Source organism: Malania oleifera, chromosome 7 (assembly GCF_029873635.1).
Source record: "Malania oleifera isolate guangnan ecotype guangnan chromosome 7, ASM2987363v1, whole genome shotgun sequence".
In the NCBI taxonomy this organism is placed as follows: domain Eukaryota; kingdom Viridiplantae; phylum Streptophyta; class Magnoliopsida; order Santalales; family Ximeniaceae; genus Malania; species Malania oleifera.
Window position 1 is genome coordinate 28,369,006 of NC_080423.1, and position 72,089 is coordinate 28,441,094.

The 72,089-nt window shown below is 36.5% G+C and overlaps 1 protein-coding gene across 4 annotated transcripts; it reads right to left on the reverse strand.

The window, feature by feature from the left end:
- Positions 1–26,978: 26,978 nt before the first annotated feature.
- On the reverse strand, positions 26,979–47,794 carry LOC131160296 (uncharacterized). 4 transcript variants are annotated; one of them, XM_058115786.1, is made up of 9 exons: positions 47,623–47,791; positions 47,388–47,516; positions 47,205–47,267; positions 46,767–46,833; positions 46,537–46,637; positions 29,572–29,616; positions 29,176–29,490; positions 28,996–29,098; positions 26,979–27,300 (listed from the first exon to the last, which is right to left on the reverse strand). In XM_058115786.1, the coding sequence occupies exons 1-9, from the start codon at positions 47,638–47,640 to the stop codon at positions 27,218–27,220; spliced, it is 924 nt and encodes a 307-aa protein (XP_057971769.1). In that variant the 5' UTR covers positions 47,641–47,791; the 3' UTR covers positions 26,979–27,217. The 4 variants fall into 4 exon arrangements, with proteins under 4 accessions (XP_057971769.1, XP_057971768.1, XP_057971770.1 ...); XM_058115785.1 differs by having other exon boundaries at positions 47,388–47,525; XM_058115787.1 differs by lacking the exon at positions 28,996–29,098 and having other exon boundaries at positions 47,388–47,525; positions 47,623–47,794.
- Positions 47,795–72,089: the final 24,295 nt, after the last annotated feature.

A 72,089-nucleotide genomic window follows, 5' to 3' on the forward strand; every position in this document is an offset into this window, starting at 1 on the left:
ACCAACAAAAGATTTTGCATTTCAATGAAAAATGCATAAATTTCTTCACCTTGATTTCCCCACTATTGGCACTTTTCATTTTTTTTTATTTTTATTTTTTCAAAATATGTGTCATCTATTTACATATTTTTATATGAAAATAAAATTCTCAAATGGCTTATGCCTCGCCTATTAAGGGTTAAAATGTCTTACCTTACACCTTCACCTTTTAAAACATTGCAGATATTAACATTAAAATCATGACATAATCATTCATTAAATCCCTTGGTACCAATAATTTTTTAGCTTTTAGCAGTTCCAACATTGGCCTCTTTCGTTTATTATCTTTTTAACATCCCTTGAGCTTATTCTCACTACTGTCTATGTTTCATTGATCGAGTTCTCTTTACTTTAAGCTAATGGTTGTGCCAATAGTATGTCTTCCTCAAGCATGTTCTCATCATATTTGAAGGAAAAATTTGGAGGAATTTGCACAATGAAAATAATCATGTTTTATATACATTGCCTATAAAAGAAGATTCACTAGCATAAATTTCTCAATATTATTAAATTCGTTAATCTTTACCAAACTTAAAAGTAATTGTTGCCTCCAAAGTCTATCTCCCTTATGTCTAGTTAGAGGTTGCAGAATGTTCTTGTCATTCAAGTCATGCACAACAATTCTTGCACCACTTGGCAATGCACCCAAATATCATATCCATCAAAGAGGTTATAAGGATACCATTGCAATTCATGTTGCGATGGAGCTGTGTGAAAGAGGTGAGCTCTTTGATCATATTGCTCAACACAGTCATTATAAAGAGAGAGAAGTGGCCAAGTTGACTAAGATTGTAGTTGAGGTTGTAGAAGCTAGTCATTCTACTAGGATTCATGGATTAAGACCTAGCTTAAACTTGCAAATTTCCTTCTTATTAGCGATGAAGATGTTGGAGTATGTGGCTCATATTGAGTTGAATACATGCATAGGGAAAGCATGGTGAAGCAAGAACAAGGAAGTTAGACTGCAAGAAGAAATCATCAATAGTTTGGTCAAAGATTTACCCTCAGGAGATAACCGTCGACGGTTTGCTTGAAACCGTCCATGGTTTCAACTTTCACATTTCAGTCTCTACATTAAACCGTCGACGGCTTGCTAAAACCGTCGACGGCTTGCTAAAACCGTTGACGGCTTGCTAAAACAGTCGATGGTCTTGTTTGGCGCTGATTACGAATTTTGAATTAGGAAGATCAGTAGATTAGGGATTTCAGAGGATTTTCCTTTAGGGATTACTACAAGGATACTTTAGGAACTTTCTAAGCCTTCTATACATATATGATTAGCATATAAAAGATATTCTAATCGTTGTAAGAAACGAAAGTGAAAATTCAGTTGTGTAGGCACATTGCCGAACCACGTAATCTCTTGTGTCATTTATTATTTGCCTTCCTTTATTATTTTTTGTGTGATTGATTGTTTCTATATTATTCATCGTTGATTGCAGCATTACACAATCCGATTCAATTTGTGTTTCCGTTGTGCATTGGTATCTTTGCACAACAAATTGGTATCAAAGCTATTGGTTACAATGGCTGGGATTTCTTCTATGAAGTTTGACATTGTCAAGTTCGATGGATTGGGAACCTTCAGACTTTGGCAGAGGAGGGTTAAGGATTTGTTGGTGCCGCAAGGTATGGTGAAGGTATTATATGAGAGGCAATTGGAAGGCATGGGCGACATAAGTTGGAAGGAATTGGAAGCGAAGGCTGTAGCAACTATCAGGCTTTGTCTGGCCGATGACGTGATGTTGACTCACTCGAAAAATGAGCATCTCGAAATGGAAAAGTTATGCACAAAATACGGACAGGTGTCGGTTTTGATTCCTGGGAATTTTGCTGCGACAACAAATTACCAAAACTTTATAAATAGTGCAATAAAGTTCAAGAATGATGATTTTGGCACTTTATTAAAATATTGGACAATTTTGGACATTTAATTAAAAATATAAACCATAAAGCCTGGGTTAAGATGCCCAATTACGCAGTTTCGACGCGTAATCAGATGTATCACATCATGGATGAGAAATCGCCGGCAGCAGTTTGGCTAAAATTGGAGAACCAATATATGTTTAAATCATTGACAAACAAGTTGTATCTTAAACAAAAACTGCATGGGCTTAAGATGGCAGAGGGTTCAGATATAAATCAACACATCAATGTATTTAATCAAATCATCCATGATTTGAAGTGGTTTGATGTGAAGTTCGAGGATGAAGACAAGGCATTGGTGTTGCTGAATTCCCTACTTATGTCCCCTACATATGAGAATCTAGTTGCGACTCTGACATAAAGAAAGGAAACTGTGGAGTTGGAGGATATCACAAGTGCGCTGTTGGGTTCTCATAAGAGGAAGAAAGCCAGTGATGATAATTCTTAAGGTGAAGGGCTTGTGGTGAAAAGTAATCAGGATCTTGGGAGAAGTGAGTTTCGGAGTGGATCGAGTAATAATAAGGCTCGGTCCAATTCTAGGAAGAGGAAGGATGTACGGTGTTTTAAGTGCAGGAAAAAGTGGGACATAAAATCGGATTGTCCAGAGAGGAAGAAGGGGAATGCAGAAACTAAAGAAGGTTCATCAAACTCTGTGAATGCAGTGGAAGAAGGAGACACAGGGAGTGGTGATGGTGATATGCTTTTGGACTCATTCGGTTCAAGTGGTCACACGAATTCTTGGATCTTAGATTTGGCGTGATCTTATCATATGATGCCCAATAAAGACTGGTTCACCACTTACAGGTTGGTAAATTATGATTCTATTCTAATAGGGAATGATGCTTCATGAAAAATATTCAAAATAAGGAACATGAGAATCAAAATGTATGATGGTGTGGTGAGAACGTTATGTGATGTTAGGCACATACCAGAGTTAGTGAAGAATTTGATTTCACTGGGCACTTTAGATTGTAATAGATTTAGTTACAAGTCTGAAAGTGGGGTAATGGAGGTGAGTAAGGGTGTTCTAACCGTGATGAAGGGGCATAAAGTACTAGGGAATATCTATACACTGCTAGGCACCACAATTATAGGTGGAGCTGTAGCTGTAGAGACTAAGTCGGATAGTATTGTCTTGTGGCATATGTGGTTAGGGCATATGGGTGAGCGTGGAATGATGGAGATTTATAAGAGGTACCTTTTGAAGGGGGGTCAAATCATGCAAGTTGGATTTCAGTAGGCACTTTGTAGTTGGGAAACAGAATAGGGGTTCATGGTAGCCACACATAAGATGAAGGGAATCCTTGCCTACATTCATTATGATGTTTGGGGGCTGGTGAGAGTAGCACCACTAGGAAGGAATATGTATTTTGTGAGCTTTATTGATGATTACTCATGAAAGGTTTGGGTGTACTTCATGCGGCATAAGTCAGAGACGTTTGTCAAGTTAAATTTTGAAAAGCTAAGGTGGAAAGCCAGATCGGGAGAAAAATTAAATGCCTCAGGGACAGACAATGGAACTGAGTACACTAATTTGAGGTTCATAGAGTTGTGCGAGTAGCATGGCATAAGGAAACATTTCACAGTATGCAAGACACCACAATAAAATGGTGTGGTGGAAATGATTAACCGAACCATAGTTGAAAGGGCTCGGTGTCTCAGGTTGAATGTAGGGCTTGTGAAGAACTTATAGGCAAAGGTTAAAAATATGGCATGTTTCTTGATTAAAGGATCACCAAGGGCAGCACTGGATGGAAAAGTTACAGAGGAGGTTTGGACAGACATCGAGGTAGATTACTCCCGTTTAAGAGTATTTGGGTGTCCATATTTGCATGTTCCTAGAGAGGAGAGATCAAAGCTTGAGGTAAAGTCTAGATGGTGCATCTTTGTGGGGTATTTCTGGAATTGGTGTGACCCAAGAGGGGGGTGAATTGGGTTTTAATTCATTTATTGTAGAAAGGCATGGAACTTGTTGAGAAGCTAAGTTATCAAAACTAGTGGTATACACATTTTCATGACGTTCAACAGTATAAAGTACTTTGCTATCAGATTTACTCTCAACAATGCATTTATCATTTTCAAAAGATACTTTATACCCTTTATCACATAATTGGCTAATACTCAACAAATTATATTTCAATCCATCAACCAATAATACATTATCAATAACTAGGGAAGATTCCTTACCAACCTTTCCTACACTGATGATTCGGCCCTTGGCATTATCCCCAAATGTCACGTATTTTCCATCCTTGGGAGTGATGAATGCAAACTTGGCGTTGTCGCCGGTCATATGCCATAAGTAGCCACTATCCAAGTACCACTTGTCCTTAGAAGAGGACGATCTTAAGCACACGTGCAAGAAAATCCACCTATAAGAAAATCTAAGTAACTGACGCTGGTCCCCAAATTATGTTGGGTCCACAGAGGTTAGTGCCTAGATCACCATTGACTCTCCACATCTTTTTAATTCTTACATGTTTATTTCTAAGTGGACAGTCAAACTGAATGTGACCAATTTGTTTACATTTAAAACATATCATTCGACACCAAGGATCTTTAGGTGGAATTTGGGATTTTGATTCTCGAGTAAAATGTCCCAAGTAAAGATTAGGTCATTTCACATTTTCAATACCATTAAATCCAAGACCTTTTTTGTTAAAAGAGTTTCTTTGGGCCCCTAGAAGTTTTTCAAAATTGAGTTGGCCCTTGGTAAATTTATAAACAATTTTGGAGCTATCCTCTAATTTTCTCTCAAACTCAGCAATTTTCAAATCTTTTTCTTTAAGAATTGAGGCATTAGAATTCTTTGCAATTTCAAAAAGTTTAGACCAATTTTCACATTTCTTTTTCAAAACATCATTTTCCTTGGTCCTTTTGTTTAGTGATTTAGATACATGAATATATTATGTTGAGAATTTCACTTGTGATCTTGGTCCACATTGGAAAATTAGAGTGGATGATGGGTGCTTAAATACATGGATGGGCCTAAGACCGAGTAGGCTTAAGATTTTGGGTCAAGTTGGTGTTCACCTATGTGTATCAAGCCCACCCATGGGCTCCTCCGATCTTAACAAGTGGTATCAAAGCCGACGGTTCGTAACTCTAGGTGAGCGACATTGCAAAAAGTCGAGACGTGAAACTAATTCTCTTGACATGCTAACAGTTGGAGGACCAAGTGTGTGACCGAGGCCAATAAGGATCATGTAGGCTGGGGATGGATCTGAATAGGGTTAAGACGTGAGAGGTAGGATTCGTTCAAAGGCTCGTGGAATGCAATCCGACGCATATAAGGCACTAGTTGTAAGGCCCACTTGAGCAACTGGTGGGGAATTAAGCTTACTCCCATAAGGGAGATGGTTTCCGTTCAAGAGGGAGCAATTGGAACTCACAAATGAGGGGGAGATTGTTGAGAATTCCACTTGTGAGCTTGGCCCACATTGGAAAATTAGAGTGGATGATGGGTGCTTATATACATGGATGGGCCCAAGGCCCAATAGTCTTAAGCTTTTGGGTCAAGTTGGTGTTCACCCATGTGTATCAAGCCCACCCATGGGCTCCTCCGATCCTAACATATTCCTATTGCAATTCTTTAAATGTAGACATGCTATCAGAATCACAATCATCATTGAAATAATATGAATATAAGGAGCAAGAAGACAATACCTCATCATCCCATGCCATCAGACACAAATTGGCAATCTTAGAGTCACTGCAATCTGAATCTGAATCGCTACTGTTTTGTCTATCCCACGAGATACCTACTTTCATGGTTTTCTTTTTTTTTCCTAGACTCCTTTTTCAGCAATGAGCAATCAGGTTTGATATGCCCAACCTTGTTACAATTGTAGCACTTGGGAGCATTCGATTTTTCTTTTCTTTTACTAGACTCTCCCTTCTCAGATATAGAATCTCTAAACTTTCTGTATGGCCTACTGTTCTTTCTATAAAACCTGCTGAATTTACTGGTTAGCATGGCCATGTCATCTCCAAATTCAGGTTCACTGCACTCACTAGATGTATTAGTAGACGTTTGTAATGTAGTGACTTTTCTCATTCTATTGTGCTTATTCAGTATCTCATTAATAGCTAACTAATAGGTGATAAGTGAACCGATCAGTTCATCCAATGACATAGTGTTAAGATCTCTACCCTCAGATATGGTCGTAGCCTTTGCTTCCCAAATAGGAGGCAAACCCCTAAGGATTTTCCTAATCATTTCATACGTAGGATAGGTCTTACCTAATGCATGCAGTGAATTAATAATGTGTGTGAATCTAGTGTACATGCTTTATATGGACTCACCAGTGTTCATCCTAGATGTTTCATACTCACTGGTCAACATATCAATCCTACTATCCTTCACATCTCTAGTACCCTCATAGGTGACTTCTCACTTATCACATACCTCCTTATCAAAAGGACATGTCATAACTTTATAAATTCATTAACATCAAGTTCACATTAGAGATTATTCATGGCAGTAGCATTTATACTAAGAGCTTTCATATCATCATCAGTACATTCTTCTTCAGTCTTAGGAACTCTAGTTTCACCTTCAGTTTTCATAGGAACATAATTTCCCTTAGAGACAACTCTCCACACCTTCCAGTCAATATTCTGAAGATAAATATGCATCCTCTATTTCCAGAAGGTGTAATTGACACCACTAAAAACCGGAGGACGTGTGGAAGAGGGTCCCTCAGGGAAAGGGGTTACAGTGTTATGAACCATCTGGATCTTTTGCTGAAAAACGTTTAAGTCCAAACTACTAGGCTCTGATACCAATTTTTAGCTATACTGTAATCCCAATAGGGGGGTGAATTGGTATTTTAAAATTTCTCCCCTAGGTCAATTAGCCAGTAGTAGTATTACACAACCCTAGGGTCAATCTAGTGCAGATATAAAATAAATCAATATATGTGTTGATATTAAATTACATAAGTAAGCTAATTACAAATGCTAGGTAAAGTAGGTAAAGAGAGATAACACTAGATATGTTATCGAGATTAATGCCTATGTCCCCGCCTTGGCTCACAAGTACAAGGATTACACTAATGCTCACTTCACGGATGGAGCGGCCCCGAAATACAACAAAGTCAAATTAACATAGGGCTGACCTCAACCTTATACAACCAATCCTTCCGGTCTGGATCAACGCCCCCTCAGGCCATGCCTGGAATACAATAGAATCATAATACAATTTGTGTACAAAATATTTGCTTCTCAATCAAGTAGATTTGCACCAATAACAATCAATGCATACCAATAATGTAAGAACAATAAGCTCAGTGCTATATGTGTGCAATCAACACTCAACGGTAATAACTATATCCAATCAAGCACAAAAGTGTATCAACAAGCTAATCTTTGAAATTATGTATAAATGTAAATCTCAATAACAATTTAGGGTTTCAAATATTTCTACCAAGAGTATTCTAAATATCTCTAAAAAATATTTTCTCAATATTCAAGCACAAGAGATATTCGAAAAATGAGCTTGTGAAAATATTTTTGCACACCCAAAAATATAAGCTCAATGAGTCTTGCAATGAAGATGCAAAGACTCACTAGCTAAAAGATTTTTCCCACACACAGATTTATTAAATAAAATCTGAAAAAAAAATCTTTACTCAACTCTCAATCTGAAAAAAAAAAAAAACAACAACCAATACAATGAGAGTTTCTAGCAAAATAGAACAATGTATAATCACTCAAAGATCTCTCACAAAGATTGATTTAGCAAAGGAATGATTGTATGAGAGAGTATAGGCTTTGTATGAAGAAAAAGAGCTTAGAAAATTTCAGAGAATTGTGTTGCTAATCAAGGTGCTAATCTCCTTAATTGTGCAAATGAACCCATATATATATATATAGAAGACCTAAATTATAATCGTTGGGGATACATAGGGAATAATTAAATTTTTTTAAAAAGAGTTTAAGAAAATTAACCATGTTTAACCAATTAATCACGATAAATTTAGGCTAACCCAAGAGTTTCGGTCGTTCGAGTCATAGGTTCAATCGCCCAAACAGACAACAGAAAAAGTAACTTTTCTGTGTTCAGGTGCCTGAATAAGGTTTCGGTTGGCTGACCAATGTGATTTTCCAATTTGTCCGAGGTTCGGTTGCTTGGTCTCAAGTTTGGTATACAAAACTTGCTCATTCGGTAGCCCGAGGGTATTTTGAACGTGAAGTTCGAGCGTCCGAGTTGTTGGAAAAAGTTAGGGTAAATGTTCGGTTGATTGTGGACACTCAGTACATTATGGGTTCAGTCACTCGAAGTCAGGTCAACACGTTGACTATTCAACGATTCGATCAACCAAGGTGTTTTGAACACCATGGTTAATTCGCCTGAAGCCCTATAATTTTTATACCTTAAGTCCTATTTTGATTCAATAGTTTTCCTTGATAGTATATGTGATTTTGGGGACTAACCTAAGTACAAGTGCTAGGACCTAGAGTCTTTCTAAGGTCTTCGAGCTTATCAGTTCCAACATGCATGATATGCATTAATTATTACAGACCTTTCCTACTTAAATATTGTAGACCCAAATAAAACTTAATATAAATTACAACAAATAAATCTTCTAGGTCTTCTTTTGCTTCAAGATAATATATGTCATTATATAATCTTGCTAATATGAACCTACACACAAATTTGATAGACATTAAATAACGGAGTATTTGTCATAATCAAAACAGGGTATGACCTATAAGGTCAACAAGCATCATAAGCACCATTCCTGGGGTGAGGTAAGGGGAATAAATTATGTTAGGAATTTTTTATAAATCAACCAATTAAATTGTAGTATGAGATTACATGAATTATATACATATTTTTTTGAATATTCTAGCATATGAAAATTGGATTTTGCTTTATTATTATTATTATTATTATTATTATTATTATTATTATTATTATTATTATTATTATTATTAGTTTATTAAATTGGCGTTTGTGAGTTTAGGGATTTTTATAGTAATTGTATTTCAAAGTTTAACTGATTTAATTAAAGTATTTGATTTCTAGATTATTGAAGTAGACTTTTTGAATGATTTGACCGGTTAAAATTATTGGTTTGATTTATTATACGTATTTTGTAAAGAATTAAAGTGTAGGGTTGGTTATCTCCGTTTTTCCTTTAAATACATATTTGTAGTTAAATAAATGGCGGAGATAATTAAATCGTAGTTTTTCGGTAAAAAAGATACTGAAAATAGAACGACCAGTTTTCCAGTAATTTATATAATTATGAGAAACACCTAAATCATGTGGCATGAGAAAGAATATTATTGTTTAATTAAAATTATGAGTTTATATTATGATATATTGATATACTGAAATGTGTGGGCATTATACTATTTTTGGAATTGTGGAAAAGAAAATAAAGTATAGAGTATTATTAATGTTAAACTACAATGTATGGTTTAGGAACTCCGATGGACCATAGAACGCTCAGTACCGTAGCTACAGTAATGAAGAGTAGAGTGCAATCACACGTCTCGAGGAGAGTGTTGGTATTGAATAGTCGATTGGGCCAATGAAGTGTAGAGTTCCCCTTGGAGTCTAGACCAGCATGGGAAGACTAGTTGCACTAGCAGAGATGAAGTATAGTTGACTTAGCCAGCCTAGTGGCAGGCCGGCCATGGTTAAGTCCAGTGTCAGGATCAAGCGCTACCGATTCTTCTAAAACCAATTGGTGGTAGAAGGGGCGCAACCTTTTCCTTTAAACGGCAGCGCAGAGCCCCGCACTAAGCGTCTGGTGGACATGAGGGGTTGCACCCATTCTAAGTAGGGGACGGGCTGGCACGCCAAGCACTGTCGAGCTGGGGCCCACTGCTATGATCCCTCGTAAGAGGGTTGACTGCTGACTTCCCATAAAGCCAACAATCACCCCCCCCCCAAACAGCTATCTTGGGAGCGCTCGAACCCGTGACCTCGCTCTGATACCACTTGTCAGGATCAAGTACTACCGGTTCTTCTAAAACTAATTGGTGGTAGAAGGGGCGCAACCTTTTCCTTTAAACGGCAGCGCAGAGCCCCGCACTAAGCGTCGGGTGGACATGAGGGGCTGCACCCATTCTAAGTAGGGGTGCCGACGGGCTGGCACGCCAAGCACTGTCGAGCTGGGGCCCACTGCTATGATCCCTCGCAACAGGGTTGACTGCTAACTTTCCATAAAGCCAACAATTGAAATTAGGAATAGCTTCCCAAGAGGGGGGGTGAATTGGCTTTTAAAAGTTTCTTTTAACTTCTTTTAAGAATCCTTAACTTCTTTAAACACTTAACCAATTCTTTAACTTGTTTGTTTAATTTCACCAATCACACAAGAACTTAGTTCTTTTATCCAATCAATAACACAATTAAACGACCAATCAATTAAACACAATTTTCAAACCAAACAATCAATTTATTTGCCAAGTACAAGTTAAACATCAAACAACCAAACCAAGATATAAGGTATTCAGCACTTTGGTAATATAAGATCTTGAGATTGTTTGTTTATTTATATAAGCCCCATGATTATGAATTTGAAAACCTTGTGAAGAATGTAATTTAATATTCAACAATCCTTTCACAAACACAATAAAGCTTTTGTAGTCAGCCCTAGATATAAATTTTAATCAAGCCCTGTATATATGGATTTGCTTAATATGATGTTCAATACAACATTCAATCACTTTTTCCAAATATTTAAAACTCAAATAAACTTTCAGTTAATTTATCTTTGAGTGTTTAACCAAGAAACGTACTCCCATATGGTTTCCGCAAGATATGGTTTCACCAACGTACTCCCTTTCGGTTTCCGCAACCCAAATCAAAATTAATCTTTAAGTTTACTTGATTTTCAAATATGCATAGTATATTTGATTTTCAATTTAAATCATCCACGCAATTTAAATATGTACTGAAAATAAAGAATAGGGAAAGAGAGAGTGATGGAGATTTTTACGAGGTTCGACTTATACCCAGCCTACGTCCTCGCCTTTGGCAAACCACCAAAGGATTCACTAAACCTGTTCCGTTGACGAGTGGAACAAAACCGATTACAACATTCCTTGGTTAAGGCTAGAGCCTACCTTCTCCAAACAATACCTCGTTCGGTCACTCCTTACACAGGCTAGAGTCCGCCTCTCGAAGCAATATCCCCTTTCTTAGCCAATGATCCAAACACCTTGGAACGTCAATGAACTACAAGAAACATAAGATAAAATCTACATACAAGTATACTCTCTCAAAGAGCAAGTTTGTATAATTTCAGCACTATATACTTAAATGTAAAATATCAATAGGAAATAGAATGAAGCTCAAGTGCAGAATTCACCAATATCCTTCTTAGAAGAGGATTAGCAGTAGGAATTCAAAGGAAGAAGGATCAGCACTTTAGAATTCTCAGCAAAAGAATTTTTTAATGAGTGAGCAAGAGAACTTAGGAAGAACAAGAGTACTTTCAGCTCCTCAAAACAGATTTTTCAATTCTTTTTTTTTTATTTGTTTTGCAAAACCATGTATTTATAGGCTTTCAAACTTTTAAAAGTTTCCTTAAAGAATTTCCCTACTTATTAGAATATTTAAGGTTCAAACGGCTATGATTTAAAACATTAGAATTTTAAAAATTTGCCCGTTGAACAGTTTTTAAATGTCTAACAGTATTGACCCCATTTCAGTGTTTTGGCCATAACTTTTTTTGTATAACTCCAAATTAGATTTTCTTGGTGTCAAAATTAATATAAAAGAAAATGCTACAACTTTTATGTTTATCACTCTTTAAAATAATGAGTTTTTGATAGAGAAAAATTTGCCTCAATGCTGCTGTATAAAAACTGACAACATTTGGGAAAAAACTCTTTTTGGTGCTTTTTATTCCAAAAATGATTCTAACCTTTTTAAAATAAATTTTGACCTTATAAAAATATTTTTCAGGTATTTTAAAAATTATTTAGGTCTAATAATTTAACTTAAGAGTTTCAAAATATTTCAAACGATATTTTAAACATTAAAGCACTTACATGAGACTTCTAAAATATTAACATTCTAAGTTCTTGAGTCTTTATGCTTGGTCCTTGGATTGAATCCATCTTTTTTTCAAGCTTCCATATTCTTTTAGCTTTCTTACTTTGCCTTTCTTTGGCTCTTTTGACTTTAATATGCCTTGACTTTCAACAACTCATTCATGTCCTCATATTCTTCAACAAGTAATTCATGTCTTGGCTCATTTAAGCTTCATTTGATCCTTGTGAGCACTTTGACCTTAATTTCACATATGTGAACCCTGAAATATCATTACTCACACAAATACATTAAATTTCACTTGTTTGTTAGCATCAAAACAAGATAACAAAATTTTAAATCTTGTAAGGCCAACATCCAGCCTACGGGCCGCACAACCCGTCATGGGGGGAAGCATGTTGTTTATCCATTCAGGGTGAGTTCTTATACTCATATTTTGTAAATTTAACCAAAGTATAACAGAGTGAGTATATGAAAACAAAGCATATTTAACAGAGTATAACAGAGGAGAGTATTTTAGAGATTACAATTCACAGAGTATAGTTGCAAAATATTTATAGTACACAATTTATAGTTGCAAAAGTATTAATAGCTTACAGTTTATAGTATTTATATAGGTGTGAGTTATAGTTTGCATGTGAAAGTTATATATAGTAAAGTATTAAATGTATTTTATACTATGGCATTACATGTGATTGGAGTGAGGTAAACTCTTCGCCCAAGGGCTTGCTGAGTAAGACGAGTGCCTTGATAGGTATCATATGTAGCCACACCCAAGTTAAATAGGCAAGGTTATATAAGGTATTTGAGTAAAGAGGAGCTACATGTTATGGGCTTGTAATCTCCCCAATTCTCGGGAACTCTCGCTTATAAATAATGGTGTATGTGTGAGTATAGTTTATAAATGTATTAGCAATTGTTATTGTTTATTAACAAATGTTATTTTATGTGTACACTAAACTCATTGGCCACACACTAATTATTAATTTATTCCATCCTTACTGGGAAGTCTCTCACCCCATCATTATCAAATATTTTTTCGATGCCATGTGGAGTATGACAGTAATCAAAGTGCGCAACGGAAGCGTGGGTGGGGTTAGAAATAGTAGTGTAGATTAATTATTAAATTTGTTATTTATGATTTATTTTAAAATTTCCAAGGATGTATTAATTTTTTTATTGGAGATATTCTTGTAATAAAGGGTTTTTAGTACTCTGGTATATGAATATTGAGGTCTTCCATTGTGTAATTATTTTGGTATCAGAGATTTGTTTTTAAAATAACACTTCAGACCCTAATTTTGGGTTTGGGGTGTTACAGGATGTGTATTGATTATCGAGAAATAAACAAGGTGACAATTAAGAACAAGTATCCACTTCCTCATATAGATGATTTATTTGACCAACTCCGGGAAATACAAGTCTTCTCTAAGATCGATCTCCAATCTAGGTATCATCAGATGAAAGTCAATTCAGAGGATGTTCCCAAGACTGCATTCTAAACCAGATATGGTTACTATGAATTCTTGGTTATGCCATTCGGAGTGACTAATGCTCCTACTACATTTATGGACCTTATGAATAGGGTCTTCCATAAATATCTAGATCATTTTGTGGTGGTATTTATTGATGATATTTTGGTTTATTCGAAGAGTCCCAAGGAGCATGAGTATCATTTGAGGTTGGTACTTTAGGTGCCAAGGGAAAGGAAGCTTTAAGCCAAATTCAAGAAATGTGAGTTCTGGTTGGAAAAAGTTGCTTTCCTAGGACACATGATATCCAGGGATGATATTTCTATGGACCCAAGCAAGATAGAGGCAGTAGTGGACTGGGTGGGACCGAAAAATGTTCATGAGATCAAGAGTTTCTTAAGTCTGGATGGATATTACCTCCAATTCGTGGAAGGGTTTTTTAAATTATCAGGTCCTCTGACAAGACTGACAAAGAAGAATGTGAAGTATGAGTGGACATATGAATGTGAACAAAGCTTTTAGGAATTAAAGCAGTGAATCATCACTACGCCAGTACTGACAATTCCATCAGGGGAAGGAGGTTTTGTGATTTACAGTGATGCATCTCGGAAAGGATTTGAGTGCGTATTGATGCAATGGGAGAAGGTCATTGCATATGCTTCTCGGCAACTCAAGAAGTACAAGGAGAATTATCCTACACACGATTTGGAATTAGAGGCAGTGGTATTTGCATTGAAAATTTGGTGACATTATCTGTATGGTGAAAGGTGCGAGATTTTTATAGATCATAAAAGCATCAAGTACTTATTTATGCAAAAGGAACTGAATATGAGACAGAGGAAATGGCTAGAACTGATAAAAGACTACGATTGTACCATCAACTATCGCCCAGAGAAAGCCAATGTGGTAGCAGATGCATTAAGTCAGAAGTCATTGAAGGCATCAGTATCAACAGTAGTAACTCAACATCCAATCATGATGGATCTAGAAAGATTTAGGGTGGAAATAGTGGTGGGAAATCATCAGGCTTTCATTACTAGTTTGGTAATCCAACCGACCTTACTAGAAAAGACTAAGGCCGCATAGATGAAAGATGCAGAGTTGGTGAAGATTATGGGTAAGGTACAGAGTGACTTGAGGGTGGAGTTTAATATCTCAAATGATGGGGTTTTAAGATTTCACACCAGATTATGTGTACCCAATGATGTAGAGATTAAAAGAACAATTTTGGAAGAGGCCCATCGCTCCTTTTATACAGTGCATCCAAGAAGCACTAAGATATATCGGGATTTGTAAGAATCTTTCTAGTCGAACAACATGAAGAGAGAAATTTCCTGATTGGTAGAGCAGTGTCTTACGTGTCAGCAAATGAAGGCTGAACATCAGAGACTAGCGGGGCCATTGCAACCAATCCATATTCTTAAGTGGAAGTAGGAGCACATTTCTATGGATTTTGTCATAGGATTACCACTAGCACCTCATGGGCAATATTTTGTTTGGGTAGTTATCGACCGTCTAACAAGAACTACCCATTTTATTCCAATCAAAGTTAACTATTCCATGAATAGACTAGCAGAGTTGTAAGTTCAGGAGATAGTTAGACTACATGGCATATTGGTGTCCACCATATCAAATCGGGACCCATGGTTCACCTCCCAGTTTTGGAAAAAATTGTAGAAAACCTTAGGATCTCAACTTACCTTTAACACATCATTTCACCCCTAGACCGATGGACTATCAGAGAGAAAAATTCAGATATTGGAAGATATGTTATGGGCATGTGTGCTGGATTTCGAAGGAAGTTGTATTTAGTATTTGCCATTGGTTGAGTTAACCTACAACAATAGCTATTAGGTTAGTATCAAGATGGCACCGTACGAAGCGTTATGTGGTCGGAGGTGCCGATCTCCCTTGTATTGGGATGAGGTTGGTGAATGGAGAATTTTAGGACGAGAGATTATACAACAGACTTTTGAGAAAATCAAACTCATCTAGGAAAGAATTAAAACAACTCAAAGTCGACAGAAGAGTTATGCTAATACTGCCGATGGGAGCTAGAGTTTGATATAGGGGATAAGACATTTCTGAGGATTGTTCCAATGAAGGGAATTATGAGATTTGTGAAGAAGGGTAAGCTAAGCCCTAAGTATATTTGGTCATTCTAGTTATTGGAGAGGATTGGTTCTGTTGCTTATAGAATAGCGTGACCCCCGGTTTTATCTAGGATTCATGACGTGTTTCACGTGTCCATGCTCAAAAAGTACATGTCAGATCCTTTGCATGTGATAAGCTATGAGTCATTGGAAGTCAAGGAAACCTTATCATATGAAGAAGTGTCAGCTCAGATTCTAGATAGGAAGGATCAAGAGCTATGGACCAAGAAGATCCTGTTGGTGAAAGTACTCTGGTGTAATCATGCAATTGAGGAAGTCTCATGGGAATTAGAAGAGGAAATATGTCAGAGGTACCCACATTTATTCAACGAGGCCCAACGCTAGTTAGGTAGCTGTGACTGTTTAAGCAATTTCTTGGTTATTTTGAATATAGAATTGTTTAGTATAGGTCGTGTAGTTAGGGTCGTTTAGTTGTAATCTATCTGTTTTTGGTTTAAGGTTATGAGTGGTTTTTGGGAGAGTTTTAATTGACTATCTGTAATCTCCCAGAGGCCTTATATGTAACCACAGTATTCCTCCACCATATGTGAGGGTTATTAATAAATTTGGGACGAGACTGCTATGTGGGTGGCTACCGGCTCTTTCTAGAGTCGGGTGATCATTTCAAAAATTCCAGAGGTTGTAATAAGTGATGGTTAGCAAATTTCAAGGAAAAAATTTATATAAGGAGGGGAGGATGTAGTGATCCTAATAATAATAATAATAATAATAATAATAATAATAATAATAATAATAATAATAATAATAATAATAAATTTAAAATAATTAATTAATTAATAATTATTAATTACGTAATATAATATAATATATTAATATATTAATATAATATCATTTTATAATATTATATATATATATATATATGTATATAGGTTAAAAGTATCCTGAGAATTGAAGATTGAAAATCCCCCCTTAGCCAAATGCTCTCTCTCTCTCTCTCTCTTTCTTAATTTCTCCTCAATTTTTCGGCCAAATTGAAAAAGAACATCATTTTCGGGTCCCAATTCTGCTCTTCAACATTTTAACTAGAGAGATTTCGTCGTTTGGACGTTGTAGGCACCACTGCAAGGTTAAGGTAAGGGGAATAGATTATGTCAGTTTATTTTAGAAATTTAACCGATAAAATTTGAGTATGTGGATGATTTTAGTTTATTAAACATGTATTTGGGAAAAATTAAAGTGAGTTAGGGTGATCATCTTCTTTTTCTTGAAAAAAATATATTTTTGTGTTGAATGAGAATGGTGGAGGTGATCATACCTTTATTTTTAGCAAAATATGCCGATCATATTATGATATTAATACCCAAAATTTTGTGGCATGAGAAAAATTTATTATATTGCATAATTAAACCTGTTGGAATTTTTATGGTATTGTATGGTAAAAGTGGTGGTGTTATACTAGTTCTAGAATTTTTGAGAATATGTGTATATTGTGAAATGACTATTTAGAATTATGTGTTGAGAAAATTGAGATTATATTGAGAACACTGTATTGAGAAAATGAGATTGTGAATTCTATGTTGAAAAAGGAGATTCATGTTACTGTTTTATTATGTAAATTGCATTATATGGTTTAAGAACCCTGATGGACCAAATGTGTTGAGAGGTCGGTACTGTAGCTAGTGAAATTGTTCGTGTAGCCACACTGTTGTGAAAGTGTAGGCGATGGACAATTGATTTGGCCTAAGAAGGGTGGTGTACCCTCCTGGTGTCTGGACCAAGTTGCGGTAGGCAAATCGTACTACAGACATCTAACGCCCTGAACCCACAACTGGGGTCCAGAGTGTTATTTTAAATAAATCTCTAATACCACAACTATCATACAAGCAGCGGAAACAATTTAAAACTCCAATACATTACCAGAATACTAAAACTACCATAGACACATATGTATTTCCATGTTTATATATATATATATATATATATATATATATATTACATCTCAACATAAACAAAAACATGATAAACTAGCGTCTCGCTTACACTTACAATAACTACAAAATCTAAACCTAGCCCCGAAACTCGCTAAGCTAGATTCCCTGTAGGTCCTGAAAAATGAAAGTATTTATTAGAGTGAGACACTTTTCAGTAAGACAATAGATTATCATCAGTGTGTGGATAACATGAGTTTTAATGTAGATAAAATAAAACCGTTAATTTAACTTTAGATAATATTGCATTTATAACTGTAACTCACACCCATAATTGAAAATTACACATTTACCTACAAAACATAACTCTGGCTCAACAAACAATCCCATTTACATAAATTTATATAATAAATAGTAAAACGATGTCCTCATTTCCTACCAACGTTTTAGTGCACGTAATAAACAATATAACAACCTCTTCATTTTCTGCCAACGTTATATTGCAAATTACATACCAAACAGTATAACAACCTCCTCATTTCCTACCAATGTTATATTGCAAATTACATGTCAAATAGTATAATGACCTCATTTCCTACCAACATTATACTTCACAATATAACGACCTCCTCATTTCCTGCTAACGTTATATTGCAAACCTTTTCAACACTTCTAGAAAACTAGATCACCATGATTTTCACAATCCCCATATTATTCACAATATCTCAAGTACCCAGTGTAAGATCCATGCTCGGTATATAACCACATCTCTGTATACAATCATAACTCAGTATAAAAACACAACTCTATATATATATATATATATATTCATAACTCATTATAGAATCCATACTCAATATAAAATCACAATCCTATATAAAATCACCATTTCACTGTATAATATCATAAAGAGATCCCAACCGATTTAATTCTGCAATTATAACAAAGTATTCTCATGCTACATAATTTGAGTGATAATTCATAATATAATAAACTACCCAAGAAAAATATAATTTACTGAAAATAGGGGTATGATCATTTTCATAATTTTATTTAACTCGTAGGATAGGTTTTATAGGAAAAAAGGAGATGATTTCCCTAATTGCTTTAGTTTTCCTCAAATACATATATAATAAGTAAAATCATCATTTTCATACACCTAATTAAATCAGAAAACCATATAAGACATTTCTGTATCCAAATACTCCAGTTTAATCTATTCATATTTCAAAATAACTGACATAATCTAGTCCCTTTACTTTATCCCTGGAGTGGTGCCTACGATGCCCAAATAATAAATCCACTCCGGTTAAAACACTGAAACTCGGAGCTAAGATCCAAAAATGGTGTTTATCCTCTAATTTTGCTAAGAATTGGAGAGAGAGAGAGAGAGAGAGAGAGAGAGAGAGAGAGAGAGAGAGAGAGAGAGAGAGAAAGATATTTTTTCCCTAAAAATAAAAGCTAACTCTTATTTATAAGCATGTTGGCCTGGAGGAAATCGTCGACGGTTTGGTCACTTACCCCACCTTTTTACCGTGTTAGCCTTGGTGTATTCCCAAGAGGGGGGGTGAATTGGGTATTAAAAAAATTCTTCCCAGGTTCAACTAATCTAGCAACAGTAATACTCAACCTAGGGTCTGTCTCTATACACATAAACCCAAATGTGCAAATAAATGTAAGAAGCAAAAATTAAATCATGCGCAATATTCACATTATAACATACATGTGTAGAAATATAAATTGCAGAAATATAAACAGTGCACACACGATATGTTATCGGGGTTCGCCCAACTGTACCTACGTCCCCACCTCTAGCTCACAAGCCCAAGGATTCCACTAATGTTCACTTAATGGGTGAAGCGGCACCGGTTACAACCAGGTCAATTTACGGGGCTGACCTCAATCTACATCCACACCTGGATGGTGCACCTAACTTTCCTAACCGGGTCTAAGTCAATCTGAGACTATTCAATAGGGCTAGTCTCCTTCTTCAGGCCCACGCTTGGAATACAACAATCAATAAAATTTGTGTACAAACAAATGCTTCTTAACTAAGCAGACTATGTACCGATTCAGCACAAGCACTAATTAATGCACCTCAAATAGATAGGAACTAAGCTCAATGCAATACATGTGCAGTAACACTCAATCTAATATCAATGTTCAATCAAGCACAAGAGTGTATTGACAAGCTAATCTTTGAAACTAAGTAAAGATAAATCTCAATCAAGGTTTAGGGTTTCAAAGATTCAAGCCAATGGAAATTTAGAATATCTCAAAAATAGTTTTTCTCAATATCAAAGCACAAAGAGATATTCAAATATGATTTCATAAAGATATTTTTGCACACACAAAATACAAGCCCTAATAAGTCTTGCATTGATAATGCAAAGACCCACTTAGCTCTAAGAATTTTCCTAACCAATGATTTATCAAATAAAATCAAGGGGGAAAATTCTTTTCCTAACCCTCAAATAAAAATCAAGTGCACAATAACAAGTGAGGGTTTCTAGCAATAATACTCTATGAATAAAACACTCACAATGCTAGATATATGAAAGGAATGAAGGTATTTGAGTGTATGGGCTTAGTATAGAAAAATAGGGTTTAGGATTTTTTAGAGAGTTTTTTTTTTTATAATCAGTTTGCTAATCCTTAACTAATCCAAGCAAATGAGCCTCTATATATAGAGAAGGGCTAAATTTTGACCGTTGGGATATGATGGGAATAATTAAAAAAGTTTTAAACTAATTTAACCCAAATAACCCCGTGTTACCGCAATTAAAATTATTTCAACCCGACAGTTTCGGGCGCCCGACCCTTGGTTCGGTCACCCGAATAGACACACTCAGAAAAGTTCTTTTTGAAGTTTGGGTGCCCAAGTATGGGCTTGGTTTTCTGAACCGAAGGTGATTTCAAAAGACTACGGTTCGGTCACCTGATCCTGAGTTTGGTATGCCGAACTCATGTGTTCGGGTGCCCGAGGCTATTTTGACCATATAAGTTCGAGGTGTCGAGTTGTTGGGAAAATTCAGAATAGCGGTTTGGTCGCCCAAGGACGCTATGATCAAATTGGTTCAGTCGCCCGAAATTAAGTCAACACTCTAACTAGTTAAAGGTTCGGTCGCCCGAAGTGTTTTGAACACTAGGGGTTCGGTCGCCCGAAACCTGTTCATTTAGCCTTTTAAGTCCTGTTTTAATTTAATTGATTCCCATGATATTATATGTGATCTTGGGGACTATTTTACTTGTAATTGTCAAGACCTAAGGTCATTCTAAGGTCTTTGAGAGTGCGCCTAAAAACCTGGTGATCCTTAAGGTCATTTTAGCGGTCTTGAGCTTATCAGTTCCTATATGCATGATGTGTAGTGATTATTACAGACCTTTTCCTATATTACTATTACAGACCCAAATGAGCATAAATAAATTACAACAAATGAATCTTCAGGGTCTTTATATTCTTCAAGTCACTGTGTGCCGTATGATATTACCAATTGATCTTACACACAAACTCGACAAACATTTGTCATTATAAGAAATGAGATAGCACTCAAAAAGTCAACATACTGCGTTTTTATATTTAATAGGCCTCGGTAATTCAAAACCATCGATGGTTTTCCCTGAGCTTACAAAACCATCGACGGTTTGGTTATGTACCAAACCAAATTTCCCTTATTATTATTATTATTATTATTATTATTATTATTATTATTATTATTATTATTATATAGGTCTCTACAAGACATATTACTTTTGACTTAGTTTGGTGGTAAGCCAGTTAAGTCCAATCTTCGGACCGCACAACCCGATCATGGGGGTCATACATGATGTTAGTCCAATCAGGGAGCTTCTTGTATGTATGTATATATATATATATATATATATATATATATATATATATATTTATGCAAACAGGACTATTTATTGAGCCGAAGTATGTTTTGAGAAGAAAATATGTATTTTCAATTATATACGTGCGAGTACAGTTTACAAATGCTATTTCATTTAAAGTTAAATTAATTGTTGTATTTTGCTTACACTACAACTCATGTTAGTCACACACTGATGATAATCTATTCCATCTTACTGAGAGGTGTCTCACCCCAATATATATTTTCACATTTTAGGACATTCAGGGAGCCAAGCCTAGCGAGCTTTGGGGCGGGACTTAGATTATATAGTTGAAAGTAAGTGTTTGTATAAAACAAGTGACGTTTGTTATATGTTTTATGTGATGTAATATTAATACTGGGAGATACCTATGTATTTTGTGGAGATTTAGTACTCTGGTATGGAATTTGAGGTTTAGATTATTTTCCGCTACTGGTTTTAAATTAAGTTATGAAAAGGTGTACCCTATACCCCATTGGGTTTTCGGGTCACTATAGTTGTGATATCAGAGTTTATATTTATTATTATTATTATTTATTTTTAGGATCGTCACATTATGTATTCTTAATTAACAAGTTATTGCAACAAAAGTATGAATATATATTATACATCACACAAGTTAAAGAGTATTCTAATAATTTGAAATATCAATAGGATATCTACGTTAAATGAAACAAAAAATTGGCATCTTGCATTATCCATGCATATCCTATGACCTAAACAAAATAAAAATATTCCCATAAAATTTGTATCTTATTCTTGACATAAATTTCAAATGTTGCATTCTTAAAGAGTTTTTAAAATGTTATAAACCAAATCCTCTTTCCATAATAAGCCAAATACTTTACACTATGAATAAAGACTGTACAACAAGTTTAACTAGTCAATCAAGAGCAAAATGCTAGCTCACGACAAGAACAAATTCACAACCAAGTATACAGTAATGGAAGCATTAAACAAACAAAAAAGTATTCTTATTGTCACCCCTTTATGATTAAAGTGTGTACAATTACCTTTACTTAAAAAACTTTCTATGCCATTATCATTCTAATATAACGAAACATCAATGTGACCAATGTGTCGTAATTTTTATTTTCACTAGACAATATCCTACTCAAAAAATAAAAGTTATACTCAATTTTATATGATGACTATCCATTCCATTGGGACAAACAGTCATAAACAAGTATAATATCCTAAACAAGTTTGACTTGCAACATTAAAGAAAGATAAATTTATATTGACAAACCATAACAATATTTTTCCGTTCTATTTATCCCACACTTTTTTTTTATAGATATATTAGTTAGCTTATTGGGAAAATGTGCACAATGGGTTAACCTATCCCCCCATATGCATCCCCTAATCTTTATCCTATTACAAATCAACCCACAAAATTGGTGTCTCAAATTTGTAGGGTTGGTGTTGAAAATTCTACTTGTGAGTTTGTCTCATATTGGAAAATATAGTGGATGATGGGTGCTTATATATATGGTTGGACCCAAGACCCAATAGGTTTAAGCTTTTGGGTTAAGTTGGTGCTCATCCATGTGTATCAAGACTACCCATGGGCTCCTCCGGCATTATCAAGTGGTATCAAAGTCGATAGTTTGTAACTCTGGGTGAGTAATATCGTAAAAGTCGAGGCATGAAACTAATTTTGCTAACGTGCTAACAGTTGGAGAACCAAGTGTGTGACTAGGGCCAATAAGGATCATTTAGGCCTAGAAGATGGATCCGAATAGGGTCAAGACATGAGAGGTAGGATTGGTTCGAAGACACGTGGAATGCAATTTAAGACATGTAAGATGCGGGAGTAAGGCCGACTTGAGCAACTATTGGAGAATTAGGCTTGCTCCCATGGGAGAGAGAGACAGTTTCCGTTCGAGGAGGAGCAGTTGGAACTGACAAGTGATGGGGAGATTGTTGAGAATTTCACTTGTGATTTTTGTCCCACACTAGAAAAATAAAGTGGATAATGAATACTTATATACTTGGTTGGGCCCAAGACCCAATAGGTTTAAGCTTTTGGGTCAAGCTAGTGCTTACCCATGTGTATTAAGACTACCTATGGACTCCTCCAGCACTAACAAGTAGTATCAGAGCCTATGGTTCGTAACTCTGTACAAGTGACATCGTAAAAGTTGAAGCGTGAAGCTAATTCTCCATGCTAATAGTTGGAGGACTAAGTATAAGATGGATCCGAATAAGTTCAAGACGTGAGAGGAAAGATTGGTTCGGAGGCATGTGGAATGCAATTTGAGGTACGTAAGATGTGGAGGTAAGGCCCACTTGAGCAACTATTGAAGAATCAAGCTTGCTCCCATGAGAGAGACGATTTGTGTTCAAAGTGGAGCAGTTGAAACTCACAAGTGAGGGGGAGATTATTCCACTTGTGAGTTTGTCCTACATTGGAAAAATATAGTGGATGATGAGTGTTTATATATATGGTTGCTCCCAAGACCCAATAAGATTAAGCTTTTGGGTCAAAGGTGCACACCCATGTGTATCAAGACTACCCGTGAACTCCTCCAGTGCTAACAAGTAGTATCAAAGTCGATGGTTCGTAACTCTATGCGAGTGACATCGTAAAAGTTGAAGCGTGAAGCTAATTCTCCGTGCTAACAATTAGAGGACTAAGTGTGTGGGCAAGACCAATAAGGATTATCTAGGCTTGGAAGATAGATCCGAATAGAGTCAAGACATAAGGATCATCTAAGGCGTGGAAAATGGATTCAAATAAGGTCAAGACATGGGAAGTAGGATTGGTTCAGAAGTATGTGGAATTCAATCTGAGGCACGTAAGATGCCGTAGTAAGGCCCACTTGAGCAACTATTAGAAAATTAAGTTTGCTCCCATGAGAGAGACGGTTTTTGTTCAAGCAGGGCCGACCTGACCATAAGGTTATTGAGCATTTTTCCAAGGGCCCCAAAAATTTTGGGGCTCCCAAATTTTTTTTTTTTTTTAATGTTAACATTATTTATGATGTCATCTCTTCCAACACTCTTTTCTCTCACTGACAATTGACTTTCCCACTATCTCAAAAGTAAATGAAATTGTATTTTGAAAAGTAAAGTAAATGAAATTTAATTCTTTCTTTTTCAAGTCTCAATGTCTCATGACCGTTTGTCACAACTCTTAAAAGTTGAAATTGACTATATCTATTATATCTTTAAATATTCTATTGACTATTACACTGTCCCTCCCTCACACGATCTCAGGCGCTCTCTCTCAGTCATTCTCGTCTCTAACTCTCTATTACTCTCATCTCTTTCTCTCTATCTCTCTCACTCTTTTTGATATTTTATTTACACTTCAACATTTTCAGTTCTCTGATTTTCTATGATTTTGCATCCCAAAAAATTAGAAAAAATAATTTTAAATAAAAATAAAAATTAAACTAAATATAAAGAGGTTTTAATTAAAACATTTGCCTAAGGCCCTATATTGTGAAAATCAGACCCTGGTTCAAGGGGAAGCAGTTGAAACTCACAAATGAGAGATTATTGAGAATTCCAATTATGAGTTACACACTCAATTCTAGACTTTTGTTGGGGAATTTACAATCATTTTTCAACCCATAAATGAGTACATTCAAATAATTACGAGGTAGTTGCAATTAAAAAGAAATTGAAAAATATTATAAATAATATTCTCCCAACGCTCCCCACCAAAACCCAACCCACCCCCCCCCCCCCCCCCCCCCCCCCCCCCCCCCTTCCCTTGGCACCAACACAAAATGGAAGAAAAAAAACACTTTGGACCATATTTAAAAAGTTACAAAATATCAACTTTTCTTTTTAATATTTTTACATTTATATAAATTTTTTTTAAAAGAAAATTCCCAATGTAAGAATAAATATTCAAATAATAAATTTTAAAAATAATCATTCCATATCTATTCTATTTAATTAGAATAACAAAAAATTTTATAATCATGTTGAAATCAATTTTTCTTATCGTCGTTCCATTCATAGCCTTTTAAATTCCTTGGTGTATTGGTTTATGAGCTGAAGTTTGCACCGACAAGCATCCGCTTGTTGGGGAAAGACTTTTAAACCCTCCATGAAAAGGAAAGAAATTTGAACTTAAAAAACAATTTTAAGACTCATTTGCAACTTACAAAACATTTTTGAGAAAAAATTTATCTTGTCATGTTTAGTTATCATGAAAAATGACGAAGAAAATAAAAAATATATTATTAATTTTTATTTTTAAATATTATTATTTTAATAATATTTTATATGAAAATAAAATATAATGAAAAATATATTTCCTTTTTTTAAAAAATATTTAATCTAAAGAGAAAATTTGTAGAAAAATAAATTCCCTTATACTTTTTCTTTCTCTAAACAAAAGTCATTAACTGGAAACATTCTCCTTTTCATGAAGTGAAAAACTAAAGTTATATTTGATTTATCATTTATGGAACAAACAAGGTACTAACATAATATAAGTTAAACAGAATTACGACAATTTAGTTTCAAAAAAAAAAAACAACATGCACAATTTTATAGTATTTTAACATGAATTGACAAAATAAAAAAAAAATCAAAAATGATCATTTCTTATTTATTTTATAATAAAAATTAATAAAAAAATTTCCTGTTAATTACTTTAGGTTACAATATTTGTTTTTATTTATTTATTTTATAATCAAGTCTGTACACTGCATATTTTATTTCTAAAAAGAGATATTTCACAAACCAAAACCCGTAAAAAAAAATAAAACAAAAATACAAAACAATTCATTACTTGATTAGCAAGTACTTCATTATTTCATTTATTTATTTATTTTTGAGACTTAAAAAATTTCCATATTAGTAATTTTTAATACAAGCCCTGCAGCCAATACGAAATTTTTTCACACTACAACTGATTTGTGAAACAATAATAAAATAATTATTATAATAATATAATAATCTCAAAGAATAAAACATAATAATATTTTAAGATAAATGATCATATTATTTCAATCAACATGATCATTTATCTTTTTAAAAAATTTAATTATTCTACACGATTACGAGTTATCCATCTGTGACGTTAAATAAAATAAAAAAAATCTTTGCATGCTCATTATCTTTAAAATTTGGAACAAATGACACTAACCTCTCCTGAAATTAACAAAAAGACAACCTCTCCTAAAGTTTTAAAATTTTCAAAAACCTCCATTAAGGTTTCAAGAATTCCGAGAACCTCCCTCAAATTTATCAAAAAGACACAAACTTGCCCTTGAAAACAGACAAATTTTTTGAGAAAATATTTCTATCTCAAGAGAAGTCCATGATATTTTTAAAAAAAAGGTTCAAAAATTCCCCTAAATATCTTTAGCCCTAAATTTGTTTCCCATTCTTTTTTTTTAAACTATTATATTCCTATATAGTGACTATTCCATTCTCACCTTGTTTTGTTCTTCAAACAAAATAACATATGGGATATTCTTAAAAATTAATGAGTTAAAATGCTCCCTTGCTCACTAAATTTATATATATATAATTAAATTTTAGTCCAATAATTACAGTAGGGTTGCAGGTGATTCACTGAATTGGAAAAATTTTGAGTGCACAGCGACCACATTAAAAAAAATTGTTTCCCAATGACCAACATAGAACAATTTATAAAATTGAGCAAGAGACCATTTAGCCTAAAAAAAACACTGCAGGTTATCCCTTAAAACAAATAGACATTGTTCCAATCATTAAACACGACCACATTCAAAATGCAAATCCTGATACAAAGCAGATAGAAGGTGTTGTATGTTTCATGCAGTGAACCCACAAACAAGTAGAAGGCAATTTGCTGCAGGCACCCAGTCCAATACTTCAAATTTACTTGAATGAAAGCTTCCATACCTCCCGGACATTAGATGAACCATCCGTCACCTCAGCGACCAACTCGGCTGCCATAACACCTAAAGAAGAAGAGACATGTATGAACTTTCTAGCCACATAAAACCAGAAAGCGAAAATAATAAAAGCTAAAAAACAAAAGCCAAAGAATCCTTCCATCCTCCTAATTCTTGAATCATATAAGATGCATACAAGCTCAATAATTGGCATGGAATGCAAGCAACATCCAACCCAAGGGCAGTATCTTTCACTGCACACTTCCAGAATAGTGCACAACCCACAAAAACAACAGAAGATCAGGAAAAAGCATAAGATTGACAGAATATACCAAATCAACCAGTCATGCAGATTCTTGCTGCGCAGTACATTGCATGTAGAAAAAAAATTGCGCCACATGACCCAAAAGATAAAAAATGTGCCTGCAAAATGCTACCTTCACACAGCAGAAATGATACACAAAATCTATCAAGAATCAAGCAAAGTAATTTTGAATATCAATTTTGATGGTGTTTCTGTTTTCCGCCTGGCCTCCAACAGGCACAGGTGTTTCTGTTTTTCATTTTATTTTATTTTATTTTTGAGTGGTTGGGGGTTGGAGTTTAGCAAGTCCAGGCCACTAAGTTCCACCAAATAATTAAATTGGCCACTAAAAGTTCAAATAAGCTAAATCAACCACCAAAATTCTTAATTGGATTATTTTTAAACCCAATGTAACGTGACATGCATGTAACTACACCCTATAACAAATAATGCATTATCAAGAACCACAAATACAATTACTAATACAATTTTCCTTTTAATCAGAGTGCACATCATCCAATCAACAGTTAAATGGGCAACTGTTGCACCATGGCTCCACTAGTTAGTTGATAAAAACAGTTCTTCGTTATCATATTTATAGGGACTCTGTTAGTTCTTGAACTGATTGGAACACAATGTTACTTCAGCATTGATCCAGCCAGAGTGGTTATATACACTCCAATATATGGCCTTCTCTTTGTTACATTTTTAACACAAAACGCCCCTACCTCATTGTTTATCATTCATACAAAAGCCAAAGAAGCATGGTGCCTGCAAGTACTCAGGAGAAAAATTAAGGATAGATTAATAAGTCAAAAGCAGCCTTTTCTGCAATGAGTAGATTAATATAATTGAAATGCAGCCTTTTTCTGCTACATGAGTGGTTAATAGTCAATAAACAAGCGCATAACAAAGGGACCAGAAGGATAATGTGAGACTTCTAGACAACGCATTGTTGGTTCTGTAGACAGTCACAAGAATGGTCCATGGTGATCCATCACATGCAACTCCCATGCATAAAAAATTAGAGCAAAACCCAACTTCTTCTCTCATTAGCAATACTAGCAAACTTGGGGCTGGGTGCCAACATCACTTGCTCTACTTTGGATTAAATAAGCCCAATTTGAAACTTTGGATGGCCTGTTTCACACATTTGAAACTTCAGTAATTAATTTAGCGGTGGTCTAACTTTAGCAGCCTAAGGTGATGAGCATTTCGGAAAAAAGAAGCGTGATTTACATGAAGGGGAAAAAAATAAAAACAAAAAGATAATCCAACAATATTAGTGTTTGCATCCTTCGACTATATTGCTACACTTACCGCCCAAATATCATGCCTTCTTATCACAACTGCTTTTTACATGATTATATCAGGTGTGGTAAAATGCACACAAAGCTAGTCATGAAGATCAGTATGATTTTTAGATGTTGTAGCCACTATCACAAAACTGAACTCACCGCCCTTTTCTACTACAGAAAGGAAGCGCCTTGACCCACCACCCACTCCAAAATAGTGTTTCTTCGCAGCCATGTATGTTACTCCATAAGGACGGCTCATGCACTATAAATGGAGAACATTTTAAGCACAAAAGAAAACAAAATTAACGTGAGGAGAAAAGAACAGGTAAAACAAAATACCTTCTTTATAAGGTCATAGAGAGCTTGTAGATTAGAGGTTGAGTAAACAGTCTCTGCCATTAAAATAATATCATAACCAGGAGTTGGATCCACCCCTGAGCTGTTTGTGCCCTTCTCATTGTCCGCTTTACGAAGAAGTTTATGGACTTCCCTCCAGTCACCAGAAAAGAAACGAACTTCTGCCTTGCAATTCCATTCAGATGACTTCGTCACTGAAGTTTGATCATCCTTTGAGATATTTGCATAAACATTTGGAATAGTAAGACATTGCAGGACCTCAGCATTGAAGTCTTGAAAATGTATAAGAGCTGCACCCTGATGCAAGAGAAGAGGCTTAACACGCCAGAAAATTTTTGAACATTTTGGAAACCATAACAAGCAAGGCAAAAAATTTACCTCAAGGCATGCAAAGATCCCAGGAAGTCCATGACCACATCCAAGCTGAAGACAGTTGAGAGAAAATCCATAAGGAAATGCGAATTCATCCTTTTGTGGGATAAAATACTGTCTCAAAAGTATATTTTATACAGGTGAGCAGAAAAGACACAGAAGTCATACTAATAACTTCCATCCAATGATTTAAGGTTGGCATGCATCAAAGAAATTAGACTTTTGAGCAATCTAACACCACAACAGGAAATACTGAAATTACATATGCAGATAAACAGCCTTAAAATACATAATGCAAATTAGAAAAATAAAATTCCACATTACACATGATGCATCTTGTGTCTCCTAGCACAGATACAATGCACACATTCAACCATCACAAAGATGTAGCCAAGCTACTTTAATGTTTATAGCAATACATATGTAACATCAACACTTTCGCTTTCCACAGGAATACAGACTCCTGGTGATAGTGACAATACCCGCACATTATTTGTCCTCCTCCAAACTTGGAATAACACTCTTATTACTTGAGCAACAACTTCTTTGAAGTAAACAAATGAATTCATACAAGCTTGAGCTCAAGTAACTTGACAAGTTGAGTTGAAGCTTCACAATGCTACTAGCAAGCCTAATCAAGCTTAATTGAGCTTTTGTTATTTTTTAATATTATATAAGTGATATTTTATGCTTTATCCTAATGTTTATTTTATATTAAAGTCTAGCTTATTTGAATCAATCTCCAAAGAACCAAGCTCAGCAGTTCTAAAATTGAACGATGTGAGTCAAATCTTGAACTTGAATTATTGAATCGAGTTGAGCTCAAGTATCTAACGATGTCAACTCAAATACAACCCTAAGTCTACCATCAAGTAGGGCTTACAACCTTTGCACATAACTTGAATAAGAACCAACTTCAATGATGGATTTTTCAGAAACAATCCTTTTTTCTGAATGATGGAGGGCTCCAGATGTAATTAACTGGTTACCTCAAAGAAACCTAGGACAGCAATCCCCTTTTCTAGGCATCTACTTGCAGAATCAAACCTAGGATATTCGAATTTGATAGCTTGCCTGAGGGCTTACCCCTTACCACTAGGCTATCCTATCATTTGTGAAGAGTGAAATTTTCAGAAAGAATCTTAGAGACTCAAAAAACTTTGATTTCTTGGAAGGAAACCAGTGAAACCAATAAAACACCAAGGTCTCTTTTATTTCTAAAAAAGAGAACTTTCAAAGGAAAAAAGACCCACTGCTTTGCGAGGGTAGGAGGAGGATCATCATAGTGTAGCAGCCTTATCCTTTCTTTTATACACTATGTTTCCTTGGACTTGAACCCGTGACCAGTTGGTCACAAAGGAGCAACCTTACTGTTGATCCAAGGCTTGCCCTTAAGTCCCCTAAAAGCAACCAAGGGAAAAAGTCCGAAGAGAAGCAATAAACCCAAGCCTATCCCAAAGAAAAGGTACGGTCAAGGAATGTCACAAATGTGTGCATTCCTTCTCACTCAAACACCCCAAAAGACTGCAAAAATAGCATTGTTCTATAATCATCTTATGTTAGCCTTCCCAAAATGTCTAAATGAAGTAAAAAGCCTCTACCTAATCTAAGTAAGCCTAAGTCTCTACTAAAGAAACCAAACGACCTATTCCATAAACTTCAAGCAGCTAAGGATGCAAAAAAAAAAAAAAAATGTGACAGTTAATCTCAACACTCCGCACATAATGCAGAGAGAGAAAGCCTTACAGTGCTTCATACAACAAATTTGTTATGCTAAACCTATTAAGGACTGCTAACCAAATAAAATGTTTAACCTTAGAGGGAACTTTAGCTTTCCAATTATGACAACCGAGTCAATTCATCCAATAAAAAAAAGATTTACAAGAGAAAACCCCACAACCATCCAAAGTCCAAACCCTATAATCCCTCAAGGGATAAAATTGAAAAACCAAGCAAAGAAGGAAGCTCTCTAGCCTCCCCATCATCAAGATTTCAAAGAGAAATTATATTCTAGGAAGGATCATAAAATAATTAATAGGTGGTAGCTGCTATAGTATTAAAAAGGCTCCACTATTAGGGGATTGTTGTATATTGGTGGATGGGATGATGAAACATGATTACTCTGGAAATATTGCCAGCAACTGTTGATGATTATTTCGTTTCTTTATTCAAAGACTTGACCAGAATGGGGTGAGCTGAACATTTAAGGCTGACAGAATACTTATAATTTCAATCTCTTGGAGGATACAAAAAAATTCTTTCACTTTAAGAGAATGCTTAACCCATGGATTGTAGAGCAAATGAAGAATTTCTGGACTAGATAAGAGAACCATCCTTTGAGTTTAATTTTCAGGGTTTCAAGGTCCTTTTTAATAATGAGGCTTTTTGGTAAATAAGATGGGCTGTTTCCTTGTGGTTGAGAAATTCATGAAATCTGGTACAAACCAAGTCATGAGGATTCAAGATGGTGCAGAGTCATTAGCTTGGTGGAGATTGTTTAGAATGATGGAATCATTGGTGCTTGACAGTGCAGAGAGAGATATCTAACACAGCATGTACTTCCAGGAGATGTGCAAACTCTGGTTCAAAAAAAATTCAGGGAATGAAATCTGGAAATCAGCTCTTGAAAGGTTAGAAGTGGATCAGAGACCAAGTTTCACAGTTCAATTGAAGGAGTAAACTTCCGGTCCAGTCAACAATGGTGGTTTTCCAACGGAAGTTGCTGGAGTTGGAAGTCAAAGGCTGAAGAAGAGAACTATTCTGGAAATAGGAGATTAGTGAGGCATGATTCTTCGTCCAACAGATCCATTTTAAATTCAAATGGAACTGGCCTGTCATTTTGTCAAAGCAGTGGCCTGGGACACAAGGTTGGGTCATGTACTTTGCATATTTTGGCTTGTCTGATCTAGTAGTAAGGCTATCCAACCCAGCAAATGATCAGGTCCATAAAAGCAATACAGTACAGGTACTAGCTGGCCTCAGTTCATGTGCATTAGAAAGAAGCAAATGGCCAACACAATGAAAGGATCTCTAGGAGACACGGTTCAACAGGTTGATCAAACTGACAGAAGCAAAGACAATTGCAAAGCTGATAATCAAATTCAGCATATTGTCTGCATGGAAAAAGTATGTGCCACAGGACGTTCTTGTTGCTGATCGACCCTTGGTTAGCAATTGTGAACCAAGGAATATGGTGAAGAAGAGTTGAATTCTTCCAGTGGAAGTGTGAAGCAAGTGGAGGAAACCCCTATGGCTGAGGAAGCTTTGGTTTGCAATTGGCATAGAGTTAAGATGGGCCATGCGCCCTAGTCCATTTTATTTAGAAAATAAGTGGTAGGTTAGTGGTTGGTTGGAGGAGTGATTATCATTTTAAGGTTGGGCTCCTTTCTTTAATAAAGAAATTGAAATTTTTAAAAGATAATATTAAGGTGTGGAATGAGGAAGTTTTTGAAGACTTGAGGATGAAGAAAAGATATTGTGAGGGGGATTGGGATTTAGACTGGATTGAAGGGGAGGAGCTTTTGAAAGAGAAACGGGGAGAATAATTTGAAAAATCAGTTAAGAGGAGTTTTTATTGAAGGGGGACATTAGTTGGAGACAGAAAGAAAGGAGCAAGTGGGTAAAGGGGGAAAATTATAAAACTTCCTTCTTCTTCCTTTTCTTCTTCGCTTTTCTTTTGTATAGGGTTGCCAGTGGAAGTAGTAGCAAATATGATTGGAGAGAGTTGATAAAGACTAGTTATACAGTTCATGAGTTGGGAGCTATTGCAAAGGAGACTACTCCCTTTTATAAGGTTTTATTTGTTGGTTTATGATCAACAGATTGGATTGGAATCCTATTTCTGAGTATGAAGTGGTGTTCTGTATGTAGGTGAACAAAGTGTCTTGCCAGGATGGCTTTACTGCTTTCTTTCATCAGTCTTGTGCCCAAAAGGATAATCATTTACATAAAGAGAGAAGGCTAATTAGTTTGGAGAACAGTGTGTAAAAAATTTTGATGAAGGTATTATCGAAAAGATTGAGTGGCGTGTTGAGTACTATAATTTCACCCACCTAGGCAGCATTTGTTGGAACTAGGTACTCTCTTAGATGCTGTCTCAATTGCCAATACAGTTGTAAAGGATGCCAGAAGAAGGGATAGAAATGGACCTGTCATAAGTTGGATTTTGAGAATGCTTATGATGGAGTTCGTTGGGATTAAGTAAGATGGGCTTTGGAGCACTGCAGGACCTCCCAGGCCGCAGGATTCCCCTGCTTTGCCAAGCAGAAACTACCAGAGGAGTTGCCGACTTGTTGGAGGAAGATCCTTGCTCCTTCAGTTTGCACCCTCAGCCAAAAGGGTTTGGCTGTTGGCACCCCAACAGTAATGACGGCACTGCCAGTCACCAACGAACCACGCACCACTGCAAACAGGCTTGTTGAAGAGAACAGTTGAAGACAAAGTGATCACATGCCCAACCAAGATTATAGTGAGAGCTGCTCAATGGAATTCATTGATGTGCGACAGAGAAGGTCACTAAGCTATCCAGCAACACAACCTTGGATTTTTTTGCAATGGCTTTCCTTGCATCCTCCTTATGATCTTCCAAGTTCCAGGGTCTGCAATTTTCACAGTGATGCCTTCGGAGAACCATGCAAATCAAAAACCATGGGTGAAGAAGATTTTTGAGTAATGGGATGCAAGGAAAAACAATGGATTCCAGCAGATTTTCGAACCCTTTTCAGTTCTGTCTCTGACCTTTTGGTATTTATTTAGATTTCTTGTTTTTTTTTTTTTTTTGTGGGGAAGAAGAAAAAAAAAAAGGATCAGTATTTTGACTTCATGGGGGACACCCAGCTTTTTAATGATTAAAACAAAATTCTCTTTGAAGGAAGAAGTCAGTGGTTTCAACATCATCAAGACAAATACGACACGTCATTATTCCATCTTGCTCTCCTTTTGGGAAGAAAAGGTGGGATCTTTGTGATTTCATCTTCACCAACACTCCACTTCCATGGGTGAAAGTGAAACCCTCAAGACCCCAAACCATTTCCTCTTGAGCTTGGTTAAAAAACAAATGGATTTGGTCATTTTATTTCTTTGGAGAAGATTTTGAACGAAGGGGCCATCCATAGGATATGCATGCCTGATGGAAAGGAAGCTTCAGGGTGGAAGAATTTGATTGATACATTGGAGGGAGTGGCGGCAAACAAAGCCAATGAAACAAACTCAAGGAGACATGAGGTGAAAAAGGTAAAAAAGGATATAAAGCCTAGATGTTTGGATTACGGTTGTTTGAATGTAACTCATGGAACAATTTTCTTGGCTGCGAGATCCAGAGGCAATTAGTTTACCACCATTTGGAAGCTCTTTGGCAGTGGCAATGGAACTTTTCAAGCAGGTGGAGACGAGGAAGACAATCTCATAATTTTGGAAAGAGGAATCAAAGCAAGAATTCATGGGTTCCTGACAGCAAATCAACATATATTAGAAGTTGAAACAATTTAAGAGTGGTGATTGTGCAGCAGGGTGATACTGGAGCGCGGAATTTCAAGGGTACCGGGCCCAGCATTCATGATAGACCCAATATCAGATTGCATATTTAACTAAAAATGGGCCTCAGAAACTGAATGAGCCTAAGATGGTTAATGAGCTTCAGTCTAATGAAGTCCAAATGCCTAAGGAGTTTTGCGTGGATGAGCCAAGAAGATTCTTGTCGTTATGTGAACCAATTGAGCACAACAGAAAGTGCAACAGAAAGTAGCGATCAAATGCTCTATCTGGAGTTAATGAGAAGGCTTCAAAGAGAAGTCCATTGCAAAGAACAAGAGTTTCATAGAAACCGAGCTGGGAAGCTAGAGAAATTTTCGGTTAGGGTGAAGCATGAAGAGATTCTATCGCCACAAAAACCGATGGTTAGCAGACTTTCGGAACTACACAAGAAGGTGAAAGAGTTGGTTAGGGCTGGGAATGAAGAAACGAAAAGGAAAGGGAAGGAAGTATGTAATTCTTTCAAGCCTCTTTCTCCCTAAAAAATTGTTGAGGAGACAGTCAATTCATTCTTATGACTCTGAGGAGGGGGGCTTGTTACTGGATCAGTTGAGGAGCACAGAAAACTCTAACGTTGAAGAAGGTGAGCCATCCCAACAAATTGGCAAAGCGAAGTATTTGGCTGTATCAAATAATGTCTCCTCAGGGTGTTACCTAAAGGGAGGTCAATGTTCAGATGGGACCCTAATTCTAAAGGAACCTTGTCTTTCTCCCATAAAGGTGGAGGTCTTCAATCTTTCTATCCTCCCAAATTCAATCTTTGAATCTTATCCGACCAAAGTTCATAACCTGGGCAACATTAAAAATCGTGGGGCTGGCCTCACAAACATTGCCAATACTTCTCCCTACTCGTAAGCTTTCTCTCACATCTTTTAATTCTTTTTTGTGCCATAAGGAATCAACCATTGGTGGTAAATTCCAAACCATGGACCTTCTAGGTGATGAGAAGGGCAATCATGAATCTCAAAACCTTCCTGATGAGTTAGATCTTAAGCTGGTGAATTGTCAAGGTGAAGTTGTTAGGATCAAGGGAGTGGGAATAGGAGAAAAAGAGGAAATCCTCTAGGTTGAGTAGGGAACAAGGTAAACTTGCCTCCACAATGAACTATGTAAAGAGACAGAGACGTCTAGGTAATAGCAAATTTAATCAATGAAGGTTCTTTATTGGAATTTTTGGGTGCTAGAGTGCATGAGAAAGCCAGAGTGGTTAAAGACTTGATTAATAGAGTCAGTCAGTTGGGGTGAGGGTTTTAGGTGAAAAAAGGAGGGAGGGTTGGGTCTAGGGAGTTAGTGTCTAAAAACACAGCTCTTTTAACTAAATGGCTATGGCGCTTCCCTCTAGAAGAATATTCACTTTGACATAGAGTAACAGAAAATAAGTTCAGGTTGGATGAGAATGGGTGGGATAACAATGTTAGTTTAAGATGTTCTTTAGGTAGTCCATGGTGGTCCACTTCTAAGATTTATCCTTCTTTCATCCCTCCCGCTACACTTAAGGTGGGAAGGATTCTTGGATCTGTTACAAAAATTCTGTGACGGCTTCTCATCTTCTTTTGCACTCTGAATTTTCTGAAGAGAGCCATTTGTGCTTCTTCGGTTAGTAAATTGACAGCTATTTCTTTCAAAGGCTTTGGTAGGAGAAAGGATAAGGCAGTCCTATGAAAGTGTGGAAATCAGTGGAATACTCACAGTTTATGGGGGTTATGGTTGGAGCATAATGCAAGGATATTCAATGGGAAGAAATTAATTTGGGTGCTAGTTTGGGGGGGAAAAATCAGTATTTGGCCTCACTGGGGTGCGCTGGTTTGTTTTGTTTTTTTGTTTTTTTTTTCAGATGAATTAGTTTCCACGAGTTACATAGAGACTGGAGGAAAATTTTGGAATGCTGATTTTTTATTTTTTGGTATTTGTTTAATTCTTTTTTTCCTGGATTGTTCCAGGCATTTTTAGGGAGATGTCTAATTCACCCATCTGTAAATTCTCTCCCTATTAATGAAATATTCTTTTGCTATTAAAAAAAAAGAAAAGCCTCTCTCCTAATATCTTGTTTTTACAAGAGTCTAAGGTAGAGGTGGTGCATAGCGTTTCAGTGAGGAATTTTTGGGATTTGAGGCTTAGAGCCTGGACATTCAGTCCCTTCTCAGGAGTTTCAGGCGGGCAAATTATTGTGTGGGATATGAGAGTTGTTTCCACTAGGGACTGTGTGATGGGGGGTTTTTCTATTTCTGTGTTGTTGGAAGTGAGGGGATCTAGGAATTGGTGGTTTACTTCTATTTATGGACCAAATAGGCATGCCATGCAAGATTCTTTTTTCGATAAATTAGCCAGTATTTTTGGTCTTTGTAGCCTGCATTGGGTGTTTGGAGGGGATTTAATGGTATTCTCAATGCTAATGAGAGGTTAGGGGACACTAGGGTGACCAATAGTATAAAGGGGTTTGATTTTTTTATTTGTGATTGTGAGCTGAGGGATGTAGCCTTGGGTAATGGTCATTTCACACGGGTTGGTTCTGGGCTAGGTTGTCTTCTTCCCGGATAGAACGCTTTCTTTTTACTAATGAGTAAGAAGATATATTCCCTAATATAGCCCAAAAGATCGTTGTCAGACCTACCTTAGATCATTGTCTGATTTTTCTGGATGCTAAGTGCTAATCCCATGAAGTGGGGTCCTACCCCCTTTTTGGTTCGCAAATATGTGGCTGACACGCCATTGTTTTGGGGACTCCTTTATCTCCTGATGGAGAAAGTAGCTTCCAAGGGTGGACAAGGTTCAAACTAATGAGCAAGTGGAAGCTAGTGAAAGACAAATTTAAGGTGTGGAATAAGGACATTTTTGGAGACATTAAAGAACAAAAAAATGTGATTCTTAATGAAATTTAAGGCTTGGAAAAATGGGAAGATTGTGGTTTGGCACTTTGGCTAGAGAGGAAGATAGAATTAGAAGGGGTCACCTTAGTGATGATTTGGATTTGATATTTTTCAGGAAGGCAATAGTTGGAGACAGAAGCCTAAGAGTCAAGTGGGTGAAGGATTGGATTATAATACCAAATTATTTCATAGGGTAGCAAATGAGAGAAGGAGGAGGAACTTTATTAAATAAGTAGAGCCAGATTGGAGGGAAAATGCATGATTCCAAACTCAATGGGCAAGATATTACAAATTTTTAAAGATGCCAGAATACTGAGATATCTGAGACTAGATTGATCATTGAGGGGTTTGATTGGTGCCCTATTAGCAAGAATTGTGCTAGTTGGTTGGAGAGACCTTTTAATATTAATGAGGTGAAGGCAGGGGCATCTGAGATAGTGAGAGATGAGGCTCCAGGCCCAAATGGTTTTACCATGGCTTGTTTTTTTTTTTTTTTTTTCAGGAGAGTTGGGAGGTTATTAAAGATGACATTATGGCATTCTTTCACGAATTTCACCGCAATGGGGTGGTGGGGAAGAGTCTAAACTCTACTTTTAGCACTCTCATCCCTAAGAAAAACCAATCTAAGAAAGTGAGGGGCTTTCGGCCAAGTAGCTAGTTACTATTTTGTATAAGATTTTGGCTAAGTTTTTGTCTAAGAGGTTGAAGGAGGTTTTAGGAGGCACAATTACTTTGAGCAATCTGCATTCATTTAGGATAGGCAAATTTTAGATGTTGTATTGATTGCCTATGAAGTGGTGGAGGATGCGAGGAGGGGAGGAAGTGGGGCCTTCATTAAGTTGGATTTTGCAAAATCTTATGACATGGTAAGCTGAAATTTTTTAGATCATGTAATGGACAAAAAAGGTTTTTGGGAAGTTCCGAGACAATGGATGAAAGGTTGTTTTTTCTTTGGTAACCATGTTAATTATAGTGACTGTTCAACTAAGGATTTGTTTAGGACTTCGCAGGGGTTGAGACAAGGGGATCCTCTATCTCCTTTCCTCTTTACTCTTGTTGTAGATGTGCTGAGTTGTATGCTGAGGCATGCTCAAGGTCTTGATGTGATTCAGGGGCTTGAGGTTGGTATGGAAGAGATTGTCATTTCTCACCTTCAATTTGCGGATGAAAAACCTTTTGTTTCTTGAGTGCAGTGTTGTGAAGGTCCAAAAGGTTTTAACTTTGTTTAAAATTTTTGAGAATATTTCGAGATTAAAGATCACAATGTCCAAGAGTGGGGTTGTGAGTATTAACTTGAGTGAGGGCGCTTTAGAGACTTTTGCTAATTTAATGCAGTGTAGTACTTTGGATTGGCCTTTACCTTACTCGGGTCTACCTATAGATGGCAATCTTAACATTTCATTTTGGGGACTGGTAATGGAGAGAGTGGGTATAAAACAAGAAGGGTGGAAGAGGACCTATCTATCTTTAGGGGCCGTATTACTCTTACCAGTGTTGTTCTCTGCAGCATTCCCATTTATTTTATTTTTGTCTTTAGAGCTCTAGCTGAGGTGGATATGGCTTTGGAGAGAATTATGAGAGATTTTTTGTCGTCAAGTGTTGGGGATGAGAACAGAAGTCATCTAATTGAATGGGGGAAAGTGAAAAAACCTAAGTCTGAGGGGGGGTTTGGGCCTTGGGAGTTTGATGCCTAAGAATATCTGCTTAGTGGGTAAATGGGAGGTTCCCCTTGGAGGTTGACTCATTAAGGCACATGGCATAGATTGCATAGGAATGATGGGATACTAGGGTAGAGTTATTATTTCCTATGCTAGGTAGCTCAGTTCTTTTTTCCTCTTACTAGTTATCGCGTAGGGAACAAGAATCATATTCAACTTTAGGAAGATGTTTGGATTCTTTGTTCTTTCATCTTTCTAGATGGTCTATCTTATATAATGCTTTGATTAATGTTTTTTAGATCTTTGAGGAAGTATCTCTTTCTTGGGATTTTCATTTCTTTAGAAGTCTCAATGAGAAAGAGGTTGAGGATATGACTTCGTTATTGCATATACTTGATGCTTTTGTTCCTCAAATGGGTGGTGATTCGAGGATTTGGCTTGGGGATTCTCCTAGTTCATTTTCCACAAAATATATTCTTGCCCAGTTGTTGAAACGGTCAAATCCTTCTTGTTTTTCCTTGAATCACTTCATTTTGGAAGGCCAAGGTTCCTTGTAAGATCAGGGTTTTTATGTGAACTTTGACTCTTAATAGGCTTAATACTAATGATTTGCTACAACTGAAGAGACCTTACAAGGCCATAAGAACTAATGTTTGTGTGATGTGTTTGTAAGCTAGTGAGACGAGATTCTACATTGTAAGGTGGCTAGGCAACTTTGCGATTCTCTTTTCTCAGTTACTGAGGAGGCTTTGGTACTTCCCGAGACCATTGATAATTTCTTAATGGCACAGTAAAAAGGTTTTGGGAGGAAAAAGAGGGGAAATTTTTACGGAGATGTGTAGTTTTTGGCATTTTTTGTATTTTGTGGATTGAAAGGAATGCGAGGATTGTCAGCAGAAAAAAAAAAATTTTTGTGCAATTTCTTTGGGATAGAGTTACTTTCAGGGCTCTTTTCTGGGCTCATTCTTTGTGATTCTTTCAAGGAATGTTGTTATTGCATCTTCCAAGGGATTGGAACGAGGGGTTGATGTAAATGTTTCTCTTTTGTTCATTTTTGTATTATTTGTTTGTTAGGAGGACATCCCATCCTCCTCTGCATCTTCTAAGGGATTGGAACAAGGGGTTGATGTAATTTTCTTTTGTTTTTTTTTGTTTTTTTTTTGTATTATTTATGTGTTAGGAGGACTCCCCATCCTCCTTTCTTTGTAATTATCTCTTCTATAAATTAATGAATTTTCTTTTACAAAAAAAAAAAAAAAAAAAAGAGGGGCTTTGGAGATTGGTGGAAGAACCAAAACCGAAACCCAAAACCAAAAAACCAAACTGGAACTTCTTCAATCTGGTTTTTGATTTTTTGGTAATTTCTGTACACCCTTAGACACAACCTCCTCACCCCCTGACTCCCCACAAAAATTACCCACACAAAACCTCTGCCCATAGCCCTATCAATCATTATGCACAGAATGTCTATAACAAGAACAAAAACAAAATGGTACAGCAACTTCCATTCCCTCAATGTAGTAAACCAGGTACATGCACAACCAACCACTCATTCAATACCTCTACCTACTCCAAAATCATTCCTAGACAAAAAATTATCTAAAAATAAGCTTTTCCAAAATCTAGCTTGAAGATAACCTCCTTCCCCTTCCTTCTTCTCACATCCTCGGCCACCTCATTTGCAGCCAAGATGGCATCCTAAATCAGCCTACCACCAGCAAAAGCACTCAAAGAATAAGATAGCATCACTCAGAATAGTGCCCACTCTGCCAGCCAGAACCTTCAAAATAATCTCACACATGCCAGCCACCAAGCTAACAGGCCTAAAATCCTCTGATGTGGGAGTTGCTAGTAGTGCGGGTCTGTTACTAACCTATGTTGACGAAACAGGACAGCATCTCCCAACCTACTATGATCTCTAGTTGACTTGGTGGGATGGCCAGGAGGGACTTGCCTGTTATTCTTGATTTCCTTGATGTTCTCCTTTGACTGGTGTATCTTTTGTTATTTTTTATTCTTGCTGTACTCGATCAGCATCCCCGTCATGCCCTGCTTTTCTAATAATTCTTTGCTGATCAGGAAAAAAATAAGTAAGGAATACTCTCAATCATGGATTTTCAGAAGAAAAAAAAAAGTTCTCAAGCCTTAGCAACTATCCTTAGCTTTCAATGAAAAAATAGTAACATCATTCAAAGGACCATTTCAAAGAAAGCAAAAACCAAAATCATGCATTCCTTCCTGGAAGCACTCCACTTAATGCCACAACATAATAGGACACACACTTTCGTACTAAAAGCAACTAAGCCAGCCAAAACAAAAGTTATGTCAATAACAAAAATCTAGTGACAAATAAATAAACTATAATTTGAGAGTGCATAAGCTATGCATCACTATGTATCACATTGCCCACAGATCAAGTAGAAGGTAAATGAATATGCTGTTGCTTATACAATGTCAGGTACAATTGAAGGCATGACTGTCCACCAAATGTAATCAAAAGTTTGCTTGTCAGGTACATCATGAAGCAATATTATAATAACAAAGGGTACGAATCCTCGCTCCGACCATAATACAGATTCTTTCAAACATTTTTTCTTTTTGATAAAAAAGGAAGATTCCGTCAATAGATATAGAATTTACGAAAGGAGGAATAAGATATCTCTGGAGACAAACAGGAACAATCCAGAAATAGACAAATAAAAATAAACATGAGAGAAGAGATTATCAAGTCAGCATGTTCTTCCAATCTCTTTGAAACTCCTAGAAGCTTGCCTCTCTGAAAAATCCATAACCAACACACCACAGTGAGGCCAAGTACTTAATTTTTTTCCCAAACCAACATCTGATTTAATTTTTTCGTAGAAAATATCCGAGTATTGTGTTCCATCCATATTCCCCATAATACCGCAAAAAAAAAAAAAAAATATACACCTCCATAATGCTGCCTTATCCTTTCTTCTACCAAAGCCTACGAAGGATATATCAAAAAAGTCTTCCACCGGAGGAGTACATACCCAGCTCTCTCATATAAAGCCAAAAAGCATATTCCATATCCTCCAAGCAAATTCACATTGCATAAGAAGATGAGAAGCTGTCTCAGAGTTCTTGTAACAGAGGACACATACATCAAGAGAGAGAGCAAAAATTTTAGTATTTATCTTATTTAGTACAACCAACCAAGTGAAGCCTTTATTTTAGGGGGAACCTTAGCCTTCCAAATAGTAGAATAGAGCAGGAAAGGAGAGCTCAAATGAGTCAAAAATTAAAAAAAGGATATGCAAGAATACACACCTAACTGGTCCAAAGACCAAGAATGAACATCCCTCCCCGTAAAAAGGGTACTCCCATTCAATAAAGACAACAAAGATGACAATTCCACCATCTCCTTATTGCAGAGAGGTCTCCTAAAGTGGGGATTCTGGGAAACCAAAGGACTGCTTAAATCACCAACAACAAAAAAGAGATGGCTTTATTTTGCTCAGAGCGAAGATGAAAGAAATGAGGGAAAGAAGTGGAAAATGGTGTGTTTCCCAACCAAAGTCCTTACCAAAAATGGATATGAGAACCCCTCCCCACCTCAAGTTTAGTGTAAGGGGTGATGAAAGAAGGATAGATCAGAGAAATGGACCTCCACGTACTCCCCAAAGAACATCTTAAATTAACATTGGTATCCACCCGTTCTCATCCATCCCAAACTTACTTCTTATTTCTTTATGCCAAAGGGACGAATCTTCTAGAGGGAAGTGCCATAGCCATTTAGCTAAAAGAGCAATGTTTTTTTATGCCAGCTTACCAAGGGCCACCCAAAGATCTACAAACTTCATTCCAGCTCACTAGATGATCCTTATGACTACCCCCACTGGGCCACAAGAAGTCTATCATAATCCTCTTAAGCTTGCTAGCAATCCCCATCAGAATCTTAAAAACAGACAGGAAGCATAATGAGATGCTAGCAAAACAAGCCTGGATCCAAGTTATTCTACCCCCAAGAGAGAAGAGAGCTCCCTTCCAATCATCTAATCTCTTCGTCACCCTTTCCGCTACTAGGTTCCAAAAATATGTACGCTCTAGGGTTATCCTCTAAAGAGACTCCTAAGTAAGTCAAACACCAATCCAAAATACCTCGCCCCACTTCAGTAGCCCACTCCCTGACACAAATTCTTTCAAAAATTTTAAAACCCACATATATATATAGAGAGACAGAGAGAGAGAGACCACCACAAAGATTTCCTCCTCTTATTCCACCCAAAACATCTAAAATTAATTTGATACAAATCATCCAAAGTGCAAGAACAAATCTGCTATCCATCAATAACACCAAAAAGCTTATACTAATTTCCAAAGAGACCAAGCAGCACAAACAATGCAAGAACAAATGGCCCTAATTTTCCTAGCTAGAAAAAAAGATCGCACAAATATCTAGAGATAAATCTTTAACAAGCAAATTATTCATTTTACTCCTGCTCTGACTTAACAGGCAAAAAGCATTGCTTTGGAAAACCCCTTACAGCTTATGAATCTAACAAATCAAACAAAAATCAATGGCATAAATTTAAGAGGCTTTTAATTAAAAGTGTACACAACAAATACTCCAAATGACAACCAAAAAGCTCAAGTGTTTCAACTTCAATATTAAATCAAGAATCTAACCCCATATTAGCAACTGCAATCCATGTCATTTCTTAGTTTATACAAGAAAAACCATGGTTTTAAATAAAGGTCGTGACCGTTACGTAACCCCATTAAGCAACGATTTTTTGGGTTCCCAATACCATTACAAAATGCAAAATTGGTGGGAAGAAAAATCACGGTCATAGAAATCGTTATGAACTGTGACCATTACGTAAAGGCTGCCACGGCCGTTACATAACTGCTATAGGACTGTTACGCAACTGCTATAGAACTGTTACGCCAAAAAAATTATTATTATTTTTTTACTTTTTCTTCTCATTTTTGTTTTCCCCCCACTTTCATAAATCATTCTCAATATACTATGTGGCGAGAGAGGGAAACGATTATAACGAGGATGATAATAATACAAAATTTACTACTTTTTTAAATACTCATAGGAGATGCATTAATTAACAATTTGAAAATATTAACTTGTCGGGAAATTATTTTATTTTGATAAATTAACAATTTGATATTTATGTTCTATATTTTTCAACTTTAACCTTATTTTCTTTTCTAGTCATTGTTTGTTTGTATTATTCGTATAATTGTATGTCTTATTTGTTTAATAGATTAATGGAGTGTATAATGTATTTCATTTATCATGCATAAGAATAATAATAAAGTTAAATACATGCACACACGCAATTTTTCCAAATACAATAAAACTCTTTATAAGAAGGGTTAAAAGCTTAAAACATGCAAATACACTAATACACACAAGGTTGTGCGTGCTAGAAAAAAAAATTCACAACCGTTACACCCGCTTCCTGTTATGTAACTAACACCCGCTGCTCTAGCTTACTGTTACACCTGTTATCATTACATTACGCTATCCGCTATCGCGATTTAAAACCATGGGAAAAACAATGATGTTTAAGATTCCATATTCCAACTTTACCATTGTTGAGTTAACTATATGATCATAAAATACTTCTTTAAAAGAAATTATTTAGAACAAGTGCAAGACCAACTAAAAACAAAACATACAAAAAGCAAGCTAAAATGAGAACTGCCACATGATTATGTAACTCTAAAATATTGAAGGAACACTTTCATAAGAATTTAGGAGAACTTTTAGAAAAAAAGAAACAGACTTTGAGATGGTTTGGGCTTGCAACAAGGACTAGCTAGTGTGCCAGCAAGGGAGTGATTTGATTAAGGATAGAGGAAGGTAAGACGGGAGGTGGGGAAAGCAAGGAATTGCTTGGATTGAGGTAGTACTAAAGAAGGAATTTGAGACCCTCCAACTTTTTGAGGATGTTGCCTTTGTCTTTATTTTCTTTATAATAAAATAAAATATACTAAGAAGAATTAAAAATAATAATAAATAAAATAAAATAAAAATATCTAACAAACAAGTTGTGTAAATCCCCATTCTCTAAGACCTTGCCCTCATAGTTCACGAAACACTTCAATTTGCTAATTCACACTGCCCCTTCTTCAATTTTTTTTTTTATCTCCATCCAAGTGAACTTTGTTACATCCAATATAGAAAACCACAAACCCATCTCATCCATCAATTGTTGAGCTTCTAAGTCCTTCTAATCAACCTCAAACTGGAATGGGCAAAACCCCTTACGCCATTGCTACTTACCTAAACGGCTAAACCATCCTCCTCAATTATTAAAGCACCCTCTAAACCTTCCATTGGAGATGTCTTTATTAAACACAACCCAACAATAGTCCTTACGATCAACAAAGATATTTTCTCTCTTTTTTGATAAATGTGGTCTACAAAATGAATGTATTATTAGTTTGATCTTTTCGACTAATTGTAAGAGATACATAATGAAACAAAAAGATAAAGTGAAGAAGTCAATTCTACATTCACAAGTAACACTTGAAGCATATATGTTCACATGCAGAGGTCAATATTTTATTTAAAAATAATAATAATAATAATAGAATTTTAGTTGATGCTCAACTGCTCAAAAGTTTCAAATCGGCCTTGACTGTTTTCTCATTGTAAAAACCACAGAAAGATAGCAACATCTCGGAATAAAACATTTCAGAATTAACTATCTTTAAAATAAAGTTATTAAGGAATGTGAAAATTTAAATGGTGCATGAATTACAATAGATAATACATGAAACTTTGAACGGCAGGAGAAGAAGATCAACAATGCAAACAAGATAAATCATAATTGGTGAATAACAGTGAGTATAAAATCCAAGCATGTTAAAGGATTGAAAATATGTGCAGATTGCAAGAGAGTATAGTCACCTGAGAATTAGAAGCCCACCTCTAAAACTCGCTTACCCTTCATGCTCAAATGCCCATTTTGAACCTCTGAGCAAAGAGATCTAATTAGATCTAAAGAACCTTCCCACAGCTTCAATCCCCCTAGCACTCACCACCAGCAAAATAGGTCCATAAATAAAATCATAAAACAATATAAAATTTTCAAAATTAAATAATTTCAGAAAATTAATAACACACAAATATGGAAAACCAAAAAGGCATTTCACACACCTTCATATTTCCCGGGAATCAAATCTGAATTGGACAGTGCAAAAACCTCTTGTGTGCTCACACGACCCTATGAGAGAGCACTTCTAATTAGCCACTTTGTTAACCTAAATTAGTTATTTAGATATTCTTGAACATTACAAGAAAAATATATTTATTCATTTTATCCCACTGACACAGCCAAAAAATTGAAGAAAAAGGGAAAAGGCACATTGGTTGCTGAAAAATGCAGCGAAAGAGAAAATATTTCATTGTCAACCCTCGGAATTAGACCCAATAAAAAAGAATGAGCTTCGCTGAATTAAAGGCTTTACAATTGTTTTCTATTTTTTCTTTTCATATTCTGAAATTAACATAAAATCTAAAAAGTTGCATTTTACTTTGCTTTATTTCCGTCCTCCATTTTCTCATCTACCAACCAGTCGAGGGAGAATTGCTTACCTTCATAAAAGTAAGCTCGCCCAATTTCACAGGCTCAACGAAATATTTGACAGAAGATGAAACCTAGCACACAGCAAACTAAGCAATTACAATTTTTTTCTCAAAATCAACCTTTTGCCTCTCAATTTCTATATAAGAGACCAATTAACTCTAGAAACAGAGAAGCAAAAACAAATATAATACCTCTGTAGAAAGCACTTCAACGCAAGGAGGCGGAGGTGGGGAAGGCGTTTCTGAAAAATTAAGAAACCCTAATCCTGGATTGGTCTTCTCATCCGATGCAAACAAACGAAACGTTTCGAGTCCTGTCGTCTGTGGATGCTTTAAGAGTATACGAAGAACGCATATCATACATACACACAAAAATATGTCCCCGCGTGCGTGTGTGGAGAGGGAGAGAGAGATAGATAGAGCTTACCCCTGAGTTTGCCGCCATTTCTGGCTCTTTTGAGCTTTGGAGTCGCAGAACAAGTGAGCTAAAGGGTCTGTCAACGGAGGCGTCGCCGGCGGAGCCGACGGCTTTGGCTATAGGCTTTCCGGTACTACTTGGAGTCCCGCGAAGTTAGAAACATACTATACTAAAAAATAATTTTAATAATTTATTTTAATTATATTTTAAATTCATGATTGTCCCCACACACACACACACACACACACACACACACATATATATATATATATATATATATACATAACCATATGAATAAAAAAGATGAGTCTATTAATCATGTTTTGAGCACGAGATTATGGTTTGAAAAAGAGCAGTCTTAAAAATTCTAAATTTTGATGATAAACCTTGGAGAGTGAAAATTAGTAAATGATTCATATGTGCCAAAAAATCAACTCAAAAAAATATAATTATCTGTTTGTTACCTGCTTTAATTTCTTGAAAACTATGGCTCAAACGATGTAAAGCGTGCATGGAAAATAAGTATGAGTCGATGGGTATAACTTGGTTATGGCTTGCAAAATTTGCAGAAGGCGTGAAGGGTTCTCTACCCTCTATAGATATGAATTTTTTTGGAAGAGCTACAGGTGAAAATGAAAACACTAAAATTTAAAATAACTTGCAAAGTAGTTTGGGAAAAGCCTCCAGCAGGTTGGTTGAAACTAAATATTGATGGCTCCTATAGAGAAAATTTGAGTTCTTGTGGTGGTGGTGGTGGTGGTGGAATCATCCACGACTCATCTAGTACTATTAAGACTGTTTTCTCTGAAAAATTTGAGTCAGGTACTAATAATGAACGGAGTTGCGAACTCTTACTAGTGGTGTTCGGTTTTGTAAAAAGTTGAGATATCAAAATATTTGTATTGAAAGCGACTCGAAATTGATGGTGGGATGACTCACTTCTAAAATTTATTCCTCCTTATACTTATGAGACTTCTAGGAATTATTAGAGGAGGAGTTACAATGTCTTCATTTATCTATAAAGTACCAATATAGAGAAGATAATTAGATGGTGAATTTCTTGGCTCGTTAAGGTAAGAGAGGCAACACGAGGAGATATTTTGCAAGCGATGTGCTGTCAAGTAAAATGAGAGGTCTCATTAGTATAAATAAGCTAAGTATTTCAAGTCTTTGTTTTTAATTAACATTATAGACACCCTAATTTTTACCAAACCTTCCTGAAAAGACTCGATGTAGTAAAGCTGACTTTAAGTCTAATTGGAGTCCAGGTTGTTTTCAATTTCAAGTCATTTCCAAAATCAAAGTCCCATTTTGGAATCCCATTTATCTCAAAAAGTCTTGCTATTTTAAGTAGAGTCCCAATATTCGAGGAAACGTATTTTTTGAATCTTTTTCACTATAGTTTTAAACTAGGTTTTTCATAAGATTTATTTAGTTGCAAAATTGATCTCTCTAGTTGAGGACCCCCAGATTTCATTTGTCCTTGCCACCCTTTTGAAAAAATAATAAGTCCCAAATATTTTGAGTTAAGTCTTGGCGTTCTAGGAAAATTTTCATTCTTTTAATTTTTAAACCAGTTTCTTCTAGAGTCATTTTTAATCTAAAATTCAATTTTTTTCTAAACCTTGAATCGAGTTTCAAAATTAAACACAGTTTTGTTGAAAGCCGAGTTTTAAATTTTTAATTCGTGAAATTGGGTCTTTAATTAAATTTTTTTATTTTGAGTAAGTCCCTTAAATTCAAAATCGAGTACTGCGTTTAATGTTGAGGTCATACTTTAATAGGGTTCCTTTAAGGTACAATTGATCAACTGATTTTTTATCAAAATTAAAATAACACATGATGTCACATTTTAGAAAAAGGGGAAAAAGAACACATGATGTGCACGTACTGGGAGTTTACAACAGAAAATTCAAAAATAATAATACAGGAAATAAAGTGCAGGCATACATAAGGAAATAACTTGTACAAACAGTGGTCGCAGTACAAAAAGCCTGGTGGTACATCCATACATACATACATGGAAAATAATACTATGCAAGTTGTACAAATAGTGGTTGCAGTACATGGCAACCTGTGGGTACATATAGGTTAAAGTTACAATAAATAAAAATGAAAATACAAAAAAAATGAAGATGCCAAGCCCTCCACTTCGGAGCTGCGAACTGGATCACCAGGTTCACCTATGCACAAGAAGCATCAAAATTAGTTAATGTGAATTCAAATTAATAAAATAAAAAATCAAATTCACACGAGTTGGTTAAAAAAACAAATATTCTCTGCTAGCACAGGGAATTTTGTTGGAGGGAAGGAATTCTAACGCCAAAAAGTACCCTCAGACTCCCTATAAATAGGGAGTCTCACTGTAGCAAAACACACAGAATAGAGCATAAAAATATTCTGCAAAAGTTGAGAGAGAGTCAAAGAAAAAGGGGGGAAGGTTCTGCTTAACTAAAAGCATAAAGAATTGAAATCCAGAAGCAGCATTCAAAAGCAGAACGAGAGAGCCAGACATGCACAAATTCCGAAAAAGAAGAAAGGAGGAGTAAGAAAAGGAAGGAAAAATGCAAAGCCCTCACTCTCGTTTTTTTCAATTCGTATACTTGTATATGAGTTTTAGTGTAGGTATGTGCAGGTGTGATTTCTTTTGGGATTCAGGTTCACACTCGAACCTGAATTCCAACTGAGCATGAGATAGACCCAAACCCAAACTTGGGTTGGGATCATTGCATCCGAGTCAAACCTATATCCATTTAAGCTATACCCGAGCTCCCTTTTGGACCATCAAGCCCAACCATGTTTTAAACCTAACAAGACCAGCCCATTTCTTTTCTTTTCTTTTTTTAAACCTAACCGGGCCAGCTCATTTTTTAAAAACCTAACCGGGCTAGCTCATTTTTTAAAATATAACCAGGCCAACCCATTTCCTTTTTATAAAATATAACCAAGCCATCCCATTTCTTTTCTTAAAATAGCAAGACCGGCCCTTTTTTTTTTAAAATAACCAGACCAAGCCCACTTGCATTTTTCAAAAACCCATAGGCCCACTTTAATCTTTAAACTTAGAGCCCATTTTTAAACTACTCGAACTAGCTCGTTCTTAAAATCTAACCAAACTGGCCCATTTTTTTAAAAATAACTAGACCAAGTCCATCCTACCTTCTTAACCAAGCTCATCTAACCCAGGCCCATTGAGACATTTCCACTTAAGCCAAACACGTGCACTAACCCTCTGCACATGACACCCAAGTTTGACTCAAGCTTAACTGAGTTCACTTGACCCCATAGGTTGACTCATATGAGTCGACCCGGGTGTAACTCATTGGGTGAAGACGAGTTGACTCGTCTTCATCCCTGAACCTAAGACCTGACCCTAAACCTACAACTCAATACACAAACGAACTAGTATTCACAACAACGAACAAACCAGAATCATAGCATTCCAATCACACACATGCACACAAATCATTTAGCAACCAAATTTCTAAAAAATAAGTACAGAAAACAAAAGTGGGGGGGGGGGGGGGAATGGGAGCACTTAGCTTCAAGGAGTCTCAAAAGGACCTGCGCTGGGCTTCACAAAAATCTGCATTTCTTTGAACATTCTTGGATGTTCAGTTGATTTGTTATCTTGAAGGTAGACCAGTGATAGTACCGACTCAAACCAAGAACTGAAGGGAGTTAGAATGTTGTGGAATTTCTAAGGGTTTGAGAGGTAGGTGAGGCTAGGTTTGCTTGTTCGAAGAAAGGTTACGGAGAAGATGAGAAGGGAAAGGAGAGTTTAGGGTTTTGGGGATTATGTTGAAGAGAAGACTCAAGAAGGGGATTGCAGGTTGGAAAATCTTGAGTCTCCAAAAGAACAAAGAAGAATAGTATAGAGGAGAGAGAAGGAAGATAAAATATTGAGAGAGGTAAGGGAGTGGATCGAAGGAGAAACGGAAACCCTAGGGTTTCTGTCCTCTGAGTTGCAGAGAAGAGAAGAAGGGGGAGAGATAGGAGAAGAGAGAGGGTTCGAAAGAGAGGGGAGTGAAAAATGAAGAAAAGAAAAAAATTTTGGTTTAAGTATGAAAAGCCTCGGATTTGCAGGACGAAACACATGGCGTGTTTCAGTCCATTCGATTAAAGCACCGTACGAGGCGCCTCCTTAGCCATTGGATGCCATTGGATCTTTAGCCATCATCAACGGCTAAGATGGCTTGTGTTAGCTCATCAATGCACGCAAGCTTGTCCCTTTGCACGCCAAGCAACACGTGGCGACTCCGCCCCATGCAGGAGAACGTCGCGACAGCTTGGCGACTCCATTGGGGATCTTGAGAGTTCAGTTAATGATTAGTTGGATATTATCCCGAAATTCAAATTTGATAAGCCTTTGTGAGCACTCCCTTTTCATTTTTGTACAAATTGATAATTCGATTGTACAGAAGTAAATAATTGTTGAAAATTAAGGTGTTGTCCCAAGAGGGGGGGTGAATTGGGTTATTAAAATTTCTTCTAAATCTTTTTATGAATTCTTAACCTCTTTTAAATTCTTTCAACGATTTCTTAACTTCTTGTTGATTTATCCAATACACAACAAATACTTAAGTCTTTATTCAATTCTCAAAAACATTATCCAATCCACAACCATTCACCAATAAAGTAACTAGTTGATCAACCAAACTTTAAGTCATTCAACTACAGTATATTCAATCAATCAAATATTCGATCAAGAAAGCTTTATAGCAATTCTTAGCCTTTGTTAACAGCCCTGTGTATATAAATTTGATTTCAACCCTATAGTAATGAAATTTGTTTCTTCAATGCAAACCACAACTCAAATTCCCAACAACTCAGAATTTAAATAAACTTTTAGTTAATTTGTCTTTGGGTGTTAACCAATCAACGTAGTCCCTTTGAGGTTTCCGAAAAGTATTAATCAACCAACGTACTCCCTTTCGGTTTCCACAATCCCAAAACCAAATTAAACTTTAGCTTATTTAAAATCCAAATTATATAGTATATATGATTAAGAAGAAATTAAATCATCCATGCAGTTTATATGTTTGCTAGAATTTAAAGAAATAAAGAGAAAGAGAGTGAGACTGGGTTTTTTACGAGGTTTGGCTTATCCCCAACCTACGTCCTCGCCTTTGGCAATCCACCAAAGGATTCCACTAAACTAGTTCCTTTCCAAGTGGAACAAAACCGCTACACACTCCTTCCATAGGCTAGAGCACCGCCTCTCCAAGTGATACCCCACACTCAATCACTCCTTCAATAGGTTAGAGCTACACTCTCTAAGCGATATGCTTGGTCAATGATCTAAACACCTTGAATCTTCCAAGAACTACAAGAAATACAAAATAAACACTGCGTACAAGAACACTCTCAAACAGAGCAGATTAGTACAAATTCAACACTATGTACTTCAAAAAATTTAAATATAAAGATGAAATAGAATTGAAGTTCAAGCATAGAATTCACCAATTCCTTCTTTAGATGAAGATTAGCAATAAAGACCAGAGTAAGATGAATTTAGCACTTCAGATTATATCAGCAAATTAGTTTTGCAATGAGTTGAGTAAGAGATAATTGAATTTAAAGAGCTTGAATGCTGATATTATGCTTGGGTAATTAATTCCTTGAGTTAAAGGAGTATTTATAGACTTTTTAGGGTGAGTTTCCTTGTTTCCCAAGTTACTTGGAGTGTCCACCAAGTTTTTATAACGTTCACATTTGAAAAACTAATTTTTAAAATTTTCCCGTTGAAGTTCAAAATTCAAATTCCCGTAGGGTCAGTTGACTGGACAGACGATTGGGTAAGCATTTTAAATAGGGTCAGTCGGCTAGACAGGCGACTAAGACCTTTTTGTCTACTAGAAATTAATTCCATTAAGTTGTCAGTCGGCTAATTGAACACATGCCTTCGAACCATCAAGGGTGCGTATGTGATTCCTCCCCATGGGTCGAGTGACGAGACCCATAGGATTTTTTTGCATTGGTATACCATGTTTGCACTATCCATCCAAGGCGCCTGCCATACCAATCCTAAGTTAACCAAATTGAGTAGCTTTGCATTCCATTCTGGCTTGCTACATTGTTCCTTCCATTGGGTCTCCTCGAATTCGGTTAGAGGGATCCTGATTGCTGAGAAGACATTACAAAAACCTCCTTGGTTGGGTGAAAGGTGGCTCATGATCTAAACATACAACAAAGGCATGCAACATCTTAGATGCTCTTGCCTCTTTGTTCTGTGGCGGTTAAGGGAGCGAAAGGTTTCCGCCAAGATGATGTGTACTGGATTGATCCCATCTCGTATTTGTGCAACATATGAAACGGTAGCCTAGTCAATTATGCCTAGCTCTTTTGGAAATATGACCAAACCATATATAGCTAGAGCTATCGTACGTATAAGAAATTCCTCCCTTTCTTCTTTCAAAATTATTTCTTTCAACTACCTCTAGGAGATTTTTCAGGTTTCCACCCCTTCCTCTGAGAATGTCTTTTGGATTTTGATTCCGGTGGCATCATATAGTTCCTTGATGAAGGAGGCACTAGCGTCAGACACATAAGTCTTGTATGGAGTTTGCTATTTAACTAGATGCAATAGGGAAGCATACTCCTTGATAGTCGGTGTTAGGTCAATCCCATCCTCTGTGAAACAGTAGTATGGTGGATTCCAAAATTCGACCAATGCTTTGTGAGGAAGGAAGATGGGTCGATGAGAGTGTGCATCGACTACATATTTTCATATTTCCACAAGTCGACCAAAATAGCGAGGACAGTGTAATCCTAAAATTAAGATGCCCATAAAAATGTAAGATACTAAGTGGGCAACAATTGGACTCTTATATTTTGTGGAAATACTTTATTCCCTGGGAAGTAATGATATCACCATAACTTGAAAACAAACATGAGAATAAGATGTCATGGGCATCACATTGCCAAGTATTTCGAAGGATCTTGTGAACCAAATAACACCTGATAGAATCATTTATAGCAACTTACCTAGAAGGAAAAAAAATCATAATGATACTTAGACCTTTAACAATTTGCTATCTAGAAGGAAACAATACATGTTAGGACCTGGAGGTTTATCTTTTTGCTCTATACTACGCGAATCCTAATTGGCAATGGAACACCAATTTAATCGCTTAGGCATCAGCTCGATTGGGATTTGATTGTATACAACCTAAAGTGAAATCTTCTGTGGTTGTTTGCAGTTGATTGTGGCTTTTGAAGCCATCTTCAAAATCTAATCCTTATATCATTAGCAACTTTCTAATACAAATGGGTATCACCCTTTCCTTCCTGGTCCTTCTCACACAAGATCTATGCTGCCAGACAATGTCCAGTCACTGATCATAGCTGGCTAAACAACTGCATCTGTATTGTATCTTATACCGAAAAACCAAGACATATGTTATTGCATATTTGTTTAGTCACTGGAGCAAGATCATGGTTGACTTGAAGTCGGTATATCACGACTTAGACTTGTCATAATTGCAATCCATGTTTTTCATTGAGGATATTTTCTAACTATGTTTTGATATTTAATGTGTGCCACCAAAGGTTAAAAGTTGAGCCCTAAAACTGTTTAAAGCAAGAAAAAATAAAAAAAATCTGGGAACCAATTTGGTAGGAAAATAATACTTTACCCTGATTTAAAAGTATAAGCATGTGCATTAGTTTGGCATTGAAAAGAAAATGGGTGATTAGAATTTCAAGGAATGTTTGGGAGTTCATATAATTTTTACTAAAACGAATTACAAAGTTATGGTGAGAGTTTTGAAGTTCCTTTTATACTATTGATCTAACGAGCAAATAATTATACATCCTGGTCTGAAATGTCCCAGTAGGTATGATCCTTGATGAGTATGAGTCATCATGGCAAGTTCTCTATTTAAAGATGAGGCTAACCATTGGTGGTTATCTATATATCATACGCCTAGTTGAGTGTTTTCAAAAGAAAGTAGGTCTTTGAGATCTAAATGGAGTGATGGTTTCTTTCCAACTAACAAGCTCTCATATTTGACATCTTGAGTGCTTGTGGAAGGGTAGAATTTGGGCACATGTCTAGGGTTTGTAGCAATAATGAAAGAAATATACGAGTTAACGAATCTCAAACTTCTTTATCCATAGGTGGAGAATTTTTAGATATTCTTTCCAGATGAATTACCGGGGCTACCTCTAAGAGGAGATTGAATTTAATATTGATTTGGTCCTAGGAATGGGGCTTATGTCGACTACTTCATATGGAGTGACATTAGCTGGACTAAGGCAACCTAGGGTGCAACTAGAAGATTTTCTTAACAAAGAATTTGTTCGACTTAATATATCGTCATAGGTTGCACCTGTGTTATTCACTAAGAAATATAATGGGATCTTGAGGTCATGCATTAATCATTGGAAGTTGAATCACATTACATTAAGAAGTGTGTAGACACCCCATTTTTGTTTGGACCAAATACAACAAAGTAATTATTATTATTATTTTTATCCTTATTATTATTATTTATTATTTTATTATTAGGGTATAATTATTATTATTATTATTATTATTATCACTTTACTATTATTTTTCTCATTATTATTATTATTATTATTATTATTATTATCTTTATTATTATTTTTACTATTATTGCCATTATTTTTATTATTATTATTATTACTGTTATTATTATTATTATTATTATTATTATTAATTACTTTTAGATATTATTTTATTATTATTATTTTTATTGTAATTATTATTATCTTATTAACTATTATTTTACAACTACTATTATAATAATAATTATTATTATTATTAATATTAATATTTACCATCATCATCATTATCATCATTATTATTATTATTATTATGATTATTATTATTATGATTATTAGTATTACTATTATTATTATTATTATTATTATTATTACTATTATTATTATTATTACTATTTAGTATAATAAACAAAATAAAAATGAGGAAAAAAGAAGAAAACGATAAGAGAGGGGGGCGGAAACCTAGGTTTTTTCTATAAAATCACTACACACACACCCAAGGAAGCACAGTGCCCGGGGCAAGAAAACAACACAAAAAAAAAGAGAAAAAGCCCAAGCTCCCATTTTTATTCTCTTCTCAGATCTGGCGCACTGAAAACCCTCCCTCTGTCTTCCCTCTAACTCTCTCAGATCTCCCTTGCTTCTCTGCCCTCTCTCTCTCGGCTCCCTTAGACCTCCCTCGGTCTCTCCCTCTGCTCTCTGCCATTCTCCACGTTCCGGCCACCACTCCAAGCAGCACCGAGCACACAGTGGCAGCCGAGACTCCTGCAACACCCCTCTTTCTCCCGCAGGACTTCCTCTGTTCTAGCCACGCATCAGCAGGCCCGCAGTATTTCCTCTGTTCCAGCCACGCATCAGCAGATCCGTAGAACCTCCTCTGTTCTCTGGCCGCCCCCTCGGAACTCCAGCCACCGCGAGCACCAGCAGCATACCAGCTCCGGCGCCTTTGCTGCTCACGGCCACGACCCCATCACCGGCCATCTTCCCACTCGCCAGCAGCAATACAATCCACAACCAGTCCCGCCGGCAGCACCCTGCGGTAAGTCTTCTGGTGAACTTCTCTTGCATGCGAGAACACACACACACATGCACGTATGAGTTTGCTCTGCCATGCTCTGTTTTATTACTTAAATTCCGAGTTTTTCTTTTGTTCCTTTGTTGCTTTCTTCAGTTCACTGTGCAAATCAAATAAATATTTAGTATTGTTGTAAAAATTGATTTTTTTTATTTTTATAATGTTTGTTTTACAGTTAATCTTCATGTTAATATTTGTACTTTATTTTGTTATCATTGCAGAAGTTTTATTGTGGAAACTTGTCTCAATATTCGAAGTTTAAATTTTTCCTTTTTTTTTAGATATATAATATTGTTTCGTACATTTTTATTAGTATTTATGTTCATATTTTTAGGGAAGGTTATGGTCCGGTACACTTTGTACTTATCATAGGGAGTTTCATTAGAGTATATTATGAGAGTTCTCCTTTTATTTTAATTTTTTTCCATGATAAAATTTCTGATATTGTTACATATATTTATATGATCCATATTATTATTTATTCGTTATATTAAATTTTAATTATTATTATGCATACGGTTGTCATATTTAATGTTTATAGTGTGGTTATATTTAATTTGATATGTGATTAGTTTATGATTATTATCGTTATTGTTTCAATTATTCATTGTTCGAGTTTGTGTTTTGTTGGTTAATATCTTTAGCATGAATTAGGAGTTGTCATCTTCGTTTTCATCCCCGCACATAATGATAAACGTTAATTGGATTATTATTTAATTTATACCTAGGTGTATATCTTTTATTGTGAATGTTCATAATTGTTAGGATTTTTAATAAGTGATACCTATAAAGTGGTAATTTAATATTTTAAGTAATGATACATATTTAGTAACTTAGGGTTTTAGGTAATTACATATTTAGTAGTAATGTAATATTTTAAGTAATGATATGTATTTAGTAACTTAGGGCTTTAGGTAATTATATATTTAGTAATTTAAGTAATTTGAGTAACACTGTATATATTTAGTAATATAACATTTTAAGTAATACTATGTATTTATTATTATGATACTTTTAATATGTTAATATATAAGGTATTATTTATTATGGTAAGTTAGTTAATATTACATGTTTGGTATTTTAACTCATGACATATATTTAGTTTTGTAATATGGTGGTATGTTTAGAATATTAGTAATTATCATGTATTTATATCTAGTATTTTGTATTGTCCTAGTTTTAGTTTATTATATATCCTAGTTTATTATTATTTTACCTTTACTATTAGGTCTAAATTATTATGTTTATTATCCCAAGCCTCCATACTAGCATTTTCCTAAATTCTATACGATTTCCAAAATTTGGGAGTGTATTTTATTAAATATTTTTGATTTTTTATCCCTATGATTTTAATGTGAGGGTACGAGCTTTCGAGTTTCACGTACCTTTAGTTCTGAGGGAATATGTATATATTTATATATTACGTATATTTTTATATTTTTTATTTATTTATTTTGCATGTGTATTGGTAAATTCACTAGAGCAGTAATTTTAAAGACTTTTTAAATTAACTTAGGGATAATTCCAAATTAATTAGGTACCGTTCGTAAGAATGGGCGCGTAGGGGGTGCTCGTACCTTCCCCTCGCGTAACCGAACTCCCGACCCCAATTATGGTAACGTAGACCCATTCTATCCTTAACAGGATAGTAATTAAGTGTTCTAACCACACTAAAAGGTTAGTGGTGACTCTAATATTCCTATTTTTCTTGAAAATATTAAACCACAATTTTCATTTCGCCACCTCGGGGCACATGCGCTTCGGAACGTTGCGACAAAGTGGTATCAACTTCCAGGTATTGGTGGATTAATTGATTAATTGGTAAAATCTCAAAAATTTTAAAGATTGATTTGTAATTAAATTATCACTAATTAAGATTTGAGAATTACACATCCCAAAGATAGAATTGAGTACACATTAAGATCGCTATAAGTTTCTGGTGTTACCAATTGGGGTTACCTATGCTGTAACAATCTGCATATTTATTGATATAATAAAAGCAAAATAAATAAAACAGTCAATCCGAACTCGTGGGTAACGGGGACACCTGTCATACACAAAGGAACCTAGGCAGCAATAAATGTAAATCACATTCTTATGACCATAAAATATTAAATACCAGAGCCAACTACAATCCACGGTGATACTGTATTTATATACAACCCCAAAATAACAAAAATACATCTAGGATCTCATATCAAAATCCCCAGATCTTAGTCCAAACTTACCCTCCTAGCAAGGTAGTACAATTGACTCAATGGCGGCCACGACCTGCCGGTCATTCTGGGTTTCTTGAAAATCATTTAATGTTCAGGGGTGAGACACTTCTCAGTAAAGGAAAATAAACTAAATACAGTTGTGTGACAACATGAATATTTAATGATACTATAAATATACAGTACATTCTTCATACAAGAAATCATTAATCATTTAATAACTGCATAAACGTATACCTTCATATTTTTAATAAATTATACTAATCATAACTGTCTAGTATAGCTAATAATACTGAAAACATACCTAGGATGAATAGCTAACTGATGTCATATATTACCCTCCATAACGGGTTGTGCAGCCCAAAAGCGGGACTCGACAATGGCTGGCCGACCACTGTTGAGTCAAAAAAGTCTGTAAGTATGATGGGCCCGCCACACCCTGGTCTGGACTGTTAGGTAGACGTCTACAACTTTACATTGAAAGCTACATCGACTATCCATCTCTTACCCCCTCGTGGGGTGGTTAGCACTAATCTAAACATAAATATCTGATCTATAAGCTACAGTATTGAGCTCCTGAACTGAACTGAACTAACATCTGGGTTCTGATAACATATAATACATGATAATATAGCGTTTAACATAAATGGATTGATAGCATTTTCTATAATTTTATAAATACGGCCTTGCGACGAACATTTAATAAATACGGCCTCGCGACGAACATTTAATAAATACGGCCTCGCGACGAACATTTAATAAATACGGCCTCACGACGAACATTTAATAAATACGGCCTCACGACGAACATTTAATAAATAAGGCCTCACACCGACTATCAATCACGGCCTTGCGCCAAATATCTCATACATATCATTCGGAATAAATAAATCATTATCATGTACTTTAAAATCATAATGTACTGCATTCTTTCATAATCTTTGAAAAACATACTTCATTCATAACATTGTCATATCATAATACTTCTCACGTAAAGTAATATTCATGCCACACATTTACTGTATAAAACCATACATTATATTCTAAAATCATAATTTCTAGTACATTTCAACATAATAGCAGTATTTTTCCAAATGTGCATTTCCTTTGTAATATACAGATATAATACATGCTTTCCTGAAAATTAATTTACTGATAAATAATGATAATTTGCATAGAAAATAACTGCTTTAGTTTATTCCCTTACCTGATAACTGAAAAGAAACCCCCCTAAAAATGCTTGTCCAGCACCCACAGGGTTCCCCGTTCAATACCTTAAAAACGATAACTCGCAAAACTAAACTTCGGTATTTTCACGTGAATATCATTTTTTATAATTATGAAAAGATCAAATTTGACATAAAAAACTTTACCTCAACTTAGGGATGAATTTCAACAGAGTTACACCAACGATCTGCTCCGGCAGATACGCAGAGAACTTCTTTAAGAGCGTCGTGGTGGCTTCAGATCCTCGAACCGGCGAAAATCCGACCCGAAATTGAAGAAAGAAGGGAGGGGAACCAAAGGGAGGAGAGAGAGAGAGAGTTCTGCACCAAAAATTAGGCTTAAAAATGAAGTTTGGGCTATTTATACATTAGCCTTCATCGAAGAGCCACGTCACCTTGTCGACGAAGTCAAGATGGCTCCTCGTCGACGAACTCTCCCCTTCGTCGATGAAATTCAGAGTTACCTAAAAACCTCTCTCGGTATCTTCTCATCGATGAGCCATGTCACCTCATCGACGAGGTTAATAGAAAATTCATCAATGAACTTCCCCTTTATCGACGAAATTCGGAGTTGCCCAAGTTGCCACGTCATCGTCGCATTCGTCGACGAAGGCTACTGCCTCCTTCTGTTCAAATTCCATTTTACTCTTTTCTTTATTATTTAAATACCATTATTCCTCGGGTCATTACATTCTCCCTTTCTTATAAAATTTTGTCCTCGAAATTTACTATTCATATAATTCATCATCCCTTAAGGCAAAATAGTTTACTTATTTTATTACTTACCCTCACTTATGGCGGAGGAATACCATGGTTACATTTTAAGTCCTGGGAGATTACATATACCAAAAGAAAATTCCCCCAAAACTAAAATACCACTTACTAACTAAAGCATTACATGTACCTGTAAAAGAAACATTACATATTTACTCACATTTCTTAATCACATATGAACTTCTTGGAATAATTGAGGGTATTTCTGTTTGATATGTTCCTCGAGCTCCCAAGAAGCCTCTTATATTGCATGATTCCTCCATAGAACCTTTACCAAAGGAATCTTCTTATTACGTAGTTCTTGTTCCTTTCGGTCCAGAATCTGCACTGGTACCTCCTCATAAACTAGCGAATCATTGAGCTCTAACTCACCATAACTGATAATATGAGAAGGGTCTGGGACGTATTTCCTCAATATAGATACGTGGAATATGTCGTGCATCCTGGATAGTGTAGGTGTCAAAGCTAGCCTGTAGGCAGCCGGCTTCACTTTCTCTAAAATCTCAAACGAACCGATAAACCTAGGGCTAAGTTTACCCCTTCTTCCAAACCTCATAAGTCCTTTTAAAGGAGCTATCTTTAAAAATACATGGTCACCAATATCGAATTCCAAATTCCTGCGGCAATTATCAGCGTAACTTTTCTGTCAACTTTGAGTTGCACTGATTCTATCCCTGATGAGTCGAACCTTATCGTACGCCTGCTGTACAAACTCTAGTCCCACAACTCGCGGCTCACCTATCTCATCCCAATATAACGGAGAATTACATTTTCTACCATATAGAGATTCAAATGGTGCCATGCCGATGCTGGACTGGTAACTGCTATTATACGCAAACTCTACCAATGACATGAACTGAGTCCAGCTACCCCCAAAATCTAATACGCATGCTTGAAACATATCTTCTAGTATCTGTATCATTCTCTCAGTTTGCCCGTCTGACTGAGGATGGAATGCCATGCTAAACGATAACTGAGACCCTAAAGCTTCTTGCAAGCTTCTCCAGAACCGTGACGTGAAACGTGGGTCTCGATCTGACACTATGGACATAGGCACTCCATGAGAACGAACTATCTCTTGAATGTAAATCTCTGCCAAATGGCTGAGGGGATAGTTGATCTTGATAGGGAGGAAGTAGGCGATTTTAGTTAACCGATCCACTATTACCAAAATCGCATTTTGGCTATGCGATGTCGATGGCAGCATTGAGACAAAATCTATAGATATATGATCCCACTTCCACTCTGGGATAAATAGTGGCTGTAACTGACCCGTGGGCTTCTGGTGCTCAGTTTTTACCTGCTGGCACGTCAAGCAATGGGCTACATACTCGGAAATCTCTCTTTTCATACCACTCCACCAATAGAACTCTAGCAAATCTCTATACATTTTCGTATTGCCGGGATGAACTGTATACAAAGATCTGTGAGACTCCTCCAAAATAGTCTTCGTGATGTTAGCATTAGTAGGAACACACAATCTGAAACGAAATCGTAAGGCTTCATCATCTGAAATGCAGAATTCCTCTCCCTAACTAGTCTGCACTCTGTCTATCACCTCTGCTAATTCTAGATCTTCCCTCTGAGCAGCTTTAATTCTTTCCTGCAGAGTAGGTTGTACCACTAAACTGGCGATATATGCTGGAGGATCACTCTCTACCAACTCTATGCCAAGTCTCTCCAGATCTATCATGATCGGATACTGGATCTCCATAGTTGCTAACACTGGTCTCGCAGATTTCTTGCTCAACGCATCAGTTACCACATTTGCTTTTCCTAGGTGATAATTGATGGTACAATCATAATTTTTAATCAACTCTAACCACCTTCTCTGTCTCATATTTAATTCCTTCTGAGTAAAGAAATACTTTAAACTTTTGTGGTCGGAGAAAATCTCACACTGCTCGCTGTACAGGTAATGCCTCCAAATCTTCAATGCGTGTACCACTGCAGCCAACTCAAGATCATGGGTAAGGTAGTTTTTCTCATATTCTTTCAATTATCTAGACGCATACGCCACCACCCTGCCATGCTGCATCAACACACAGCCAAGTCCCTTCAAGAACGCATCACTGTAGATAGTATAACCCTTACCCATGACAGGATAATCAATACAGACGCTGTGACTAGGCTCTACTTCAGTTCCTGAAAACTCTACTTATAACCATTGTCCCACTCAAATCTGACATTCTTCCTAGTTAGTTGTGTCAAAGGCCCTAATAAAGTTGAGAATCCCTCAACGAAACGACGGTAATAACTAGCTAATCCCAAGAAACTCCTAATCTCCTGGATATTCCTCAGTCTAGACCAATTCATTACCACCTCAATTTTACTAGGATCCACAGCAATTCCGTCTCCTGAAATAACGTGCCCCAAAAACACAACTTTCTCGAGTCAGAAGTCACATTTACTGAACTTTGCATACAACTTCTTTTCCCTGAGCATCTGCAAAACCTGCTTTAAATGTATCTCGTGCTCCTCATAGCTCCTCGAATAAATCAGTACATCATCAATAAAAATAACAATAAACTGATCTAAATATGGATGAAAAATCCTATTCATCAAATCCATAAATATCGCAGGAGCATTCGTCAGATCAAATGACAAAACAAGAAATTCGTAATGCCCATACCTAGTCTTGAAAGTCGTCTTCGATACATCCTCTACTCTCACCTTTACCTGATGGTAGCTTGATTTGAGGTTAATTTTAGAATATACCCGTGTACCCTGGAGCTAATCGAATAAGTCATCGATACGTGGTAGAGGATACTTGTTCTTGATGGTCACTTTATTAATCTCCTTGTAATTTATACACATCCTCATAGACCCATCTTTCTTTCTCACAAATAGTACTAGAGCTCCCCACGAAGATACACTAGGACGTATGAAGCCCTTATCAAGTAAATATTGCAACTGATCTTTTAATTCTTCCAACTCTGCTGGCACCATTCGGTATGGTGCTTTAGAGATCAGTGCTGTGCCTTGAAGTAGATCAATGGGAAAATCTACCCGATCAGGTGGCAAACCTAGTAATTCATCTGGGAACACATCTGTAAACTCCTTCACCACTGGCGTATTAATAAGATTTAATTCATTTTTCGACATTTCTTTCACAAAGGCTACAAATCCCTGACAGCCACTCTGAAGCAGCTTTCTCACCTAAACAGTTAAGACCATCTGAGGTAGAGATTTCACTTGTGACCCTATAAATCTAAATTCTGGTTTTTGTGGAGGTCTGAATATTACTTCTCTTGCATGATAGTCTATAATAGCAGAATTGGCTCTAGCTAGTCCATGCCAAAAATGATATCAAATCCATGCATATCCAGTACCACCAAGTCAGCAGATAAAATTCTCCCCTGAATATCAGCTGGACAACCCTGGAGCATCTTACTACACCTCACCGCTGACCCAGTCGGTGTAGCCACTAATAATTCAATATCTAATGTTTGTGTGTCTGCCCCACATAATTTAACACACCCCAAGGATATAAACGAGTGTGTGGCACTTGAATCAAAGAGTGTAATAACTTTAAATGAAAACATATTAATCGTACCTGTCACCACGTCGCCAGTTGTCTCAACATCACCCGGCGTCAGAGCAAAAACTTTGGCTGGAGCCATATTCCTCTACTGGCCTTCACGTGGCACCTGGTTTCCTCCTCGAGTAGGTCTAGGAGTAGGAGTAGCCCCAATTTGAGCCTGATAATCCCTCATCACATGCCTTGGCTCCCTACACCGGTAGCAGACACCTCGCCTGTCACGAAACTCTCCTAACTGTCTCTTCCCACAAGACGGGCAAGTTGGAGATGGCTGCACACCCTGGAAACCAGGAATCTCGGTCTCCAGCCTCCGATCTCTGTAATAGCCACCTTTCTTCCACAAACCATAGCTGACCCCTTGCTAGGAACCAGAAGGTGCGGATCTCTTCTTCTGCCTCTGCTCCTTAGCCTCTAACCACTCTCTAATCTCTGCTATAGTGGCTCTATCCACCACCTCAGAAAAATCATGCAACTTCAATATCGATACCTGCTTATATATTTCTCTCCTCAGGCCTCTCTCAAATTGCCGTACCTTCTTTGCTTCATCTGGTATGATGTACGGGGCTAAGCGAGATACTTCGATGAACCTCGCCGCATACTGCTGTACGGTCTACTGTCCGTACTTCAGATTTAGGAATTCCTCAATCTTAGCTTCCCTAGACGAAGCCAGAAAATACTTGTCAAAGAATATCTCCTTGAATCGCTCCCATGTCATCTCCACAGGTACCGCCCTCTGCTGCTCAAGGAGTTTCACCGCCAACCACCATCTCTCGGCTTCTCCAGTCAATCGGTAGGTAGCAAACAACACCCTCTGCTCCTCAAAACACTGCTGTACTGTAAATATTTTCTCTATCTCCTGCACCTAATTTTCAGTGACTACAGGATCTGTCCCTCCTGAGAAAGCCGAAGGATTCATCTTAATAAATTTCTTTATCAAGCTACCATGACTTGCCAATGGACCACCCTATTCCCTCAAGCTCCTGACAATTTTAGCCATAACTTGCTATGCCACGCCGCGTAAAACTGCATCCGAATTACCACCTGAAGCACCTGAGGGTCCAGAACCCTCATTCCCACTGGCATGGGTACTACTACCACCAGGGTCCATCCTGAAAAACAAAGAACTTAACTTAGAACCCCTTCACTATACATATCACCCAAACAATATAGTATATACTCCTGATTAATTCATCTCTCATGATTTTAATTAAAGGTTCAATCCTGCAACCTAGATACCCAACCTGATGATAGTTTACCATGACATTTCCTAAAATTGTCACCCTAAGAAAATCACACAAACCACCACGGAAGTTCTGCATCTAGACTACAAAACCAGACCTCAAATTCCCTTATTCTATACTCTGGTATTATTACTACTGCATTCTAAAGTCTACAGAACCTAGTATCCTAGGCTCTGATACCAAACTGTAACGACCTGCTTATTTACTCATATAATAAAAGCAAAATATATAAAATAGTCAACCCGAACCCGTGGGTAACAGGGACACCTGTCAGACACAGCGGAACCTAGGCAGCAGTAAATGTAAATCACATTCTTATGACCATAAAATATTAATTGCCAGAGCCAACTACAATCCACAGTGATACTGTATTTATATACAACCCCAAAATAACAAAAATACATCTAGGATCTCACATCAAAATCCCCAGATCCTAGTCTAAACTTACCCTCCTAGCAAGGTAGTACAATTGACTTAATGGCGGCCACGACCCGTCGGTCCTTCTAGGTTTCCTGAAAATCATTTAATGTTTGGAGGTGAGACACTTTTTAGTAATAGAAAATAAACTAAATATAGTTGTGTGGCAATATGAATATTTAATGATACTATAGATATACTGTAACGACCCAGAAAATAATGGTATTTAAATAATAAAGAGAGAGGGAAATGAAAACAGAAACGGAAGGAGGCAGTAGGCGAAGCGTTCGTCGACAACATTACATTTTGGATGGAATAACTCGGAAGTAATACACAGGGTCTCGTCGACGAACACAGGGAGTTCGTCGACGAGGGCATAAAGGGACCTCGTTGACGATACCAAGAAGGGTTTTTGGGACAGTCTGAAATTCATCTACGAGAGAGGAAGTTCGTCGACGAGGTGACCTGTCTCATTGATGACTCCGGCTCTATAAATAGTGAAACCCGAATTTTAGATGAAATTTTAGCGCAGGAAATCCTCATCTCTCTCTCTCTCTCTCTCTCTCTCTCTCTCTCTCTCTCTCTCTCTCTCTTTCTCTCTACGTCCCTCTCTCCTTCTCTCTTCAATTTTGGCCTTTTTCTCGCCAGATCGAAGATCTAAAGCCACCACGACGCTCCTGGTGAAGTTCTCTACAAGTTTGTTGGAACTAATCATTGGTGGAGTTGGTTTGGATTTCGTCCCAATCTCAGGGTAAGACATTTTATTCAATATTTGTCTTTTCCTCAATTATAAGAAATACAATACATAAAGAAATATTGATGTTTTGTTTTGGGGGATGTGATTTTCAGGGTGTTGAGTGGAGAGCCCTGCGGGTATAGGGTTAGAGTACAGTAGGGGCTTTTCAGAGATAAGGTAAGGGAAATATGTTATGTTAGGAATTTTTATAATGTTATCAAAGATTTTACACATATGTACATATCGGTTTATTACCCAATTTTACAGAATATGAGTTTTAAATACTTGTGTGGCCTGAGTAAATATTTATGTGATGAAGAACTTATATAGTTTTTACAGTATATCATCCTATACTGATTACATAGATATAGACATTATGTTACAGATTATTTATCTAAAACAATATATTACAGTTTTACTTAGATCAAAATATATTACAGCTTTATACAGAACAATGTATACAGTATTTATAGTTTGCCATGTTTCCTATTACCATAACATTCAGAGCATATAGATAGAGTATATAGATATATTATACAGACAGATATACAGAGATAGCATCAAGATGCTATAAATATATGATACGGAGATTACAGGATTTACAATATAGAAAGATAACATTATGGTAATTTTGGAAACACGATGAAAACAGTAAAAGAACATATATATATATATATATATATATAATATCAGATCCCTGAGGAATGATTACAGACAGATACGGATAAAGAATACAGAGCACGGTACCATTGCTAGATATAGATAGAGTGCAACCACATATCTTAGATAGTGTGTGGGTACCGTCAGCCATGCTTGGAGGGTATGTAGCTCCCCAGTTCGCTGGGTTGAGGGGGCCGGTTTGACGAGGTAGCAGCTAGTCCCACGCCTAGGAGAGTATGTAGTTTGGCCAGACTGAGGTAGTGTAGAGTATAGTGACTTACCTGGAGGGCCGACCAGGTTAAGTCCCACCTATGGGCTGCACAACCCTGTCATGAGGGGTCAAATCATGACATACAGAGTCCCAAGGAAAGAACACAGTTATGTATATGTATACAGTTTTACAACTTTTATTGTATATAGTATGATGTAGCACTATGAATAATAGAAAGTTCAGATGATACAAATGTTTTAAGTTATTATACATGTGTTGTACAGAATTTCCAGATTATGCAGTTTTTTAAATACTGATTACGCGTCAAAACTGCGTAATTGGGCATCTTAACCCAGGCTTTACAGTTTATATTTTTACTTAAATGTCCAAAATTGTCCAATATTTTAATAAAGTGCCAAAATCATCATTCTTGAACTTTATTGCACTATTTATGAAGTTTTGGTAATTTTTTGTTGCAGGAAAAAACTCGGAAACCAAAACCGACACCTATTCATATTTTGCGCATAACTTTTCCGTCTGAACTCTGATCAAGACGATTCAAATTTTTAAGAAAGAGGAAAAGATTATCTACAACTTTCGCGTTTTGAGTTTTGTGAGAAACGGACTCCAGAAGAGTCAGATTTGCGATGAACAGAGAATGAAAAAAATGAAAAAAAATATAACAATTCGGGTCAACTCCAATTGGGTCAAGTTACCGGGTCAGATTTAATTGGGTCGGATTTCACCTATCTGGGTCTAAGGCAACCCAGCTCCCCCTTAAATCCCCTTCTCTTCCTCTCCCTGCGCAGGCAGCCCCGTGAGAGCTCTCCTCTCCTCCTCCTCCTCCTCCTCCTCCTCCTCTTCTTCTTCTTCTTCTTCTTCTTCTTCTTCTCTTCTCCTGTCCCTTCTCTTTTCCTTAGCTTTTCTTTGTCCTCTCTCTGTTCATTCTCTCAGTTCTCTTCCCCCGTTCTCCCTCTCTCTCTCGGCTCTTCTTTTCCTTCTTCTACTCCCTCATCTCTCCTATTCTCTTCCCCTATTTCTCTGCCTTTTTCTCTCTTGTTCTCTCATCCTCATCCTCTCTCGATTTTTCACTCCTTTCAATCCTCTGAAATTCCAACCAACTGCAACCAAACACACCCGACAGCCATCCTCCGCAACCATCTGCCACCCCCAGCCTCACCAGCAACTCCTCCCAAGGTCTCTAGCCAAGACTCTTCTGCAGATCAACACCATCTCGGCCACTCCTTCACCTGCCAATAGCAACCACCTCTGCCAGAAGCTACTGCTGGAGTCTTGCTGCCTGATGCTTTTCCTGCGATGGCCAATCATCATCCAGGAACCATCCCTACTCCCAGCAGTTGCCCGAGATTCCCATGCAGAGCAGCAGTTTCCGAGGCTACCTTCACTTTGCAAAACAGCCGAGTCCCCCAGAGGATGCAATTGCTCAACACTGCAAATACCCGAAGACCCTCAAGCTCTGTTCTTTATTTGTTCTCTCTCTCTCTCTCTCTCTCTCTCTCTCTCTCTCACTTTGCAAAACAGCCGAGTCCCCCAGAGGATGCAATTGCACTGCAAATACCCAAAGACCCTTAAGCTCTGTTCTTTATTTGTTCTCTCTCTCTCTCTCTCTCTTCTCTCTTATTTTCTTTTCTTTCTTTTATTTTTTAAAATTGCAACTGAATATTTCTTTTCTTTTTATTTAGTTATTTATTAGAGTTTTTGAAAAACTTGTTTGAATGAGTGTTAAATAATTTTAATTTGTTTTGGTGAAGTTTAATTTTTATTTATTTATGTTTCTCTTAATTAATGTTACCATTAGATTTGAAGAATTTAATTTAGTTTCTTTTATTTATTTATCGTTCGGTTTAGTTAGGGTCGGTTTTGTTAAAGTTCGTGTTTTACCGTATTCCACTATCATTTGAATGTTTTTTTTTCATTGAAGTTTATGGTTGTATTTAAATTGTGATTGAGGTTCAAGTTCGTGTTAAAGGTTCAATTTTTATTGTATGCATTTGTGTCCGATTGAGTTTCCATCATTGTGTTTTAATTCCATGATCAATGTTACTATTTTTAATTAGCGCGTGCTTTGATGTTTCCTTGAGTAGGTTAGGGTTTCTCATTTTTATTCTTTAGTTCAATACATGTTAGTTTTAGAACTTTAATTTGCATGCTATTTAATGTGTTAAAAGTAAAATTAAACAATTTTGAAAATCCGAATCTGAACCAAGTTCAGTGCATTTTTAATTTCGATTGGAAAAACGTAAAATCTGAGATTAAACGCATTCCTTGAGGAGACGATCTAGCCCTTGGGCTAAATATTACACGACGTAACTCCTATACTTAGGATAGCTTTCGAGCTGCTTATTTTTCGAGTGAGTCAAGTTTTTGGCGCCGTTGCTAGAGAATGTCGGTTTTAGTCTTAAATTTGCGTTTTTCCCGTCATTTTTATTAGCTTTATAAAAAAAGAAAAAAAAATAGAAAATAGAAACAGAAAAAAATTTTGAGTTTAAAAAAATGGCTGCACCTGCATCGCGCACGATAATGGATTTTTTGCAGCTTGAATATGCCACTATATCCTCTTCCACTATTTTGCCTTATGATGAGCTTAATTTTATGATGCAGCGAGGGAGGACATCATTGCTACCCGAGTTCTACGGGTCGGAATTTGAGTGCCCCTATCAGCACCAAGCAGACTTTGAGTTAACCTGCAACATGTTTTTTCTCTTATTCTAGAGCTGACGAATCTACCAGACTGAATTTATTTCTTGCTACTTTGCAGGATAGGGCACTGATTTGGTTTCATTCTATGAGACCTTATTCTATCACTAATTGGTCTGATATGGAGCGTGAATTCCTCCATGCGTTTTGTCCCTCACAGAGAACTCAATTTTTGCAAGAACAAATTCTTAATTTTGTCCAGCAGGATGACGAGACATTTGGGGCTTACTGGAAACGATTCAAGGATCTGCTAAGTACTTGCCCACATCACGGGTTTGACTCATGGAGGTTAGCTGATTATTTTAATAGTGCTCTTACCCCTAATTGCAAGTGTTTTATCCAGACTATGTCTAATGGAGAGTCCGTTAGTGAGGATCCAGATCAGGTATTATCATTATTTGATTACTTAGCTGACAATGTCCCACAGTGCAATACACGATACACTCAGGCACCCATGACTGCACACCCTATCAGCACAATTAGTGGTGGTGATGCATATGAACCACCAAACTGCCCAAACAACCCTCCGCCTCAATATCAGCCACAACAGATCTCTCCGAGCTGTACGTCATTAGACCTTTTCGAGGATAGCATAACACAGATGGCGAACATGCTCCAACAATTTATGCAAACTCAAGTCGATCATAATAATGAATTGCAAGATACCATTAATGCGATAAGCACGCAGTTGGACATCAAAATGAAGAATTGCCCGTGGAACCTCAGCTTAGTCCTCAAGAGTACCAGCTAGCTGTCGCGACGTCCTGCGAGCGCGTGTGCCCCGGGCGGCGAAATTAGAAATCATTTTACTATTTCAAGGAAAAAAATGGAATATTGGAGTCGCCACTAACCTTTAGTGCGGTTAGAACACATGATTACTACCCCGTTAGGGGTAGAATCGGTCTACATTACCAGAGTTGGGGTCGGGAGTTCGGTTACGCGAGGGGAAGGTACGAGCACCCCCTACGCGCCCGTTCTTACGAACGGTACCTAATTAATTTGAAATTATCCCTAAGTTAATATAATAATTCTTTGAATTACTCCTTTTTATGAATTTATAAATACATGTGAAAAATAAATAAATAAAATAATAAATAAATAAATAAAGATAATATATACATATATATTCCCT

Coding starts and splice junctions, on each gene's coding strand:
- LOC131160296 (XM_058115785.1), bottom strand. Junction 29,617..46,536: donor AGGGTAAGCGAGTTTTAGAG/GTGGGCTTCTAA, acceptor AACTGTCTTCAG/CTTGGATGTGGTCATGGACT. Junction 29,099..29,175: donor TCTATGACCTTATAAAGAAG/GTATTTTGTTTT, acceptor CTCCATTTATAG/TGCATGAGCCGTCCTTATGG.